The 70,250-nt window shown below is 48.2% G+C and overlaps 3 protein-coding genes across 6 annotated transcripts; 1 reads left to right on the top strand and 2 right to left on the bottom strand.

Annotated features, from left to right (window-relative positions):
- Nucleotides 1–2,135: 2,135 nt before the first annotated feature.
- LOC136635650 (cholesterol 7-desaturase nvd-like) lies at nt 2,136–15,123 on the bottom strand. The gene is made up of 7 exons (XM_066610899.1): nt 14,646–15,123; nt 6,893–7,084; nt 6,531–6,709; nt 5,588–5,713; nt 3,496–3,615; nt 3,218–3,394; nt 2,136–2,297 (listed from the first exon to the last, which is right to left on the bottom strand). Exons 1-7 carry the CDS (start codon nt 15,121–15,123, stop codon nt 2,136–2,138), a joined length of 1,434 nt encoding a protein of 477 aa, XP_066466996.1.
- A 5,112-nt stretch (nt 15,124–20,235) lies between these two features.
- GRIN1 (glutamate ionotropic receptor NMDA type subunit 1) lies at nt 20,236–62,960 on the top strand. Of its 4 annotated transcripts, XM_066610477.1 has the most exons (21): nt 20,236–20,484; nt 24,257–24,391; nt 25,773–25,949; nt 30,395–30,457; nt 31,441–31,541; nt 35,419–35,540; nt 36,355–36,529; nt 37,693–37,837; nt 38,447–38,530; nt 39,372–39,507; nt 41,444–41,571; nt 42,184–42,348; nt 43,694–43,812; nt 44,470–44,582; nt 45,043–45,191; nt 45,471–45,628; nt 45,949–46,110; nt 46,944–47,053; nt 48,930–49,075; nt 52,126–52,236; nt 62,892–62,960. In XM_066610477.1, exons 1-21 carry the CDS (start codon nt 20,236–20,238, stop codon nt 62,958–62,960), a joined length of 2,817 nt encoding a protein of 938 aa, XP_066466574.1. The 4 variants fall into 4 exon arrangements, with proteins under 4 accessions (XP_066466574.1, XP_066466575.1, XP_066466576.1 ...); XM_066610478.1 differs by lacking the exon at nt 30,395–30,457; XM_066610479.1 differs by lacking the exon at nt 52,126–52,236.
- A 4,381-nt stretch (nt 62,961–67,341) lies between these two features.
- Nucleotides 67,342–68,871, bottom strand: LRRC26 (leucine rich repeat containing 26). Its single transcript, XM_066610898.1, has 2 exons — nt 68,277–68,871; nt 67,342–67,613 (listed from the first exon to the last, which is right to left on the bottom strand). The coding sequence occupies exons 1-2, from the start codon at nt 68,869–68,871 to the stop codon at nt 67,342–67,344; spliced, it is 867 nt and encodes a 288-aa protein (XP_066466995.1).
- Between the last annotated feature and the right edge of the window lie 1,379 nt (nt 68,872–70,250).

Genomic DNA, 70,250 nt, shown 5'->3' with positions numbered 1-70,250 from the left:
CTTGCGAGCCCAATACCTCTCAATATGGAAGTTCCATGTAGCTGCCCTGGCCTTAGCTGTTGAGAAGTGCCCCTTGTCCAGTGCAGGATGTTCCTTGGCGCAAGCAGGTGCCCAGTGGGGATGCCCTGCCGGCCTGGCACAGGAGCAGAACCCTTGAAAAGCTGAAGATCAGCCTGGCAGAGGAGCCCTGGCCCGGTTCCTGCAGAAATCCATTGCCACACACAAGATGGGGCATGCAGCTTCTCCTGCACTAGAAGATCCTCAGGAGGCCTTTCTGTTTGGACCCAAGAGGTCAGCATTTGCATTCCAGTGATGTGGCTCCCCTGACCAAGTCGCACAGGTGTAGAAAAGCGAAAATAATAAGCTGGGGAGGGTATTTCTCTTTATCTGGCCATGGGAGCAAAGCAGCTGCCCTCTGCAGGACTCAGAGGCTAAAGAACTCAGAGGAGCTGCTCACTAGTTCTCTGCGGTAGATCAGTTCACCAGGGCTTTTGTCTCCCCTTCCCCCATCACACTTGCTGTGTGTTAATAAACCAGGAAAAAAAGCCAAACCAACATCTCTGCTACTGCGTCTTGTGTCATCGGGCACCTCCTAGCCTGCCGATGCATCTTTTGCGCACACCGGTTGGCAAACACATGCTAAAGATTTTGAGTTCTCGGCTTCTGCAGGCTCAGAGGCAGAAGAGGAAATTCAAGGTTTTAAAAAATACAGCTAAGGAATTCTAAACAGGAATTCTCAAGGGTGTGCATGATACAGGCAGGCAGGCAGGTACAGAAGCATCAAAAGCCTGCAGACCTGCATAATTTAGTTTCTCGAGAAACTCAAGGTCTCCATTTTTTAAGCCTAGAAACCTGGCACTTCCAAAGCTGGACAGTGTGGCCAGATTAGTTTCTGAAGTGCACAGGCCTGAGCATTTCTACCCTCCCCACAACAAGCTGTAACCAAATAGACTAATTGCACAAATTTGCAGCATTTAGTTGACTCTCAGTGCCATGTCACAAGTCTGTAAAGCCCAGTAGACACCATCATACTCCCCAGTGACTTCTGGAGGCGTCTTTTCAGAATTAGAGTGCCCAGGCAGGGCAAAAGTCCCTGCAATTTCAGAAGGTTGGGGGGGGGATTTTCCACCGCATGTAGTATTTATGATCCGGCAAATATGGGAATCTGGAAACCTGGCACACATAGCCCTCTCTGCCAAGACCAGCATGCAGAACCCTTCACACAAAACGAAAAACAGTTCAGCAAAACTGACTGGATGTTTATTGTCTATAACCACACCAAAAATATCTTGAAAACACCCCAGGAACAGGCCTTGACTGGAGACTAGTCACAGCAAGTGACTAGTGGGAATTGGCTCAGAGGTTGATCCTGCCCCCCTCCCCCAGGATGGAGAAGACGGGAGCCGGGGTCCTTGCCTTTGAGAGGTTAACACAACACCTCCCCGCATTAAGTGGCACTTCTGGAGGCTACAGTAGAAAAGAGGTGGTGACCTAACAGCTTACCCCATCCTGCTCTTTAGAGATTAGAGGCAAAGTGCTAGTAAAATGTTTGGGGGGTGGGCAGGCAGGGGGTAGGCAGGTGGCTTGTTCTCCTCCCCCCCCAACTATGATAAAGCCTGGTATCTTTTGGTTGGTTGGTTTTTTAAATGCAGTGATGATTGAAGAATGGGATGCATTTAGGGATTAGTTCCTGGGATGGAGTGTAAATCTCACCTCTGAGCAGACCTGTGCCCAGACATGACCCAAAGTGTCAGATCTTTGGGGTCATCACCCACAGCTAGGACCAGTGCACAAGTGCCCCAAGCTGCAGAGCCCACTAGAATAGACACCTCCCCCCCCCCCACACACACACACACACGCACACTGCAGAGAGGCTGCAAAGTCCTTTTTAAAAAACAGATTCCCACAACACTATCTAAAAGCATTGAGAGATCAGTGCTTTGGAATCATTTCCCAGAATTAAACGTGGGGCAATAGCAGTCCACAAGTGTTCCGGATGGCCAACCAACCTTGATCGTAGGCTCCCACTCAATCCTTGCAACACAAAATTGTCTAGCAATAGACAGAGGACCTGAGAGTTCACAGTGCCCCTTATTCAGCCTGACCTGACTGGCAGGAATGAGTCTGAGATGCCTTCACCAGTCCAATGTCTTCTTGTGACTTGTGAGTCTGGGACTGTTCTCGCTGTAGAACTGGGAGAACCAACGCCTGTGCTTCTGGATAGGCCCATCCTCCTTCACAAGGAGTGGCTTGGCAGCAAAGCGCTTGTTATTCCAGACCATAATGTCCCGTTCAAACTGGGGAGAGAGAGAGAGAGAGAGAGAGAGATCAGCACAGGAATGAAGAGAGTGGGGGAGCACAAAAGAAAGAGAGCCTGTGGAATAAGGAGCAGCCACAACCATGCCCCCAACAGCTTTACATACTGAGAGGTGCAAGCCTACTCCAGGATGCATTACACAAGGCTGCTTCGGTCACTTCCACATTTTTTCTAGTGATGGGGAGACTTAAGGAGCTGTGTGCAAGATGTTGAAACCACCCACAGACCACCTGCATGCTCACTCACTCTCCACCTGGCCCCCTCCCCCAGCTTTGGAGATTTCACCTCCCACTTTCAGCGTAGAGGATCACAATCATGGTCCTGTAGCCAAGTATTATAGCCAGTGGGTATTCTGTGCCATTATGGGTTGAGACATACAGACAGCCCAGGTAGTACCTATGTACTTGTAGCCCAAAAATGCTATCCTATAAATGTCCACGCTGACGTTAGTCCCACTGCATTCAAAGGGGCTTACGCTTAGAAACGTTTTTTAAACTAGACCAAGCCAAAAGGAAGGCACATAACGAAGTCTGCTGTCACATGCGAGATTCTGTCCCAGACCAAAACAGAGCTGGAGCAGAACTAAAGGGGTCTGGAACATCAAACAACTGTAGGAGTCTCCCTCCCTTTCCAAACTCAACATTTAATGATCAAGTTTCCAAGTCTATTGAAGCTGATCTAGTTATCAACTTGCTAATGATTGACATCTGTGTTTATGGAAGGCTATACAGAAGAATCCAACTCAAGGCACCTCAGGACCGTGTGAAGGACATAGCCAGTGTGCCTTGGAGGTCTGCCCTTGTGGGTCCTGTCCTTCCACTGCTGTGCAGTCCAGACCTGCCCTGCATTCCCCAAGGTGCTCAGTCTGCTTGCGTCCCTGTCTCCACTCGCCACACTCACCTGGATGGATTCTGCCCACAATAGAAACTTGGGGAAGACAGCTGGGATGTGTCTCTGGTAGTAGATCCGGTGGGTCACTTGCTGCTGGAGAGGCTCCACAGGCGTTATGCTGTGAACCATGACACCTTGGCCCAGGAAAGCGTGCTTAAAGGTCAGAAACACCAGTCCGGGCCCCACCTGGCACATGCAGGCAGGAGAGAGACTTAATGGGCATCATTGTGACCTTACAGATCTTGAGTCATTTGTGAGACTGTCACTTCTGCGACTGGCACACCTACCTGCCTGGCTGAGACACTCAAGGCCAGCAGGGAGAAGTGTCTGCCAAAGATCGTCACGCTGTGCTTCACATTCAGCACGGAACAGTGGGTGTTGGGCTTGGGTTCCGGCTGCCACTCTGCCTGGGAGAGTCCAGGAGAAAACTGATTGACAAGGGGTTCTCCCACTCCTGGCACAGCCCTGAACCAAGCTAAATGAGAACTATGGCCCAGAGGCACAGTCTGAACAGTTAAACTCCTAAGGCAGCCATTTTGTGTTTCACTGGTGTGCCGCGAATGGTCTGCAGATGAGCTGTGAGAGCTGGGGGGAGGGTCAGTAGGGCCAATGGGGATGTGAGCTCCCCACTAACAGCACAGTGGGTCAATTGTCAAAAAAATGATGGTGTGCCTTGACAATTTTAGTACCTTGTCAGCGTGCCATGAGACAAAAAAGGCTGAAAATCACTGAAGGCATTTGTTCTGCAATTCTAGTTTATTCAGCAGATTCAGCAAAAATAAAAAAATAAAGAGATGGAGCCAAATCAAAGCTTGCCTTGAACCAAATTCAGCTGCAATTGCATCAGCAGCATGAGATAAAAGACAAATAGCAGCTCCGCGCACAAGCCACAGTGCCAAGTGTGTTTGTATCTAATAAAATAACCGGCTGTACAACCTGATGAAAGAGATAAATGCAGAACATTCTAGAATGCCACAGGCCAAGGTGGGAGTTACCATCCAGGTTTGCTTATAATTTGTGGGTGCACCTTAAACCAGCCGTTTAGAGCAGGGGTGTCCAAAGTTTTTGGCAGGAGGGCCACATCATCTCTCTGACACTGTGTTGGGGGCCGGAGGAAAAAAGAATTAATTTACATTTAAAATTTGAATAAATTTACATAAATGAATTTATTAGAGATGCAACTTATATGAATGAATGAAGGTCTTGCAATAGCTCAAGGCCTATAAAAGGTCTTGCACAAAGCAAGGCTGGCCTTTCCTTTGCTGCTGCTACTGCATCACAGATGTGAAACAGGAAGCAGTGGAGGGAGCCCTCATCCCACAGCTCATGCAAAAGGTCAAACAGTCACCCTCACGCTGAGAGCAGTTGCGTCCAGCCAGTGCAAGCTCCAGCAAGTCTCCCAAGGGCCAGAGGCTCATTGGAGACTGGGGGCTCCCTGAGGGCTGCATTGAGAGGCCTTGAGGGCTGCATGTGGCCCCAGGGCCGGGGTTTGGGCAGCCCTGGTTTAGAGCATAACATGCAGTAGTGTCAAAAGAGGAATTACAGCTCTTGATTTATCTGAGTTGGAACATACAAGTTACAGGAAAACTGTATGAAAAATTATACTGTCACTGCTTTATAGTATAGTCCTGAAATTGGTATTAATAGGCAAGGATAAAATGATGCTATTAACTGGAAGAAAATATAAATGAAGCCCTGTAGTGCAAGCCACCAAAGGTGTGTGGTATCCTCTCTCTGTGCGAACCGAAAAAAGTCACTGCAAAATGTGGTATTTCTGATACACAACTCCAACTCTACTGGCAAAAATATATGGCCCTAGGCAAGGGAACTGTGTTCAATCTTGTGGTGCCGGCACATGTTAAGCACTGTTGGTGAAAGGAAATTATGGGGAATTATGTATCTTTTACTCTTGCAGAAATGATGAGAGAGCCTAGCCAGGCCACCCCTCTAAGGCTGCCAAGATACCTAAAAGGTGTTCTTAGATCAGAACACAGAGTGTTAAGTGCTGAAAAACTACTGATTGCAACCAAATGGTGCAATAAGGAGTCAACGCCACTCCGAGAAGGGTTAGCCAAGGCACGGTGTGGTAGAACAAACTCTTACGTCACCTTTCAGACAGGTACAAAGGCCTACTGTGTAATACATAAATGCAAAATATCAGATAGATACCTGATGTTCATTAAAATTGTTTATGAGAAAATCTAGAAATTAATAAAAAAGTAGCAACTTTAAAAACTGCTGGCTAATCTGAAGGGTGAATTCTGAACAAAACTAGTCAATGACCCACTGGCAGAGTTGTGGGGTCACCCCCAGCACACATCCTTTGGCACAACTAAATCTCTAGCAAATCCTTGCTGAAAGAGAGCCCAGCCCAGTTACCTGCCAGGAGTGCTTGAAAAAGCTCCAGAGTTTAGAGTTGATGCATCGCAGGTCCGCTCCACTCAGGAAGGAGGGTTTATGGAGGAAGGAGAGGTGGGCTGTATCTGCAGCATTCTCAGGAACTTCCTAGTGTGATGGGACAGGACAGCAGTTAACCAAATGTTCAATGAACGCCTGCAGCTGCCTCATCCTCCAGTCCAGCCACAGGTCTGCCGAGCTCAGCATCGACTGGAGGCCACTCTCCAGGGGCCCTCCAGACTTTCCTGGCCCCGTGACCAAAGGCCTTCAGAACCAGGGATGGTGGGAATCAACCCTGAGAACCATGCCATGCACACACTTTGCTGGTAAGTAAAGCCAGAAGAAAGCCCCCAGCATTCCCAAGGGGCCATGAGCGTTTTGTACTACTGTACTTATTAGAGGAGTGCAGTGAGAGGGATGAGAAAAGAACCAAGGATGATGGCAGATGAAATCACACAGCTTTCCCCCCCCCCCAAGAGACATCATTCCAGAGAAGAGTTGCATTCTCACAGCATTATGCTTCCATTCAAACTCCCCATCCCTGCTTGCAGCTATGGCAAACCCTGCACATGCCCCCTCCCCAGTTCTGGTCCTAGCTGAGCTTGTGGGCCTGGCCTTGATTCCCTCCATTTCCCCTTTCCCATCTCCATTTAGACCAGGGGTGGTTAGCTGTTCACAGCTCCTGGACTTTAGGGCTTCTGGACGTTGAAGCAGGAATTTCAGCAAGTGCAGCTTGTCATCTTGCAGAGAAGAAGCTGCACCAGCTAAAATTCCTTCCTCTATACAATGGTGAAAGTCCAGGAGCCCTAAGATTGAAAGGTTGGCCACTGCGAGTTTAGACTGTAAGCTAATTGGGACAAGAACCTCTTTTTGCCCACTCAGCCCACCTCTCCTGAAAGTAGGAGGGTATTTGCCAGATTCATACCTCAATGTGCGCATTGACGAAGTGCTCAGTGACTCCGCGGAACACCCACTTTTGGGAGGACACCTTCTCCAGCTCCGGGATTTGCCATGTGGGGTCGATCCCATCGCAGTGGTACCAGACAGCAACTATGCCGGCAACTTCACAGGATGGCCAGACCTTTATCTTTGCGCATTCAGGCACTGGAGAAGGGAGGGGGAGGTCAGAGCCACAGTAACGAGGACTTGTCTGCCCCGACCTCCACTTTTAAAGTTTAAATCCCCCCCACGCTTTTAAACAACTCAGAGAAATGCTGCTTGTTTACAGGAAGAGGCCACATACTGAAAGAGTAGCAAGACACCCGCACCCACAAAATGAAAAATCACCTGTCTCGGCATACGGGATTCTGGTGCACTTGCCATCCTCCCCGTTGAACTGCCAGCCATGAAAGGGGCATTCTATGCAGCTTCTTCCCACTACCTGGCCACCCACAGCCAGGTTGGCACCAAGGTGAGGGCAGTAGGCATCAACCACGTACGCCTTCCCGTCTAGGCCCCGGAACACGGCAAAATGTTCCCCTGCAGGGTAGAGAGGAGGACAAAGGTTAGGGAAGGGACCCTGTGCTCAGGGGGAGGTGTTGACTGTGGCTTTGCTCTGGGTGGCTTCTTGCAAGAGTCAGCCCCCCCCAGCTGTGAGCTGGCATAGACATGCTGCCAGTGGCTACGTAGGCAGGTGGGGATGGGCCTGCAAGACCTTGCATGGGAGACTTGGAGCCTGTCTACTCAGACGTTCCATTCATAGCTTTCTCCCAGGTCCCATATCATATCTGGCTTTCTCCCAGGTCAGTGTGGATAGGATTACAGTCTTATGGCGCAATCCTAACCAACTTTCTAGCACAGGCATAGTTGTGCCTGTGGGGCATGTGCTGCATCTCGCAGTTGGGGGGCAGTCATGGAAGCCTCCTCAAGGTAAGGCAGTGGTTCTCAAACTCTTTGGGAGAGTTTGAGAGCCACTAAGTTCTTGCGTGGGGGGGAGGGGGGAGGCAACAGGGGCAGGGGAAGGCAGCGGCACGATCCCCAGAATCGTGCCACTCAGGGGGGCTGCAGGGAGCCCGGCGCGACTGCAGCAGGGCTCCCTGCAGCAGTGAAAGTAGATGTGGAGCAATCGAGTCCTTTACAGAGTCCTTTACATGTGTGCTTGGGTCTCACTTGTGAGCAGCAAGAAGTTCCAGGCACACAGCATTAGCTGGGCTCAGGCTTCCTTTGGAGAAAGGGCCAACAGTGTCTTTGTAATATTTGCTTGGTTTCCAAAAATACAGGTCTGAACACTACATGGAGTTTGGTAGCACATGCTTCTGGAGGCAATGTGGGCTACAAAGGTGTTGCAAGCCCAGCTGCAGCTGCCAACTCTTCCTCTTGGCTTCCATTGCAGCTTCTGTCAGGATGATGCCAGCACAACAGCAGCAAGCTGAACATTCAGCCAGCTACACTGACTTGCACAAAACACTCCCCACTTCCCCTTGCCCTTTCCCTGTTCCAGAATCAGCTCACCCACCGCAAGCTTATAACAAGAGTGTTGCAACATCTTATAAATGGGTTAATGTGGTTAACACAGATAACAGAATAGCACTGGAGGTGTCCAAAGCCCACAGGCACACTTGGCACCAGTGAAAGGAACCAGAGAGAACACTCAGCAGCTGCCACCCACTGTAGGATTTAGCAACAAGACTCTGCCCAGAATTAGGCAGAGCACCTTAAACTGTTGCACAGAAGCCAGAACCTTCCACATCACTCTGCTTTATGCTGCAGTGGTGTGCATGCCATTGGCTGCTTGGGGTTTTTTTTTAGTGCCATCAGTTAGTTGCCTTGAACATATAAGTAGGACATGAAGGGTGCAATCCTACTTTCCAGCAGTGAGGTAAGGGAACAAGCATGCCCTTACCTTGAGGAGGCCTCCATGACTGCCACCCAACTGCAGGATGCAGCACATGCCCCTTTGGGACAGCTGTGCCAGTGCTGGAAAGTTGGTTAGGATCTGGGCCTAAGAGTCACAAGCTTGCTAAAACACCAACAGGCAAACAAGGGCTCTGAGACTTTTTGTAAACAAAGACTGGAAAATGATTAGATAGTTGCATCTCTCAGATACAAACACAGGCACCTCAGTAGCCCCCAAACAGTTATGAGGCCATTCCAGGCCACTCACAGAGCTAAAATTTGATGCACATGTACAGAAGCTGATGAGCAGAAATGGAACATTCTTACACTTAACAGTCAGAACTCAGGGCATGAAGTTTACTCTATAAAGGATCAAACATCACAGCACATAGAGGGAGTCATGCTGAATGGGGACAGAGTGTTGGGGTCCCTGTTCCTTTAAGCTTAAATTGGGGGGAGGCAGGAGTACTTCCAAGTAAAACGGACAGCTCTGAATAGTTTAAGCTTAGCCCGATGTACAGTGTGCTTTCTAAAAGCTAATAAAATAGTCAACATCATTTTTGAAGGCATTGGCTTCTATAATTAAGAAACAAGGCACGCCTTATTCGAGAAAGAAGTTGCCTTGTCTTTGTCACAGAAGCTAATTATTCTCCACAGCCTGGTTTTGATGGGTGGCGCAAAAAGCTTGGTGGCAGTACATCAGAACTGCCCACTGCAAGACAGCTGGCTGGTGATCTTGGGGCTTAGCCACCATTCAACCTATCCTCACTGCCATAAATCACAGATAAGGACCCAACCAGTACAAGAGTGAATGAAGTGACCCCCATGCCCCACTCTGGCATGCTCTGTGTCCCCAACCAGCTTTTCTTGTTCTGGCTTGGGACACAGAATTGGAGAAAGGGTTACCGAACCTGCTGACAGCTCCTCTGAAGAGTGGCACTGAGCTGCTCGTTCATGGAGGAAGACAACAGAGCTGTCAGCCAGAGGCAGCCGCCTCAAGCCTGCAGTCACAGCAAGAGCCAAGACACCAAGTGGAGATGAAGCCCACCATAAGTATAACCAGTCCAAGATCAAATGCAAATGTCACTCAATTCTTCAATGCTTAAGATGCACCTGCTGGATCAAGTCAAGAGGCCCATCTGGCTCACGAAATACAGGGGCCAGCAGGGCTTCTCCAGGAAGTTTGTGAGCAGGCCATGAAAGGAATAGCCCTTCCCAAGAGGGGCTCTCCAGAAGTTAGTATACAGACAGACATGCACTGTTCCTGAACTAATATATCCATCATGGGAAGAAGTCTTTGAGACCTCTCCTCCTCCTCCAGGAAGCTGTGCAAATAACCTGGTAAAAATGAGAGAGAGAGAGAGAGAGAGAGAGAGAGAGACTTCATTGAGGAAAAAATATATCAATGCAAGGGCTTGCTTGTTCTTTAAGTAAAAAAAATAGCATGGTGAGTTTTGACTGAGATCAGAACCATAGTAGGGGGAAGTATTCAAGGGCTCCCCTCCAACCCCTGTGGTGGATCTGTCATATTTCATAGTCCCTCTCAGTATTTGGAAATATAACCAATCCTCCTCCACCCTTTCCCTCCCCACAATGTTGCAGGATTAGGCACCTGTCTACTTTAGCCTTTGCTGTCTGGAGTCCAAACCAGAACCTAACTTCAAAACACCAAGAGTGATGGTGGTCACTTTCAAGATGAATGGGCCTGGAATCAGCACCCTCTGCTCTCAATTGCAGAATTAAGTTTTTGCTTTCCTGTTGCAAGCCTTCTTTGTCAAAAGCCTTTATTGCAATTCAGAGAGAGAGAGAGAGAGAGAGAGACTCCTGCTCTCTCAATAGTTATTATTGTATTCATTTTATAGGAGTGAAACCACAAGGAGGAGGGTTTACTATTACTCTGCATGAGGCTCCTCTAAACCAGTTCAATGTGCCTGCATAGAGAGAGTTAAAACAAACACAAACAAACTTGAACAAGGCTCTAGATTGTTAAGTTCCTGGTTCTTTGCAGCACCCAAGAACAAATATATTTATTTCACAGAAGTATAAGGATAAATCAGCTCTGTGTTTTCAAATAATACCATCATGTTCCATATTATTCACTGTGGAATTTCATGCAGAATGCTCGTATGTTGAAATATCTGTATTCTATCAAAAGTTATTGCCAAATAACCAGAAAAGGAAAACAGGTTGGGTGACCTGTACCATTATATATTTAAGTAAATAATGTTACTTAATAACATAATGTTAATGGGGGTTACACCAAACCTTGTGATGCAACTGCATTTAGGTTGTGCGTATGATATTGTAGTTTATTCTGTATGGCCTGGTATGGGAAGAGGTCCATCATGTGAGTGATGCAATGAGCTCTCACACTGGTGACACAAGCCCTAGTGTATAGGATAAGTTATACTCCTATACAACTCCAAAAGCCCAACAGTGCAGTCCCAGACATGCCTGCCCAGGTACAAGACCTATCAGTTTCAGTGGCGCTTGCTCCCGCTGCTGCCACTCTAAATGCCCACCAAATGATGATAAGCATGCAATATTGGGTCTTAAAGTGGGGCCACACAGTACCCCCTCCCCCCCCCCGCAGATATGGGAGCCACAAGCCCACAGCAAGGTGGGTGCTTTTGTGTTCCTCCAGCTGTATTGATGCAGCCACCCCCAAGATTTCAAATGTCTCTGCCACTTTGCAGGACTTCTTGCCTTTCAACCAGACATCCCAGTTTCTGCAGCCGACAGTTGTCAGGTTTGTCTGCAAGCACCAGCGTCCCAAAGAGAAGAGGCATCGCCTAGCTGGAGAAGTTAAGTCAGCACCTCCATAACCTTAAAAGAAACGTGGGGAGCAGTGAGACCAAGTTCCCACCCTCAGAAGAGTGAGATTCCACTGAGCCAATACTCAAGTATTCTGCTACACCTATCAGTAAAGCTCTCTTCCTACCAGCTTCAATCTGAATTGGGTGCAAGGATATTTCTGAACAAGGAGTTAAATCCTTCAGTGCTAGTTTGGCCCTTGTTTTATCAGAGATCCAATAAGCTAGAGATCCCCTAACCCCCCACCGCCACCATCACTACAGAGCTACAGATCCCTAGGAGCAGAAGGGAGCTATTAACCAATTTAAGACCCCTCCCAAGTCTTGCTACCAGGCTTACTGGATATGCCAGGGACCATTCCACCACAAATCTCTGGCTCCTTTCAAAGAGTATCCCAAAACTAGAACTGACCATTACTGGTTTGCAACCTATTTAAGCCATCATGCCCCCCCCCCAAATAATTAAGCAATCATAAAAACATTGGGAACTGTAGTTTTACAAGGTAAATGAACAACTCAGTTTCACAATTAAGCATTGCCCCTGCCCCACGTCCTCTGATGTTCTGGGGACCTGAAGTTGATGCCTTATTCCTGTCCCATGCTAAACTTGGTGGTGCTTTAACTGATTGCACCAGCTCTCGTTCCCCTCTCATCCCCCTTTTCTCCCCAGCTATACTGCAGTCCACCCAGAAACCCATAAAATCACCCTCTCTGACCTGCTCCCCTGCCCTTCGTGACTGAAACCTGCAAATGTGTTTGTCTGCACAGAGCTCAGTATCTTTAGATCTGCCAGGAGCAATTATCAAAGCTGGGCATGACAAATGAGTTCCTGTCACAAGGAGTTCCTGTGCCTCAATGTTTATCTCTGCACGCTTTCCCCTTGAGGTGATTTCTCTCTGGCTGCCCTAGGAAAAGGCAAGCCTACGGGTCAAAAGGGAAACCAGTTTTGTTTTTGTTTTTTGTTCTGCTACTAACTGAAGAACTCTTGGGAAACTTAATTTACATAAATGAATACATTAGAGGCAGAACTTGTATGAATGAATGTACTGAGCATAATTTATACTACACATGAGAACTATAACACAGGCATGTAGAATTCCATGAGAACTATGAGCCGTTTGCCACACACCTCTTGCACAGTGAAAACATACAGACCAAGCCAGAAACACAGGGAGACACCAGTGGTTAATTTAGTACTGCACAGAAGGTGACACCAAAACAAAAGGCAAGTTCAGCATTACAGAGGACACTTACATGACACTGCAAACTAGATGCCCTACATCAACTTGGTTTAATTCTCATCCTACCTCATCTTTAAATCTTAAGAGCCATTTCCTCAGCTTATCGCCACCGCCCCCCCCCCCCATTGAGGCAAATACTCAAGTTAAAAGAAGGATTCACAACCATACACACTCCCTCTTTTATACTTCCAAACTCTAACCCAGCAGTTTTCAACCTTTGTCATCTCACGGCACACTGACAAGGCACTAAGATTTGCCAAGGCACACCATCAGTCTTTTGAGAATTGACAAAGCATGCCATGCTGCTGGTAGGGAGTTCACATCCCTCAATGGCTCTATTAATAAATAAATAGATTTGCCAAACTCCCAAGACACACCTATGGACCATTCACGGCACACTGGTTGAAAATCACTAACCAAAAAGTTTCTCCCCCACTGCCCTTCATGACTAACCTCTCACAGACACTTTAATGAGCAAACTGCTCAAAGGAAAATCAGGCCTGACCTAAAGCAGCAGCCAGACAAAGGGACCAATCCTATCCAATTTTCCAGTGCCAGTGCAGTTATGCCGATGGGGTGCGCACTGCATCCTGTAGTGGGGAGGCAGTCACAGAGGCATCCTCAAGGCATGGGGACATTTGTTCCCTTACCTCAGGCAGCATTGTGGCTGCATCAGTGCTGGAAAGTTGGATAGGATTGAGCCCAAACTTCTTTCAAGGGGAATCAGGTCAAGGCCAGATACATTTACCTATTCTGCACAGAGAGTAAGGGGGAGATGCCAACACTCCCCGTCTTTTTATTTCCACCGACTCTGGCTACAATCCTCACTCAGCCTAACTGCACACATGTTTTACCACAAAGTCTGTAAAACTTATCATGGAAGGGTGGGAGGAGTGTCACCAGAAGAGCTTTGTAGAATCAGGCCAACGTTCCATCAAGCTACCAGCCACATTCCTCTAGGAAGCCGTCCAGAATGCATGAAGGCAGTAGCTCTCTCTTGCCTCTGCTTCCAACATGGAGGTGCCACATCACCAGCAACAAACTTCTCTTCCTCCATTATTTGGTCAAATTCCCCTTTAAAGTCAGCCAAGTACAGACAGGACTGCAGCCTCAGGGCCTGATCTGATCCAATTTTCCTGTGCTGATGCAGTTGTGCCAGTGGGTGTTTGCTGCATCCTGTCCTGGAGGGGCAGTCACTGGGGGCTTCTCAAGGTATGGAAACATGTGTTAGCATGGGGTTGCATTGTGGCTACACTGGAGCTGGAAAGTTGGATAGGATGGGGCCCTCAGTCAAGCATTAGAGAAACAGAGTATCAAACACAGAACAAGGTGTCTTGTTTTTGGTTTGGTATCCAGAAGCCACATTTGTGCCATCCCCCTTTTCCATGAAAAAGCAAATGAATTCAAGCCGAGGGCAGTTAAAAAGTAGCCATGCTGCTGAGAAGACCAGATAAGAGATTTGTCAGCTGGACAACTGTACAAGCCTCTACTTTCAGAGGTCCTTGACCAACCCAGGATATGATGCCAGCAGAACTCTATTCCAGTGTACCCCAGACACTGGGGCTTGTGTTGACTGAGATTGTGCCAACACAGAGCAGGGAGAGGCCAACTGGCACCATAACTCAGGGCCTAATCCTGAACAATGGGCAAAGAACTGGGTTGACCCTTATCTTCTCATGGTTGTCAGGGCACTGCTGCCTCGCTTTCTGCCTGCCCACTGCACCTCGCTTATCAGCTGTAGTTTCTGATCAAGCACACCCGTCTGGAGGAGTCCCCTCTTCCCCTTTCGCTACAGCATATATCAGACTGGAGCCTGTGGCTGCATGTATGATATTCAACCTGTATTGTATAACAGGCTGCATGTATGTCTGTATTTCAGAGCCACTTTTCTGAAGCTCAGCACAGCAGACCACAATAAAAACACACCATCCAAACGACCCCAGTGCAGTTCAGGGTTGTTTAAGGAAAGCCAAGCCAAGCCACAGCCCCCAGACAGGCAGGGCAGGACGGGGGGGGGGGACAGCTCCAGAGGGGGTCCCCCTCAAACGTCCAGGGAGTGCAGGTTTCCAGCACCCCCGTAAGCCCCTGCCCAGGGCGCTGGCTGCAGAGAAGCCCGCCAAGAGCGGGCCGCGGCCCAGAGCCTGCACTCACCCAGCGCGGCCACGTGGCGCACGTCTCCGGGGCGCAGCTGCTCCGAGTCCAGGAGGCGGAACCAGCCGTTGGGGTAGACGGGCGGCAGCTGCTGCCCGGGGTGGCGGCTCCCGCGCAGGGTGCGCGCAGGGTAGTAGCCCACGTCCTCCGGCAGCCGCAGCAGGCGCAGGGGACGGCGGGCTATCTCGACCAGCGCCCCCGCCAGCGCCGCCAGCGGCAGCAGCAGCAGAAGCCCCCGGGGCTGCTCCCCCGCCCCCTGCAGCAGCAGGCAAAGCAGCGCCGCGCCGCAGCCCCAGAGCAGCGCGCCCCACACCGGCCCCATCCTGCGGCTCCTCCCGCTGGCGGCCCGGCCGCCGCCAGCTCTTATAGCCGCCGCCGGGGCGGGGCGGGCCAGGCAGGCCCGCCGCCTCTCTCTCTGCCCCAGCTGCAGAGGCGCCCTGGCAGCCGCCCTGCACGATCCAGCGGGTCCCCGGCGCATGTGCAGAGTGCCCTGCCCTGCTGCTCCTCCCCAGAGGCAGCTGCCTCCTGGGCCTGCCAGCTGGAGCACTGGCACCACTGATAGGCAGCAGCAGAGTCAGGGCTTCTTCCCCATCCCTGGAGGTGCTGCCAGAGATGGACCCCTGGCCCCTCCTGCATGCCCCGCCTGTGGGACTGCAAAGGCCCACCAGGAGGCTCTCAAGTCTGTGCTGGCCAAATAGCTGGCGCAGACTTGAGAAGCCCCATTGCAGGGCTTAGGCTCATCCTGGGGGAAAGGCACAAAAGTCACCTTTCCCTGAGGAGACCTCTGGTGGCCCCAGCGCTGCTGCTGGATGCAAGGCAGCTAGTCGGGCACAGTGGAGCCGCCAGGGGTAGGACTGGGCTCCCCGTGAGCAAACAGCTTCTTTGGCATTCTCTTGGAAAGTCAATATTATCCCCAAGTTGCAGAGAGGGAAAACCGAGGCCCAGAGGCTCGCCCTATTTCTCTTTCTAGCTCTCTCACCCTGGCCTGCCAAAGAGTTTGGTGGGACTCCAAGGTTTGCTTCTAGCATTGCAAAAGCCTGGAGGTGATAAGGGTGTGATCATCGTGCCTGTTTGCTCTGCTGCTTCAGTGGAGCCAGGTTTCAGGGTTTTGTACCCTCAGGGGACAGCATGGCAAGAAAGCAGGCCTGTAGACAAGGGCTGGCAAAGACTGGCATCTTTGGAAGAGAGGCGGAGAGCAGGGATCAGCCACGTGGCTTAGAACCATGCTGAAACAAAATGGGACAGAAACGTGAGGCTGACCCCGTGATGTCTTACAGCAGCAACAGAGAACTTCCCCAGACTAAGGCAGTGGTCTCCAAACTTTTCGACATGCCTCATATATCTGACACAACATCAAGGGCCAGAAAATAAATAAATCACGGAGAAACAAAGTGCTGAGGGTTTGACTCGATACAAGAAGTGGGTGGGGGTGAAAGGAAGAGGGGAGCAGGGGGCAAAAGGGACTTGCAAAAGGGGGGGAATTTTGGAAAAGCATCATGCAGCCAACGACACAAATCATAGTCATTTTTGTCTTAGCTTCTGTTCTGCGCAAGTTTAACGTAGACATTAACGATATTCCAGGTCTCCCAGCGTCGCTATGTATCTCATTCAGCCACTAGAGGTGCTGAATGTAACACAAGGTGATGGAATTATTGCTTTCTGACGTTGTATCACATACAGCACCTTTAAGTGCAATACATGCATTTAGAGGAGGACAAGTATTTATGATCAAAGCACTGCTGCAGAGGCACAGGGGGCACCCAACGACACATCACCCAACAATTTGGAGGATGGTATGTATTTATAATCAGAGCACTGCTACTGAGGCACAGGGAGCAGACAACAACACATCACCCAAACATGATGGCACAAAAATGGTTTTGAGCCCTCGCTGAAAGAACATAAGGGAGGGGAAGTTCTTAGTGCCCCTGGAAGGGAATTCCATGGTTGTGGTGCCACTACAGAAAAGGCTTACCCCCATGCTGCCATCCCTGACTTGAGATACAGGTGGCACTTGCAGGAGAGCCCCCTAAGTGAGTCGGCCAGAATGTATGGGAGAAGGCGGTCCCTCAGATAACCTGGACTCAGATCATGAAGGGCTTTAAAGGCCGACACCAGCTCCTTGAATTCGGCCCAGAAGCAAACAGGCAGCAGTGCAGTTGCCGAAGCAGCCATCCAACAAAGTCAACCCTCCTGTCTCCAGTAACCCCCTGGACCACCGCATTCAGTGCTAACTGCAGCCATGGCGGTTTGATAGTGAGGAGGATTTTAAAAAATATGGCAAGTTTATTTTAGCACATTGTTTTTCAGTCAAAAACCACCATCAAGTTGGAACTGAACCTGAGGACCAAAAGGTCATTTGTGGCTTCCCTTCCTTGGGGGGGGGGGGGGAGCCAGTTATGAATGGAATCTCCAGCATCTTTTTCTTCTACCAAGAGAAATCTGGAACCAGTTGACTTTTTTTGGGTGGTGGTGGAAAGTCTGGATTTAGGGTGTGTGACTTGTCAGGCTGCATCATGACTCTGACTCTGCAGCCCCTGACTCTGCCCAGGGTGGGCATTTTCCAGGTCGGTGGTCTGCAGATGTTTGGGTCTGCATGATGATTGCCCCAGGGACATGGGCCAGGAGTGAACCAGGCTTCTCCCTTTCCTGAGAATGTCTCTTCTGTTTCCAGACTGGATCCAGACAGCTGCAGAGGAGATGGATGAAATGTGACCTCTCTATGCATAAGGCCTGGAGCAATTCTCCCCATTGCCCCCCCCCAAGTGTCCTCCTCTGCAGGTGTGGCCTCTAGACCCCATAGCAGGGCTCTGGGAAAAATGGAGTCAGACGGGTCCTGTCACATGCAAACAGCACTATAGCAATGACAAGGAATGATAAAACAGCAGTCTGGTCAATTTCTCCCCCCCCCCTTTTAAATCCTGGCTGCAATTCCAAAGCCCCCTTCTCCTGGTCTTTGGAATTCTGACGTGGCTGAGCACCTCACCACTGCCCCCAGTAATACCGCAGAAGCCCCTCCAATGGCGGGCTTGGTTTCTGTGCACAGAGCACATTTGGAGAATGTGGGCCACCGAACTGCTGTTGCCATGGCAACATGCACTTTTCACAGACGTCAGCAGGACACATGTGCATCGATGGATTGGGGGGGCAAGGCGGAGACAGGAATAATCTCTGGTTCCTTTTGTGTCAGGGAAGAACAGAGTGGGCCTTGCCAAAATTGGAGAATGGCAAAGACCACAAGATATTTATGGCTCCCACCCACCAGCCACTTAGGTGGCATTTTGTCATGGCAGTTTTGAAAACCTTCCTTTCTGTGCCTCATCTACAAAACCTTTTAATTTGCTGCGGGTGATGAAAGCTGCCAAGAGAGACGCTCTGGAGCGCTCAGCTTCAAATGCTGCCTTGCTTCCAAGCAGGGACATCTGCAGAGAGGTCCAGGCACCCCGGGAGCAGTGGGGGAGATACCGGCAATCCAGCTGAAGCGAACACACCGCCCCACAAACAAATTCCCCCCATGACTGCCAGTGATCCATACTCCCTGGAATTCTCTCACCCTTGCCAAATATTCCCTGAGTATTTCATATCTGTGGTTGGCCTCTTCTGATTTGGGGGACACTATCACAGCCAGACACCCTGTGCCACCATCTTGCTCTGCCTGTCAACTTGGCAGCAAAATGGGACCACAAGCAGATAGGGCAGGGAGGTGTCACGCCCTCATGGAACTCCTCAGGAGTGCAGAAATACATTTGTGAATTAAAATTAATTGGGGGAACGACTTGAGGACATAGCATGCTCAGTGGCCTGCGAGAGTCACGGGACGTGGAAGGTGTCTGTTGAAAGGGAGGACTTGGCTGTTTGTGTCCCTAAGGCTAAATGGGATCCTGGAGAGCAGGATTAAGGCTGGGGCAGGGGACAGGCGCCATGAAATTTTAAAAGCTTCCTCCATTATATGCATAGGTGTTTTTGGGGGGGGACGGGACACACCACCTGTTTCCTTTCCCTGCTCCAGAAATGCCTTCCTGCAATTTAGCGATACAAGACAATTTGGGGGCAGCTCCAAGCCCCAGCCCTTTAGCACTATAGCACAGCAGGGGAATTTTTTGGGGAGTGGGGAGAATCTGGGTTTAGCCATGTGAAGGAATCTCCTTCCTGCTTCAGATTAAAAACTGCATCGGGATTTCCCCCATCACAGACAGGCAGCGGCCATTTTTGAAAAGCCCAGCTGTGGGACTCCTGGTAGGAAAAAGCTGAGCCACAGATCAATACAAAATTAAATGGGCTTCAGCAAGATAACACCAGGGCTTTCTCAGGCTCTGTTCTTTGCCAGCTGTGAATGGTTGCATCCTACTGTTCCCTTCTCCAGCTGGGCTTCCTATTCTTGGTTCTTCAAATGCGAACCATGTCACGCAAAGCCAGTTCGCGCATGCAGGCCCACCAGCACATGCAGGCGCCAGGGCCAAGCACATGACCTGGAGCATGTATGTGCCAAGCCCAGTTTCTCTGGATTCGTGACAAGACCAGGAGGTGGAGGCTTGCGGGAGAGGAGAGAGTCAGGGTGACCCCCTCATGAGACTCCTCCAGACTCCTCACGAGAGTCAGAGTCAGGGTGGAATAACAGAGGTCTGGCTCTGCCCCATGCTGTGTATGTGCTCCGACAGTGCACACAAAAGGACGTGTTCGGATGTGCTTGTGCATGGCTTGGGGGTCTTTGGCCCCGGATAACTCAGCAGAGGCTTGGTCAGTAATCTGTCTGGCTCAAGGCTGGCCTGACAGAGCAGCTCCAAAGAGCCCCCCATGGGATCTCCACCGTGCGCTCGCTGGTGGAGTTCAGGGAGGCTTCAGGGACTGCCACCCCCACATACTGTGCCGAAGGGAGCCTACTCTCCCCCCCCCCCCAGCTTCCTGGATTCGCCAGCCAGAAAAACCAGATCCAGAAGGCAGGAAGCTGAACCAGCCATCCGAGGCCACCCCCGTCCCCTCGCCCTTCCTCCCCCCCAGACCCTCCTGCTCTGCCCACTGCACGGAGGGAGCTCTCTCCGGCTCTCCCCCCCCGTCCCATCTTGCCGCAGTCTCTCCAGCCGGTGCTTGGACGTCCGTCCGTCCACCCCCCCTCCCTGCCTCCCTCCCTCCCCCTCCGTCCACCTCCATCCCCCCCACCTCTACCCTCTTTCCTCCTCCTGCCTGGCTCCATCCTCCTTTTGGGCTGGGGGGAGCTGCGTCAGCGGCGGCGGCGGCGGCAACGGCATCTGTGTCTCCCCCCCTACCTCTCTACTGGCTGCGCGGGCGAAGGACTGGGGGGCACCTCCGGAGGGGGGAGGCTCGGAGGGGCGCACCTTGGGAGGGAGGGGCGGGCTCTGCGGCCGGGGAGGGGGCTGGGAGTCGGGGGAGGCGTCCCAGTGGGGGGGGGTCTGCCGCTCGCTCGCCACTCCCGGCTCAGCCGCCGCCCCCGCCCGGAGAGGAGGCGCTGCGGCACTGGCGCGGGGCTGGGCGGGCGGGCGGGCTGGCTGGCCGGCCGGCGGTGCGCACGCCGCTCGCTCCGTTCAGCACCAGGGAGAGCGCCCGGCCGGCCGTCGGGCGGGCCGGCGGGGCGATGCGGCCGCTGCTGCTGGCGCTGCTGGTGTCGTTCTCGTTCGCGCGCGCGGGCTGCGAGCCGAAGACGGTGAACCTGGGCGCCGTGCTGAGCACCAAGAAGCACGAGGCCGTCTTCCGCGAGGCCGTCGCGCAGGCCAACAAGCGCCACGGCGCCTGGAAGCTGCAGCTCAACGCCACCTCCGTCACCCACAAGCCCAACGCCATCCAGATGGCGCTCTCCGTCTGCGAGGACCTCATCTCCGCCCAGGTGGGACCCCCGAGCCCTTCTGTCCTCGCCCGGGGGGGGGGGCGATCCCGACGGAGGCCGGCTCCAGCGAGAGCACTCGGTGCTCCGGGGCAGCAGGGGCTTCGGGGCTGGGAGACCCCCGGAGAGCCCGGCTTGCTGGCCGCTCCCCCCAGGAGGAGGAAGACACGCGAGCGCACACGTGTCTGCCCGCTCACACGCACACCCGCGCCTCCGGGGGCAGAAGCAACTGGCAGGGGAGAGGAGGGATGCCCCCCAGGCTAGAGAGATGAGCCCCACTGTGGGGGGGGGAGAAGGGGGAATGGAAAGGGGGCTACCAAGCCACACCTGCACCCCTCCAGCCTCTCCCCCATGTTCAGAGTCAGAAAGGAGACAACGGGACGGGGGAGGCAGCACGGGAAGTCCAGCCTCCCCTCCTGTCCTCCCTGCCATTGCCCGTGGTCCTCCCCCCTCTCTTCAGCCAGCAGGCACTGCCCTTCCAGTTGGCTCCATAATGGCCCTGTGGAAGGGTGAGATGTGGGGGGCAAAGGGGGCTAGTCCAAAAGCAGGAGCCACTGCAGATTTTCTGCAAGGCTTACACTGAGTTTCAGAACCTGTTTCCAGGTCCAGAATGTACAAGGTGCCTGTGGGAATGTGAGGAGCCAACTGCAGCCCAGACGAAGGGGGGGGGGAGCATAACCTGTAAATGAAGGATGTGGGTTGAAGGTGGACTTGGAACTCGGGCATCTCTCCCCCCCCCCCACAACTGTTCACCCTTGCTACCCCCCTGCCATTTTCCTTCAACCGCACTGCAGACCTTTTACATAAGAGCAACCGAGAAATGAAAGAGGTGGGCAGGCACATATGGTGAGATGATGGTGGGAGAAGGGCTCAGAAGCTCTCCTTGCCAGCCCCCAGGGGATAAGCTGCACCAGGCACCAACAACCACAGGAATGAACCCCCAAGGAAGCAGAGCCTGGAATTTTTCCAGCCCCAGCACCTCTCAAGATGAACACACAGACCCTTTGTCATTCTGCACACACACAGTCACATTGCAAGCTTCAAAATCAACATGGCTGGCGCTCCCTGCCTTGAAAAAGGAGAAATGCCTCAAGGGTGAAAAGAGATGTAGGGAGCCGGGGTTCAAAAGATCTGCGCAAGTAGGAGAGAAGGGCAGCTGGACCAGGTGGCTTCCTAGACCTTACTGGGAAGAAGGCCAATCCTCATGCCAGGATGAGGGAGAGTGGCGATGGGGCACTGGGGTGGGCCACAGAGAGTCAGGGCAGAGAAGAGATAGCAGGTCCTGTATCAAATCAAGATAATTAAAGGAAGGTTAAATGCGACCTGTAGTTGCAATGAAGCAGTCTTTGTTACTGGACGCAGGGCACATACCTGGGCTTTCCAGACTGACAGTCCACTCCTGTGCATGTCTTCTCAGAAGTAAGTCCCATTGTGTTCAGCCTGAGTCACACAGAAGTGACAAAGGATGAGGTTCTAGAACGTATCAACAAATTAAAATTAACATCCACCCACAAGTTCTGAAAGAAATTGATAATCTTTTAACCCTCCACCCCCAAAAAGTGTAACTTGTCCTTTAAATCAGTTTCTGTGACAGGGAGGAGGTAAACATTACCCAAATATTTAAAGGGGGGTCCAGGGAAATTACAGGCCAGTCAGCTTAATTATTCTGGCTAAACTGATAGAAGCTTAATTCCAGAGCACATTATGATCACATGATGGAGTTTTGATTTAGTTGTGTATTGATTTGCTCAATTTTTATACCACTTTTTTCCCTGAGAGGTTGAAACAGTTTACAAAAAAAAACTGGATAACATTCAAAGAAGGCCTCTGAGAGGAATTTTACCAGGGGGTACAAAGTTTCATTGGGGCCACTTCCCTTCTTCATTGGATCAGAATTCCTACAAATTATGATATTTAAAACTATGAAGGCTTACACAAAACGTGCATGTCTGTTTTCACACAATATATGCAGACACTGTCTGAGATCCCTGGAAATTTCCACCTCCCCTTGTTTGGCTTCCAGGCCCCCCTTTTCACCCTGGGCTGAGTACTATTATTATTATTATTATTATTATTATTATTATTATTATTATTATTATTATTATTATTATTATTAATAATAATAATAATAATAATAATAATAATATTAACAGTATTTATATACCGCTTTTCAACTAAAAGTTCACAAAGCAGTTTACAGAGAAAAATCAAATAACCAAATGGCTACAATTTACCTCTCACCCCCCTCTCATGGGCCCTGTGAATCAAAACATATTTGAAACAATACCAATATACACTAAAATAGTATTTACAGTATTTAAACCAATAAACAATGACAATATTGGGAAAAGCTTGCTAGAGAAAAATGTTTTTAGTTTCTTCCTCAACACTACAAGTGTGGGGGCTGTTGGGGGCGTTTCCAGAAAGGGAGTTCCAGAACAGCAAGGCCATCACAGAAAGGGCCCCTTCCCTTGTTCCCAACAGCCAGATCTGGGGGTGGGGGCAGAGACAAGACGTCTGATGGTGGGTGAACTCTGATGCATGCTTCAGGTTGATGAAGAAGAATTCTAGGTTCTGTTGCCATGACTAACGGGCAAGAACGAGACTGGTACAGCAGATGAAGCAAAGAGGAAATTCAGGCAGGGAGTGGGTGGAGAAGCAACATTCAGTGCTATTACTGTTAGAAGACTGCACAGTGGCAGGACCACAAATAGCATTTTATGCAAATTACTCATGACTGTCGAATTGGTTCTGTTGTTAGGTAGCTTAAGTCTGATTTACACATGCATGCCCCCCCCCTCAGCCTGCTGCATGGGCAGTTGCAAGCCCCCTGCAGTGAGTCTGCCTGGAGACACATGTTGGTTTTCTAAAGAGAGTTGAATGATGGTGTGGTAGAACCAGCAGGATGGCCCAGGGCCCTTTAAGTGCGCACACGCTCCATGACAGCCATCACTCAATGGCAGAGCACATGCAGATAGAGGTCCTTGTTTCAAATTGGGTAGCAGAGCCAAGAAAAAAACCTTCCCCTACCTGAGATTTTGGAGCTACCTCTGGTCAGGTAGATAATGCTGAGCTCTGGATCAATGGGCTGACTCCTTATAAGGCAATGCCATCTGTGACTAAGTGCCACTGAAATCAGTGGGACTTTAACCATGACCCTTGTCAGCCCAATTCACTTTAACAGGACAGGAAGGGGCAACCAATGCCCTCTGAATTGGGGCCAAGTTCTTTCTCAGGCTTACTCTGCCCCCCTGGCATTTATACCCAGTGACATCTGTGCATTTTCCCTTCCACCCCCCTCCCTCCCCACAGGGATTCCTTCCCCTTCTTGTGCCCAGACTCGTAACAGACCATTTCATCTGAAACAGTCCTTGGAGAGACATTACACTTATGTCTTAACTGTGCGGTTAAATAAATCGCATTATCTAGCATGCCTGTTCTGTGGAGGTTTCTGTTGACCTTGCAAATGCAGCGGAGGGAGAGACTGCAAGGACAAGGACAGGCCTTGAGCAATGGGTGTGCTGGGGGCTGGCTCAAATGCAGATTACCTCTGGGTGACTTGCAGGGGAGCAGCAAGGTTGTTGGACAATGGGGTTGCATCCTGTGCACACTTATTGGTCTGATCCATTGGAGTATCTGAGGAGTTCCCCAGCTATTAATGAGACTTTATGCTTAATAACACAGGCACAATTGACTACTCCTACTTAAGCATTGTTTTCACCCAGAGAAGCTAGAAACTGAGTGTGAGTCACTGTTGGTATCCTATATCCTACAGGTCTATGCCATCTTAGTGAGTCACCCACCAGCCCCAAATGACCACCTTACGCCAACACCTGTGTCCTACACAGCTGGATTCTATAGGATCCCTGTCATTGGGCTGACAACACGCCTGTCTATATATTCAGATAAGGTATGTGATTTATTCTTGTCAGTGAACAATATCGATGTCCCCTGCACTTGACAGAACAACAACAACACAAAGCCTGGATACCTGCCCCAAGGACACAACATAGGGAGGTAATGAAAGCAGGGTGACCAGATACAACGCAGGACAGAGTGCCTATCCCTTTAACCACTGTATAGAGGCGGGGAATTTTCGCAGGTGCAGCTCAACATGGAAGAGTTTAAAAAGCTGCACCGGACAAAACTCTCTCTTCTATACAGTGGTTAAAGGGAAAGTTGCACTTTGGTTTCAATTATATCCCACTTTATCATTCCAGGGAAACAAAATTTGGCAAAAAAAATTTGTTAAAACCATATTACAAACTAGAAGAACAAACCAACAAGCCTGCAAGCAACAGGGGACCAAAATATCAGCAAATAAGGTTACCTCTGGCTGGTCCCTGGTTCTTTGTAGAGGCTGGGCTCATGGTGGGCAGAAGGAACCCAGTCCTGTTTGGAGATTCTGTTCCATGCAGGGGAATGTCTTGAAAGAGTGCTGCCTCATAAGAGCATCTTTGCTCTGGTTCCAAAGCAGCTTCTCAGCAGCTCTGGTCCCTAAAGTGATGCAAGACCTGTAAAAGACAGTAAAAAATGCAGGACAGTAAAACCAGTTGCAAGGAAAAGAAAGACAAGCCATTCATTTAATCACTTAACTAACTTAAGGCATTAGGCTTCCCTCATTCTTTGCTCCCCAGGAACTGAGTTTTCAAGGTCGCCAAACATGGATGTTGCATTCAGTGCTCATAGCTATGAGTGCATGAGACCACTCCTGCCCCTGGCTATCATCATGTCTTGTGGCAGCCAATTCTACAAGTCAATTACGTATCATGTGAAGGAGTTCCTTCAATCAGTTCTGAACCTGTGGGCTTAACTGGGTGACCTTGAGATCTCGTCTTGGAGAGAAATTTCTCCCTCCCTCCCAGCTTTCATAATTTTATAAATGACTATTATGTCTCCCCTCAGACAGGTGGGAGGAGAGAAGGCAATCCAGAGTGTTAAGAGTTCTGTGAGGTCAGGCCTGTGGTCAGCTGAAAGGCCCAGAAGTGAGTGCGAGGTTCAGGCCATGCCAAAATCAAAGTCTAGGGCAGCAAACAAAACTCAGAGCAGCCAGATGCAAGTGAAGGTTGACTCAAGTCTCCAAAAGCAGTGGCTTTTGGGTGGGGAGATAAGGTAAGGAGGGACCCAGGATTCTGTGTAACTACTCATAGCAATAAATTTGTTTGAAAAATTGAATTTGAAAATTGGCTTGTATGATGCCAGTCAAGCTCCTATCCGCTCTCCAAATCACCTGGTCTGTCTGGGTTGATGTGCTCCCTCCCTCATTTGGACTGCTTGCTCTTCTTTCCCAGAGTATCCACTTATCCTTCTTGCGCACAGTCCCACCTTACTCCCACCAGTCCAATGTCTGGTTTGAGATGATGCGCTATTACAAATGGAACCATATCATCCTCATCGTCAGTGATGACCACGAAGGCCGGGCTGCCCAAAAGAAGCTGGAGACCCTCTTGGAAGAGAAAGAATCCAAGGTCAGTATCCCACCCGTCCTGCTGTGTCAAATGTTGTTGATAACGGCGAGATCTTTTAAAGTCTCTCAGGCTTGTTGTATGTATGTAGATTTCTGTATGTAAAACACCTTCTTTCTTCCCATTGTTAACATGACTAACATTATGCTTTAAGCATCAACAGTGTCTCTTGAGTAGTACCTGACAAAAGTTTGTACTCTTATTCATTTCACTTGCTTTGCCATGGTCGAAAATCTCCTACATTTAAAAAAAATAACCAACCAGCAACAACAACTGCAAAACAAATGAGGGGAAGAATAACCTGGAGCTCTGCAAATCCCCATAACCCTCAGCGACAAAGAAGGAAGCCCAACTAGTTTGCCACAAGTCCAGCTTCCAGGAGTGACCTTCAGACTCTGGCCAGGTGTCTCCTAATGTGTGGCAATCCACTCAGGATTGCAATGGTCAGAGTTCCAGCCCAGCTCCATACCCTCGGGCAGCCCATCGGTCCCTCCTGGCCTGGCCAGATTATAAATACTAATGGGATAGGCTAGGTTTTTGCCTGGACATTCTGGCCTTGTCTGGATGGCTTCCAAGTATCTGCACTCTTGATCTCCCTGTGTATTCCTCTGTCTGACTGCCTAGTTCGGGCTGCGCCTCTTGCAAGTTCCTTCTCTGACCACCAGTCCCATTCTGTTGGGATTCCTACTTCCAACACCCTGGACTCCTGACACAAGAAGTTCCTCCTGACACTAGGCTGATTTTGTAAAAGCCAGCACCTAGAGAGTTACACACACCTGCCCCTGATATGCAGTGCAGACATGCCTCTATTTAGTTGACACAATGGCATTTTGTCACACTGGTTGGCAAAAGGGCTTATGCCTAGCTTATAAAATGGCAAATTACTACATGGATATTATGAAGTCAGGAGAGAGAAGTTTGTCTCCCCTTCTCATCGAATTACAAGTTGGGGGTTATCTCATGATTGGAAGCAGGACTTCTTCGCTCAGCACCAAATTGATGGAATTCAGCGCCATGAAGCCTGGTGATTGATAGCCAAAAGCTTCGATGGCCTTAAAAGAGGGGTTCAATAAAGCGATGGAGAGGTCAATCACTGACATTTTGTCACAATGGCTATATAGAAGTTCCATGATATGAGACAGGATGCTACTGAATCCCAGCTTCTGCTGTTGCCTTCATGCCTGGCTTGTGAACTTCCTGAAAGCACCTGGTTGGCCACTGCTGGGAATGGGATGCTGGACTAGTTCTGAGCCAGCAAGGTCCTTCTTAGGGTCTTATGGAGACTGGATTTCTATGAAGCTCTCCAGCCTGTTAATAGAACGCTCACAGCATCATCTCTGCTGAATCACGTGGTCAGCATACTTTTCCAGACACATCGGGCAGGAAAATAAGAACCAATTCACATGTGCAAAAGAATCACAAGATTCAGCTTTCCCTGGCCATTCAGTCTGCAGGAGGTGTGTGTGTGTGGGGGGGGGGGGGATCCCATGTTTGATTGCATCTTCACATAAAAAGAAGTCCTTTCTATACACAGATAACTAAACAGGAGAGACAAAAAGTGAGCATAAAGACATTTCTGAAATGCTAGATTTCTATGTGCAAGGAGATAGGTTGTTGTTTTTAACTGGCAGGGGCATTCAAACATGAGATAGGCCACCCCAGTGCTTTTCAACCTGTGGAACTGCAGAATATGCCAGGTGGTAAGAGAACCACAAGTTGAAAAGCATGGCGCCACTCCTTGCCCAGTTCCTGGAAGCACAGAAGTTCTGCAAAGTCAGGGCAAGAAGGTGGCAATAAAGAGCCAGCCTGAGCTTTCTTTACAAGCTCATCTACATTTACGATACAACGTTTGTCCCACTGGGTCAGTGCTAGCCTGCAGCTGAAAACAGAGAAAGAGGCAATGTGTGGGCACCGCTGGAAGGTGTGTGTGATTAGTGCAAGGAGCACAGCCCTGCAGAGAAGGCAAAAAAAATCGCTGGTAGAGTACATATGTGAACAAATCAATGAACACATAATGAATAATAATGAACAAATAATCATTAATCATAAATACAAGTGAATAATAACAAAGTTTCTTAAAATTCTTCTCTGCCCACTCTCTCTCCCAACTTCTCTTCCCTCCTCAGATTCTTCCTTCTGATTTCCTCCCTGGATCACATTCTCCTCTCTTCTCCTATGCAGGGGTCAACTAGGCTGGTCACTGGTCAAATCCCACACTCATTGGAGGATGGGTGGGGATTAGGGGGTGTCTAAGAGCTCCAGTTTTGGAGGTCCTCTTAGGTTTTGGAGGGCCTGGGACTTACGTTTGGAGGGTCTCTTCCTTTGTGTACTCCCTCTCTAGGGGCACCATAGGGTTTTCCCAGAAGCCAGAAAATAGGGAGTGTTTCTGGTAAATAGAACAGCTGGAGTGTATTCTGATAGAAGAATCCTAGAATATTAGTGTTGGATGAGGCCTTAGAGACAATCTAGTCCAACCCTCTGCTCAGTGCAGACTGCAGGTGACTGTCTCTGTCTGTCCATCCTCCTACTGTGTCCACTGGGACTTACTCCCTAGTTAGTGTATTCAAGATTGCAGCTTAAGATCAGTGGATTGCATTTGTCAAACACTGCCATCAATTGCTCCAAATAAGGGTTCTCTTTAATTTTTTCCCTTTTCAGTTCCATATTACAAAAATGCACAGGAATCAAAATGCCCTTGAAATAAACAAGTATTATCCTAATCCTCAGTCCCACCAATGAAAACCCTCTCTCTAATGAATCAACTAATGGGGCAATCCTATCTGCTTACTCCTAAGTAAGTTCCATTGAGTTGAATGGGATTTCCTCACAAGGAACTGTGAATGGGATTGCAGGATAAAAGCATTACTTAATTACTGATTTAAAGCTTGCACCCCCAGTCACAATATTTAGGACCAACACAGTGTTTTCCTTGCAATCAAAACCTGCTCCATCTGAAGAGTCTTTAAAACCACCCTGCAAGGGAGGACAGGAATATTTGCTCCCCTCATTCTGTCTGACAGAGGGGAAGAAGGGAATTGATGCTGAAGCAGGGTGGCTTACTGAGGACCACTCATGACTCAGGAGAACTGATAGGTCTGAGTGGCTCATTGCTTAGGTTCTTGACCACTGCACTACACCTGCTTCTGAAGCTTAGTGAAATACAGTGGCTATGTGTTGGCAGAGCTGCTGTGTCTTTGTGTTTCACCCTGATTTTTTTGTCCAGTGCAAACTGTAACTGAGTGACAGGCAAACGCTCAGGCTTCAAAGCCGGGGGGGGGGGGGTCTACTTCTTTAAACAACCACATTATAGAGGCAATCAGTGCATAATGGAGAGAAGCAGCGACACGCTAATTACAGAGATTCAGTCTTTCTGACTGGATAATGACCGCTCAAAGGCATGCCCAGTTCTTCTAAATGCTGCTTTCAAAATATTTTGAAGAAATTGTTTCACGTGTTATAAGATTCCTCATAAGGACCAGAAACCTTTTTTATTTTTAGCCAAGCTCAACTGCCAAATTCTGCTTAGGAGAACATTTCCAGGCATTTTTATTTATTAGTTTCAGTGAGTTCAGCACAACATATTTCTTAGTGGGTCCCAATTTTCTAAGAGCCGAGAGACTCTTTTTCTGTGTTAAAATTAGAGGCCCCTTTTGCTCCGACTCCTGAAGAGATTTCGCTTTCCTTAGAGTGTACAAGAAAGCGAGGCCAGAACAAGTGGATTGTGCAGAGTAACAGTGGGCAACTTCCTGTTTCAAAGGTTCAATGGAATTAAGAGTTCAGTCTTAAATTAGTCCAACATCAAGGCACCTGCTTTGCATGGAAAAGATCCCAGCATCTACAGGTAGGGAGCCCCCTGACTGAAACCCCAGAGAGCCTCTGCCAGTCAGATTTTTTTCACTCTGTACCAGGCAGCTGTCTGCAAAGATCTCTCAACCTATATGCTCACTTCGTTATCGCCATTGAAGTACACAGTCAACACCATTTTCCAGACACACTGGGCACAAAATAAGAGCCATGTGCAAAATACAACCCCAATAATCATGTGATACATTTTTTATCTGGAAAGTACCGTTCAGGATGCAGGGAGGATCGCCTTTTTTGAATGCACTCCAACGAAAGGATAAAGCCCTCCCCACACACTAAGAAAACCAGAGGCCAAGCGCAAGGCAAGTCTAGAAAGCTATCCCCTAAAAGTCCTCCAGGGGCTGGACTCATCATCAGGGCTGCCAGTCGCCAACCTGGCCAAAACCATTCAGTGGACATCCCCGCCACATTTCCCAGCTGCCGGTCCGGGGTTTTGCGTGCTCCAGTGTTATCAAGTCCCCTTTTCGCGAACAGTGGAGAGAAAATAGTTGGATATTGGGTTGCTTTACTACACGTCATTTTTTTCAACTGTTTATAATATTCTTCTGTGTCTACATATTTTTTCTGTGCACATTATTCATCAGAGTAAAAAAAGGAACTATGAAAACCTCGAACAACTATCCTATGACAACAAGCGAGGACCCAAGGTATATTTGCATGGACAATGCACGCCGCCCACGAACCTAACTAGCAAAATGCTGAAAATAGCCACAGGCACCCAAAAAAAAAAAAAAAATTAAAATTAAAATTCTTTTTTTAAAAAAATAAAAAAGTAAAAAAAGAAAAGAAATTTTGAAAAAGAAAAATCGAATATATATCTCTATATATCAAACAAGCGAGCAAACTCCATGTTTTTTGGTAGCACGTTCTTTTTATGTTGAGATAAGTTTGGTTTGATCTTGAGAATGGAAACGTAGCAAGCTGACCCTGACAATGTTTCTGTTGGAGACATGCATGTGAAGCAATAATTAACTTGCAAGTTTTGTTTTTCTTTCTTGGAGAATTGAACGAATCCCTTTCCTGCTGTCCCATCCTGCCTCTTCCCACCCCTCCCACCCCAAAAGGAAATGATTCCTTGGTGTGAAATGCTCACTTCGATTCCCCCCTCCCCGCCCTCCCTGGAGGTGAACCTTTGTGAATTTTTTCTTTCATTTTTTTTTTAATTTTCATTTTTCAGTTCCCGTGGTTTCTTTGTTTCTGAAAAACAACACTGGTTTGAGTTTTCAATTGCATTGCAAAATAAAATAAGTATATATCAATATTATATACATATATATATATATGCCTTTTTTTCTCTTTCCTATACAAATGCACGCCTCTCCTTTGGGTCTTGAGTGAATTCAGTTTGCATGCAGAGTGCAAAACATTTTTTTAAGGAAAAACAGATTTAGACAAAAAAAATACAAAAGAAAGGGGGCAAACAATAATAACAATAATAATAACAAACCTAAAAGAAAAATGAAAAGGAAAAAAAGAGAAACAAAAATAAAAAAACAACTTAGCTACCCTTCCTTTCCATACTTAGCAGTGCTTTGAAAGAGTTTAAGGAGCTCTCTTTCCTAGATCGCATGGCTCTCACCTCAAGGGACTGGGCTACCCCACTAACCTGCTTTGCTCACATGAATTACAGGCAGAGAAAGTGCTTCAGTTTGAACCCGGAACAAAAAATGTGACTTCACTGCTGTTGGAAGCGAAAGAACTAGAAGCCCGGGTGATCATCCTCTCTGCAAGGTGAGCCCTGCATGTCAGAAGCCATGGACTGTGCTGCTTGGATTTTCACCCAATTTGATTTTCCAGTCCAGTTCCATTTCAGAAGGGAAGTCGAAATGGCTCCCAAAACCCCATAAGAAATACACATTTGTTTTTAATTCCGCTTTGCTATCATGTTGCATCTCCAGAACCACTGTTTTGGCTTCTGAATTGGGGTATGTGCACACTGATTTCAGAATAGGACTGCCAGCCCCCCAACCCCAGGAATTCCGCATCAACCTCTAGGTGACTACCAAAAATCATTATGGGAATTTTAACAGCCCCCATCTCTAGGAATTTCCAATGTTAGAAAAGATCCATTAATGGCTTCAGTCAGATTTGGTAGAATAGTCACCCCTGTTTTATAGCCTGATGAGAAACAGACTCAAGTTGCCAAGCTAAGACCCTGAGATGGCTCCTGTGCCTTTTGCTGCTTCCCCCAGTTGCTGTTTCACCCACCCATTGCAACAGGGGCTTGGAAAAAGTCATACCAGGGAGTATTTTTTGTCTTCCATACCACTTTAAAAGATTCAGGATCCCATTCAAGGTCTTGATTTGGCAGCCTTGAAGTCTGGCCCACTCTGTTCCTCTTTCATTCATTACAAAACAAAAGCCTGAATGAAATGGGTGACAGATATGCCATTTATTTCCTTCAGGCTCTCTATTTGCAATGAGTGGGGGAGACTAGCTATAATGTGGCACCACTTCAGATTTTCCAGTGTACCCTGGAGTCAGCGTACTCTGGATCAGAGTATCCTGATCACTCAAAACCTGCCTTGGCTCCAGCCACTGACCATTTAAAAAAACGTAGCTTGGCAGCCTTGCTACAGCTTTGTCCCACATTATCTTTCTGTCCTTAATCACCCATAGGCTCTCTCATGCCCACAACATTCACAGCTCCAATTCTACCACCCTCAGCTGTCCCCCCACACCTTGCTCATTCTCCCTCACTGCCCTCCTGCTTGAAACTACTACTGCCACTTTTTCTCCCTTCAAAATCCACCTTTTCTGTGAGGTCTTTGTCTTAACCCTTTAATCTTCATCTCCAGTTAGTTGACAAGAACCGACCTTTTATCCTTCTCCCCTTCATTGCTGCCCAATTTAGACTGTAAGCTCCTTGAGGGCGGGAACTTTTATGGTGTTATTTTTATTTTATTTTTTTGCTTATGAAATGCTGTAAAGCTGCTGATTAAGTGAGATATTTTCCCCCCCACACAAACTTGTTTCATTGCTGATTTCTATCTCTGCAGTTAGCTCACGGAGATAGAAATCTTCCATGCTGAACCCCTACCCTTGTGAAACAAACTTGAGCAACATTATGGAAGGAAAGTGATTACAAAATCAGAGTATATATAAAAGTGTTTTGGTGGTGCTGCTAGGAAGCCCTGCTGGGCTGGTTGATCATTCACAGGTCATGTTGTTCCCTGAACTCCTATGACAGTTTGGCAATGCCAATGTACCATCAGGGGGTACAATGGAAGATCACATGTAGGGCTTTGCCCCAGTGCCTCCAGCAGCCTGGCATGGGTAGCAAAGACCTGCGCTTTATGTCAGGCATCAGTCATTTTCATGTACAGGCACTGGGTAAAGCACAGGTTCCAGAGCAGGCAGAATGGGGGGGGGGGGTAGATACAGGTACAGGCAGTTCTCATTATCCTCTAGGGAAGTGGTCCCCAAACTGTGGGTCAGGACCCGCTAGCGGGTCGTGACCTGATTTTTGGTAGGTCCCGTAGCAGTTGAGCAGAACCTCCAAAACACAGGTGATGAAAGTATCAGATAACTAATTGCCTCAACCGAAGGCTTTTCAAAAATCAGATAGCTGCCTGTTGCCCTGGAAAAAGGGAGGGCAGTTGCAAGCATGTGTAAGTACAGGGAGATAAATGTTGGAACATTCTTTTCTGTTTATTGTTACATGTAACTAAATAAAAAAATATTTTTTCTTTCTAGATTTTTTTTAAAGTCTCATCAACATAGGTGGGTCACAATAGAGAGTCATTTTAAAAAAGTGGGTCCTGGTGCTAAGAAATTTGAGAACCACTACTCTGTAGAAAGGTTAAGAACATAAGAACAGCCCCACTGGATCAGGCCATAGGCCCATCTAGTCCGGCTTCCTGTATCTCACAGCGGCCCACCAAATGCCCCAGGGAGCACACCAGATAACAAGAGACCTCATCCTGGTGCCCTCCCCTGCATCTGGCATTCTGACATAGCCCATTTCTAAAATCAGGAGGTTGCACATACACATCATGGCTTGTAACCCATAATGGATTTTTCTCCAGAAACTTGTCCAATCCCCTTTTCAAGGCATCTACGCCAGATGCCATCACCGCATCCTGCGGCAAGGAGTTCCACAGACCAACCACACGCTGAGTAAAGAAATATTTTCTTTTGTCTGTCCTAACCCTCCCAACACGCAATTTTAGTGGATGTCCCCTGGTCCTGGTGTTATGTGAGAGTGTAAAGAGCATCTCTCTATCCACTTTATCCTTCCCATGCATAATTTTGTATGTCTCAATCACGTCCCCCCTCAGACGTCTCTTTTCTAGGCTGAAGAGGCCCAAACGCCGTAGCCTTTCCTCATAAGGAAGGTGCCCCAGCCCCGTAATCATCTTAGTCGCTCTCTTTTGCACCTTTTCCATTTCCACTATGTCTTTTTTGAGATGCGGCGACCAGAACTGGACACAATACTCCAGGTGTGGCCTTACCATCGATTTGTACAACGGCATTATAATATTAGCTGTTTTGTTCTCAATACCCTTCCTAATGATCCCAAGCATAGAATTGGCCTTCTTCACTGCCGCTGCCCATTGGGTCGACACTTTCATTGACCTGTCCACCACCACCCCAAGATCTCTCCTGGAAATCCTAGCAGATAGTGAATTATCAGATAAAAAACCATTGATACTTTAGGATTGCTCCTTTAGGATCAATGGGGTTAAGTACAAGGGGTATGCTGGGGGGGAGGGGTACCTTCTTAGCCATCAAAAGAATCCAGCCAAGACCCTCAGGAAACCAGCAGAGTGCTGCAGGAAGTGCCAGAAAAATCTCTGAATACTACAGCTATCTTCTGGAAGCTGCACGGACTATCAGAATGGCACCCACAACCAACACAGACCCCTTTAACATAACCAGTGGAAGCTTCTACTGGCCATTTTAAAGGAGTCTCTCCTGGCCCCCTGCAGCCTCCAGAAGGTCTCTGCATAGCAGATAAAGAGAACAGAGACATGGATAATGAGAGAAGGTGGCAATTCTGTCCCTTGCAGATGAGTGAATTTGCATATAAAAAGAACTGACTATGTGGTCAGGAGAGAGAGAGAGATATGAAGGTTCTGCATAGTCAGGTTCCAGGAGGTATTGGTGGTTGGCTCAGGCAGAAGGCTGTGTTCAGGTAGTTGGTGAAGGGCAGGGGAGAGAAGGCAAGGCAAGTCTCTATGGCTGTTCATAGACATGAGTTGCTCAGTTAAGCAACAGCTCTCTAAAGTCACCCAGACCCCTACTAGTTCCCCAGATCATCTGGTCTGGCTGGGCTAATGAGTAGCAGTCCCATCTCTGGCCACTGTCTGAGTGGTGCTGCAGAACAGGCCCAGTGGCACAAGGAGAAAGGAAGAAACCTGGGCTGGCTGTTGGAGCCCTGGTTTGATACCGGAAACAAACAACTCTATAGTGTAAGTAAAATAGGATTACCGCCTTATTGGACACTTAATAGGCTTACCTCTGAGTAAAGCAAATGACACCATTTTCAAATGCCTTTACTGTATACATCTTGTCACAAAGATCTCCAGACAAGTATTCCTTTGGGGTAAAGGTCTTAGGCGGGGTATGAGACAGCCTTCTGAAGTACTCTTGTGTTCTTTCCCAGCGAGGATGATGCAACAACAGTGTACACAGCAGCAGCTAAAGAAAATATGACTGGCCCGGGCTACGTGTGGCTGGTGGGAGAGAGGGAGATATCAGGCAATGCCTTGCGCCATGCACCGGAGGGTATGTGGTCCCCTTTGATCTGAAGTTGCTCTGCCCCCAATTTACATTTTATTCTACTCCTATTTTTTGATGTGTCTTGCTACTGTTGGCTATCGATCCTGCCCTCCTGTCTCTCCTAGGACCTCAGTAAATGCTGATGGGGGGTTTGCATGCTAGTAGCGGAGTGAGTCAATCTGAGCCGTGCTGTGCGGATTGTGAAGAGAACATGGAACTTATAGCTGAAAAGGCAGGGTATACATATATTGCATAAAGAAAAGAAAATGGTTACAGAGAAGGGTTTTTCCTTCTCTTATACTAGAAATCAAAGGTAACCTAAGGAAAATGAAGCTGCTTGTCAGTGGGCTTAGAACACATTTTCTCAGACAAACTGTGTAATTAGTTTGTGGCACTCACTACCACAAGATATGAGATGGCCACAAACGTAAATGAAAGCATTAGACTCCTAGCATCTGCTGATCATATAGCAGTAGCCGATCAAGGGTGATGAGCCATAACAGTGAAATGAGAGACAGCACACCGCGAGGACCAGATGTGAGGGAGAAGGAAGAGGGTGTGCAACTGGAGGCACCACCTAGTGTTCACCTTTAACAGCCACTGACAGACCTCTTCTCCTCCTCCATTAGTTTGTCTGATCCCCTCTTACAGCCAAGCCAGGGGCCAACTTGTGAGCTCCATACACTGATTACGCGTTGTAGCAAGAAGGGTGTTTGGGGATGCTGGCATCCCCTTCATCTGTTGCTGGGAAGCAACATGAACTACGAGGACTGGTCTGACCTGGCCAGACATTTCTTACATGACATTCTCCCTCTTCCAGGCCTGATTGGTTTGCAGCTGATGAATGGAAAGAATGAGTCCGCTCATATCAGAGATGCCGTGGCTGTGGTAGCACAGGCGGTGCATGACTTGTTTGAGAAAGAGAACATCACAGACCCCCCAAGGGGCTGTGTGGGGAACACCAATATCTGGAAGACAGGGCCGTTGTTCAAGAGGTAACCCCTTTCCTATCTCTCTGCTTTCCTCAGGTTCCACACAGTGCATGTCGCTCTGTAGAGACTAATGAGGAAGGTCTGCTATTGGCTGAGCTGCTCTGATGTTAGAAGGGGCAGAGCAGGCAGAAGAGTCTAGAGACAGAGGTGGTAGGACCTAGGAAGGGAAGGAGGAGACAATAAGCAGAAAAGGAAGCAGGAGGGGTTTCGGAAATGGCAGGGGGTTGGCTGCCTAGAAGAATTGTGAATAAAATGGAAGCTAGGAGGAGGAGAGAATGGCTGGAGGAAGACAGAGGCGGCCTAGAGCTGTCGAGATGAGAAAAACTGAAGTTTGTTTTTATTTGAAATAAGTAGGACACATCCTTGGCTGCAGCTCTCTAGTCTTAAATTCAAAATCTGCCCCAAGGGGACTTAAGCGCGGAGACCTGAATCTTTTATGCAACAATCTCATTTTAATTTAAAGTAACTAGGCCAAACCCTTTGATGCAGCTCACTGGTCATTAATGCAAAATATTGCTGAGGTCTGAATGTGCACTGTAGGTTCAACATTGCTACCTCTGTCATAATAATTGTCATAATACCTCTGTCATAATATCTCTGTCATCACTATTGTCATAATTAAAACTGTGGGCAGGGTGGAATAAAGAGCTGCCCACACACTTTGAAGCTTATCTTCTGAGCTGGAAGGCCTAGAAGTGTATGCAGTGCATCTGGGGACTCAAGCTGGAGCTTCCGGGCTCAGGTGGCATCATGGCTGCTTGCAAGCAGTTGCTGGGCTATCTTCGCACTGCTTGGCCATCGTCGCTGCACATAGCTGGGAGCGGTACTGCAGCTTCCAGCCAGGAAGTGGCACAAGGAGCCAAGAGGATTCCGGCCTGGCGGCCTAAAGACTTTTGCTTGGCTTATCAGTGTGAGCAATTTGTTGATCTGGTCCGGACCCAATGACTGCTTTGGGTGCTTTCCTGTCCATGTGTGTGTCTGCCTGCTTGCATATACTCCCCCTGGAACCCTGTGTGAGCACATGGGATACCAGCCACTTGCCTCCAGGTCTCTGTTTCTGGCAATTTATTTTTTTAAACAAAACCAAACATTGCAGACTGCTGAACCTCTCTTGCTTTGTCTCAAGGACACAGTTCTGACACTTAAACCAGGACACTTCTCCCTAGGGTGCTAATGCAGACCAAGTATGCAGATGGTGTGACTGGCAGGGTGGAGTTCAACGAAGATGGGGACAGGAAATATGCCAACTATAGCGTCATGAATCTACAAAACAACAAACTGGTGCAAGTTGGAGTGTACAATGGGAGTCACGTACGTATGTCCCCAGCGGAAGGAGGTGCAGTACAGTGAAGGCCAAAGAGCTTTCACCTCTCAGACCCCCTTATACATAACCGTACCACTGAGAATGAGCCTCTTTTTGGGATTCCTGAAGGGAAGGTTCTTCGCATGTGCTTTGAGGGTGTAGTTCTGGGCACAGAAGGTAGGAGCTTGCAAAGATCTCCAAAACGGAGAGTTGATGGTGCCCTGTCTCTAGAGGTTGAGAGGGGAGAAGAGAGTACATACTGAGCTCACACCATGATTTAACAACAAAACATTCTGTTTTGTTCAAAGCAAGCTGGCAAGCAAGTTATTCTGGTACTACCATCCACGGGGAGGGGCACAGCACTGAAATCTTGCCCCCAGCCACAGGAAACCCACCCCACCCCTCAGGTTTTTAAGATTCACATTTTCAAGCCTGTCTTGTCTTGGCTAGAATTTTCTTTAGCTCCACTGTGCAACATACAACACAGGCAGAGAAGCCAGACTGACAGAACAGCAGTGGGCTGTTAATGCAGTTATCTGTTGCAGGGCCTCCCTGGCCCAGGTCAACCACGAGTGGGTTTATAACTCTCCCCCCATACCATCTTCATGTCTCCACAGTTCCTGCCCAATGACCGCAAGATCATCTGGCCTGGAGGAGAAACAGAGACGCCACAGGGCTACGAAATGTCTACCAAACTCAAGGTAATAATCCCTGCGTCCAGGATACACTGTTTCAGCAAAGCATTTGGCAAAGACTCCCACAATATCCATGCTGAAAAAATGGTGAAATGTGCAAGCTTAATTTAGAAAGGGTGATTTTAATGGGCTCAAGTGAAAATTAAGTAGAGCACATCTGACTACCCTTTGCTTTCCATTCCTCAATATCAAGAATTCCAAGAAGATGTGGTCCCTTTTGCCTAAAATGTCCTCCACTCACCCATCCACCACCTCCAGCCATCTCAAAGCTTCTCTCAAGCAACTCTCCCCTTTCTCCCTTATCACCCGATTCCTGCGATCACTTCCCAGAATGCTTCTGTGATGCCACCTCTCTTGCTTCTTCAAATCATTCCTCAAAAGCCACCTTCCCAACATCTTGTTCCAGCTCCAATCCCCAAGGCAGACTGCAAGCAACGATCAGGATTTGAATGGAAGACCTGACCCCATCTCCCCTCACTGTTTTCCGGTCCACCTCCATTTCTTGGGCAAGCTCCCTTTCACAGCCCTCCCGGATTCAGTGTCTGAACTGGTCACTACACTGCTTTTTCAAAATAGTATCTGAATCAACCAAAACGGAACCCCCTGAAATTAATTAATAGTTTTCCCACCTGGAAACAAGTCCAGGAACCTGGGACAGTCATCGATCCACTACACAGCCATTGGAGCTGTGCTTTAATTGGCTGCTCATTCTATCTGGGATTGATGGCAGAGCCTCTGGGTCAAATGATGCAGCCTCCAAGCAGGCTTGATTCAAAGCACCTTTTTTTTTTTTTTAAGTGGGGGCTCCATGGTAAAGGGACGATCTGTCTGGCTTTTCTTTCTGCAGATAGTCACAATTCACCAGGAGCCATTTGTCTACGTCAAATCCACCTTGGCAGATGGGAAGTGCAAACCTCTCCTCAACAGCACAGGGGGGCTAGTGCAGCAGGTTCTCTGCACTGGGCCAAATGAAACCATGCCAGGTAATGTTTTGCAATCGAAAGCAAAAACACAGAGCAGAACTGGGGGGATGGACAGACATGTTACGTTTCAAAAAAAGAAATATGAGCATTTGCCAGACTGTCCCATTTTTACCACTGATTCACATTTTAAATGGGACAATGTATTTATTGAGAGCTGGTGCAGCACAGTGCTTAAGGGCCCAATCCTATCCAAAATTCCAGTGCTGATGCAACCATGCCAGGGGGTATGTGCTGCATCCTGCAGTGGGGGAGCAATCATGGAGGCCTCAAGGTAAGGGAACCAGTAAGGTGCTGGAAATTTGGATAGGATTGGGACCTAGGAGACTGACAGTCCAATCCTATCCACACTTCCCTGGGAGTAAGCCCCATTGACTATAATGGGACTTACTTCTGAGTATACATGCATAGGATTGGGCTGTGAGCTATTGATCAGGATTCCCCCAATACAAATTTCACTTCTGCCACCAACTTGCTAGGTGAGTCTTGCACAAGGCATTTGCTCTCATCCTTCCCCATCTGCAGTATGGGAGAAATATTACATCTCTTGCAAGGACAACAGCCACATAATATATGTGAAGCTCTGCACACTCAGAATGCGGCTCATGCAACTGCTGCTGGAATAAGGCTAAAGATCCTCCCCATCCCTGGTCCCTCCCAATCGGATATGTTTATCTGTCTTTTAAAACTGACAGCCACCCTTCGCCCCCATGCAGCAGACAAGCAAGCAATAAAGCAATACAACCAAAGCAAGCGTTAGCCACAAAGCAGCAGCAATAAAAACCCAGTGGAAACAAAAAAGCGCCCCTGGAACGCCTAGGAAAATTAAAACATGGACTTCAGTACTGGAGTCCTTTACTCCACTGATGTCAGATATCAAAAATGAGCAACATTCTCCTGTATGTATTCTCTCTCTCTCTCTCTCTCTCTCTCCCCCCCCCCCCCAAACACTGAGGCAACTTTGGAGAGAAAATTTCTGGGAGCAAGCAAGTTTCAATTCCTGCACGAGAAAGCCAACCAGCCTTCAGAAGAACTGGCACAGAGGGTGTGGACTTTGTGGACATAGGAGGGACCTTAGCCTGAAAACATGCATGTTGTGGATCAAATAGGCTGGGTGTGGTTCTGAAGGGTGGGCCTTTGTATCCAAGTGGCGCCCATCTGTGTTTGGAGGTTGAGCACTTTTACCCAGAAGTGAAAGTAAACAGTTTCTAAAGCAGCTTGTACTGAACTTTGAAACAAAGTTCTGAGGACAGTTGCTCAGTTGCTGTGTTTGTTCATCTTGAACAAAAGAACCTTGACACAAGGTTCAGGAACAATTATTTATTGCCTTTCAGTTTAAATATGCGAATGACTTTACATACGCATATGAGCATGTAGTACATTCAGGAAACCACAGATGAGACTGCATGCGCCTTTTGCTAAGCACACACATACAGAAAACATTTCACACCATAGAAACTTCAACAATGTGCCAAGAAAACCCAAGCAGTATAACACCACTTCACCTTACTGTAGGGCAGTGTTTCTCAAACTGTGGTTCAGGACCCACTAGGTGGGTCACGTAGCACCTAGCTCAGTCACTGCTGAAAATACAGGCTACATAGCTAGGCAGGGTGAACTCCCGGTGGGAGAGAGACCTGGTGCTTTACCTTGAAGAGGTGTGAAGATGGGATGCTGGAAAGGTGGGAGGGTTGTGTGGTTGGAGAAGGAGCCAATTCTGCCTTCTGCTTTGACTTCTGAGCTAGAATGTTTGAATTCCAAGCTATGCTAAACAAGTGTGATGGGACCTTTGGCTGATTGTGGCTTAGGTACTATGCCTGAACTCTGAAAAGTGGGTCCCTGTGCTAAAAAGTTTGAGGACCTCTGCTGTAGTGAAACCAGTGACAGTAGGGAGAAGGAGATTATAGAAGTTCTTAGAAGTTTCCTTCTTGTCACGTAGGGCGTCCCAGCGTGATGCTGTGTTGCTACGGCTTCTGCATTGACTTACTGATCAAGCTTGCAAAGACTATGAATTTCACCTATGAAGTTCACCTCGTGGGTGATGGTAAATTTGGCACTCAAGAGCGGGTAAGTGTGGGCAGAGTCTGGGAGATGTAACCTCAGGTAAAATCACAGGTGAGGTTAGCAACTCTCCTGCACTTGCTATGAGTAAAAGAGGAGTTCCTGATGTCCCTTCTGGTCAAGCAGGGAGGGAGCTCTAGGACTATGCTGGCGTTGTGGCCAACTGCATTAGCATCAAAACCTGGAGGGTGTGTCCTCCAGCCCAGGTTCCCAGAGGTCAGTTGCCTGAGCTGAAGGAGATAGAAGCCTGACATGCAGAAGGGGGAAGGTACAATTCTGTTGATCAGGTGAGGGCAGAAGGCTTGGAATTCTAGGGTTTATATCAGGCTGTGACCAGTTCAGACGCTTTGTACTGCCTGCCGACCACAGGGGCTACTCCCTTTCTGTGCCTGAAGAGGGCACTGACACCTGAGCACACATAGACCCACAGCACTAGATTCAGAACTTGAGACATCCAGTTCAAGTCCTTAACTGAGGAACAGGCACAAATGTGGGGAGGCTAAATGGCTGTGTCCCCTAGATGTGAGATTTCTGTGCATTTTAGAGCACATTTGACACGCGAAACTGCCAACAGGAAGACTTCCCACCCTGATCCCCTGGCCCGGATTGTCGTTGCAGGTGAACAACAGCAACAAGAAGGAGTGGAATGGGATGATGGGGGAACTACTGAGTGGCCAGGCTGACATGATTGTGGCTCCCCTGACCATCAACAATGAGCGGGCACAGTACATTGAGTTCTCCAAGCCTTTCAAGTACCAGGGACTCACCATTCTGGTCAAAAAGGTAATGCGCTCTTGGAGAAGTGCTCTCAGGACCAGGCTGTAGCCGCCTGGGAGCATGGAGAATTGCAGCAGCCGCAATTCCCAGCACTAGGCTTGCCCAATCTCAGGTGTTCTGCCTGAGGCTCAAGTTTCGGAGAGCCTCTCTGCTGCCTTCCTTCCATTCAGTATTTAGCCTGTGCTGCTGGCATGCACAGGGTTTCCACCCATCCAGGATTGGCAGGAGCCTCCAGGAATTTCCAACATTACATCAAGTCCGGGAATAAAAATGCCTCCAACCTGAAACCACTGTTGGAAGGGGCCACAGCACCAGAGGCTTAGGATGAGGATTGGCAACTGGTTGTCCTTGAATAGAGTCTGTTTATCCACCCACCTCCAGTGGCCATGGGGGGCAATAGGTGGGTGCTGAGGGAGACACATTTGCAGCAATGGGACCCACAGTTGACACTGGTAGTGGTTAGAAAAAGGTTCCGTTGAAATACTAGCTAGTGCTCAACTGAGGACAGGGAGAAATAATGGTTGCCTTCACTGCTGTTTGTGGGCTTCCCAGAGCATTTGGTTAACCACCATAGAAGACTGAAAGGGCAGACTAGATAAACCTTTGGGACTGATCCAGCAGGGTTTCTTAGGCTGAGGTTCCTGTTAGCCCGGTAGTTAGGAAAGGAGCCTCCCTGTTTAGAGGCAGTCTAACTCAGAACACCAGGTGATGGGGACATAAAACCAGAGAGGACATTCATCTTCATGCCCTGCTCAAAAACTTCCTGGGTGTATCTAGTTGGCCAATGTAGGAAATAGAATGCTCGACTAGGTGGGCTTTTTGGTCCAATCCAACTGGGCTTGTTTCACCTTATGCTGAGCAGCTACCATTTCGTCTAGCTGGTCTTTCCACACTCTTGAGTCTCCCGACTTGATGCATGCTTGTTATCAGAAAGTCAAGACTTGGAATTAAATTTTGCATCAATTTACACTCATTATTATTAATTGGGGGTGGATGGATGGGGAGTCTTATGAAATAACACCTTGGAGATCATCCTGACCAAATCCAGCCTTGCTCTGCCCATTGTCTGTTACATAAGAACATAAGAACATAAGAACAGCCCCACTGGATCAGGCCATAGGCCCATCTAGTCCAGCTTCCTGTATCTCACAGCGGCCCACCAAATGCCCCAGGGAGCACACCAGATAACAAGAGACCTCATCCTGGTGCTCTCCCCTACATCTGGCATTCTGACTTAACCCATTCCTAAAATCAGGAGGTTGCGCATACACATCATGGCTTGTATCCCATAATGGATTTTTCCTCCAGAAACTCCAGAAACTCCAGAAACTGTTATTCCCTTCTCTTCTAGGAAATTCCCCGCAGCACCCTGGACTCATTTATGCAGCCATTTCAGAGCACACTCTGGCTTCTGGTGGGCCTTTCGGTGCATGTAGTGGCGGTGATGTTATATCTCCTTGACCGGTTCAGGTAATCGCCCTTTATGGCACATGTAGGGCAGGGTCAACTTGGGGTGCGGACAGCAACTGTGAAAGGTGTCTGAAAGAGGAGATGCCCAAATGATTAGAGCAGGCTGGAGAGCTTTCTGTCCAGGATGGGAGATCCAAAAGGTATCCCACTTCTTCTTGAAAGGAGCTGTGCAAGTGGTTTGAAGTGATGCAGGTTCCAGAATTGCCTTCTTGAATGAGGCTGTGTGTGCATACACAGGAAGCTGCACTTCAGAGGACTGGGGGGGGGGGGAAGCAGGACTAGGCAGGTCTGGGGAGGGAAGCCAATTTGGAATCCTGAAGATCAAGGTCCAGTCTTTAAGTCAGAATTTGTGCTGTGGCTCTGGACATGCAACCATGTCTTAATCTGAGCACTGGCTATGTGCAGGAGTCAAGAACCCATGCAAAGGACCGAAACTCTAACCTTCTCAGGCTGCCTCTTGCTTCTGAGATTTTGCATGCCTCACAATTCATAAGGTCTTGGTTTTGTTTTGCAAACTGAGGTTCCGGGGGTGCTGAATGCTGAATGCTTGCAGACAGATGCAAGCAGGCAGAGGACACCCACGGAGTGTATAATAACAATCAGACTAAAATAAGCAACTCTCAGTGCTTGATAGGCAGCCCACTTGCTCTCTTGCAGCCCGTTTGGCCGGTTTAAAGTGAACAGCGAGGAAGAGGAAGAGGATGCCTTGACACTGTCATCTGCAATGTGGTTTTCCTGGGGAGTCCTGCTGAACTCTGGCATTGGAGAAGGTGAGCTTCTTTCCTTCCTCTGGCCAATGGCGGAGGCCAAAGTCTGATTACTTTCTACTCTGCAGTCCCCAGGCAACTGCTAGCTGAAGCAGGTTCCTGTTTTCTTTTACACATCGTCTCCACTGCAGGAGGAATAAAAAATGACATACAAAAATGAAGCAAAACCAAAGCAAAACAGAAAGCAGTCTCCCTGTAGCTGCTCCTCCTCTGGCCAATGGTACTTCTTAGGTAAAGCTGTAGCACAGCAGTTGTTGTACACAATCAAGAGCAAAGGCAAGAGTGTTGGGACACTGATGAAATTCCTCCCACTCAGGTTTCTGCCTGGGTTCTGGGGCTCCAGTCTTGCACGTGGAGTCTGCAGCCTGCCATTCTTCCCCTTTTCATTTCCTGACTGTATTCAGCCTGCAGTTCTGTGGCCCTTTCCTGCTGGTCCTTGATGCTCTCCCCCTTTCTGTACCAGGTGCTCCCCGGAGTTTCTCAGCTCGAATCCTTGGCATGGTGTGGGCTGGATTTGCCATGATCATTGTGGCCTCATACACAGCCAACCTGGCTGCCTTCCTGGTGTTGGACAGACCCGAGGAACGAATCACAGGCATCAATGACCCCAGGGTAATAGACCTGTTGCTTGGGTGCTCAGCAGGCACAGGGCTGCTTTTTGAAAGAAGCAATGAAGCCTATTTGCAGGGGAGGACAGGAAACGAAGCTGCCTTAGACTGAGTTAGAACCTTCAGGGCCGGGGGTCTTTCCCAGCCTGTCCTGGAGAGACAGGGATGTGGCCAAGAATGAAAATGATTAGCACCTTCACTAAACTACCCACTAAACAATTCCCAGAATTACATGGGGAAAGCATGAAAGTCCCTTTCTATCCACATCTGATTTTTTTTCCAGTTGCGCAATCCCTCTGATAAGTTCATCTACGCCACAGTGAAGCAGAGCTCTGTGGACATCTACTTTCGGCGGCAGGTGGAACTGAGCACCATGTATCGGCACATGGAGAAACACAATTACGAGAGTGCTGCTGAAGCAATCCAGGCAGTCCGGGACAAGTACGTGAAGGGGCTTGAGGTGGGCTGGGCTGCCTGGGGGGAGTCACTTCTGACAGGTGAACATAAAAGTCCAAGTCGCCAAACAGTAGTCCCATTGTTTGACTGCTGCATTGGTTCAGGTGAACCAATGGCTTAAGTCTGGCTACTAGAATCCTTGGTTCAAGTCTACGATAACTTCTTGTAGCGTGTCAGGCTCTGTAACACTTATTCTAGTACCACCATTTCTGCAAGATAATTCCTTGGTAAGTGGTGAAAAAGTGGTCTGTTTTGACCCTGGAAGGTTGGCTTTTATCATGGCAACCCCTCCCTTTCCTCCACAGCAAGCTCCATGCATTCATCTGGGACTCGGCCGTGCTGGAGTTTGAAGCCTCGCAAAAGTGTGACCTGGTGACCACGGGGGAGCTTTTCTTCCGCTCCGGCTTTGGCATCGGGATGCGCAAGGACAGCCCCTGGAAACAGAATGTCTCTCTGGCCATCCTCAAGTCCGTACCATCTCTCAGCTGAAGTGCTGAATGTCCATAAACTGCATGGGGTGGTTGGGAAGGGCAGGGGGTGGGAGGGTACCACAGGTGGGTTTCTTTCATTATTATAATGGGGACCAAAGAGAACTTGAGAGCTTAAGCAAGAATTTAGAACAGTAATTCTTAAGCACATACATGTGTGGTGAAAGAACTGCCAGCTTGTCATGAGAAACCGAACAAAAACATTAAAATAACCATTTTAAAATATAGGTTCAAAGAGAAATCTGCCTGCTGCCTCTCTGCATGACTCCCTGCTCTTGCCAATCCTCCTTCCAATCAGCTTTCTCTAGACACAGGGAACTCCCTCATTGTCTCTGCATTGCCTCAGTTTGGATTCTTCCATCACAATGCAGGAACACAGCAGATTTAGAGAGGGTCACCTGCCCCATCTCTGCATGAGTCACTGCTTTAGGTTTGCCTCTGTCCATTTGGGGAGCCACCCCCCAGAACAGAACCTAAGGCCCAAAAAGAGTCCTCACCAGGAAGGGGAAGCAGGCTCCTCTGAGAGAAGACGGCTCTTCCCCATAGTCTCTATAAAAGTGAACCTTACTGTGAAGAGCGAAGCATGCTGTGAATTTTAAATCTAAAAATTAGTTTGAGGAGCCTGCTTAGGTAGCACGAACAAGGCACAAGTGGCAAATCAGTATATCAGCACATCCATCCCCCAAGCACCATCACTACCACTACCCAACTATCATTTCTGCCTCAGCTGGAAAACCTGCCTCAGTGACTCCTTTCTGTCCTCTCTCTTTCTCTCTGTTTCTCTCTCCCTCCCTCCTTCCTTCTGCTTCCAGCCTCCATGAGAATGGCTTCATGGAAGAGCTCGACAAGACTTGGGTGAGGTATCAGGAATGCGATTCCCGTAGCAATGCCCCAGCGACGCTCACCTTTGAGAACATGGCAGGTTTGTCCCTTCACACCTGCCTTCTGATCTCCCCCTGCCAGGTTTCCCTGGGGAGGCTGTTTGCCACAGGGACACCAGAACCGCCACCCCTCCCCACAAAAGCAGACCCCACACTCTTCATAAACCTCCTTTTGAGGGAAATCTACCTCAACACCAAAATAGCACACTGCTGACTTATTCTTTCCATTTATATCCCGCCTTCTCAGCCAGAACAGTCTCCAGGCGATTCACAGATACAAGGCCAATCAAATAAAGCAGTCACACAAATAGAGAGAGATCACAGCTGCAGCAAGATGCACAACCCTCAACTAGACGTTATGGGGAGATACAAGCAACCCTCTGCCCTTTTTCTTTCCTCCCACCCACTCCCTTGCACTTTGGGGCAGAAATACCATTGGGGAACACCTGCAACATAATGTTGCTAGCCTTGCCTTACAAGCATGCCAAACATCCACTCTACCAAAGGAAGGAAAGTGGGATTATTGCACTAGCTGACCTACTGGCCCCTGTTTTGCCAGATTCCCAGTCCAAGCTTCACTTAGAGAACTTATGCCCACTTTAAGCTAATTAGCTCCCCTTCATTCCCCATAAAGACCCTAGTTCTGCCCTGCAGCACTGCTGGACCCCACAACCAGGGTAGCTTGCCTATTCAACCTCCAGAGGTCCTCCTTCCTCCCTTCTCCTGCCAGCAGCTTCTCTAGCCACTACAGCAACACCTTGGTCCTCAGCAGGTCTTGGGCATGGCAGCCACACACCAGTCTCCAGTGTCTCCGGCAGTCCCTGTTCCAGCAACCCTCAGAAGTCCATTCACCCATCTGTGCATTAGTCAGTCAACAGGTCCAGCAGTCCATCAGCTAGTGCATTAGTTCCTCAGTTCATTAACAACAACAACAACAACAACAGTATTTATATACCGCTTTTCAACAAAAAGTTCACAAAGCGGTTTACAGAGAAAATCAAATATCTAATGGCTCCCTGTCCCAAAAGGGCTCACAATCTAAAAAGATGCAACACCAGCAGATAGCCACTAGAAAAGACACTGCTGGGGTGAGGTGGGCCAGTTGCTCTCCCCCTGCTAAATAAAAGAGGAGCACCACTGACATTAATCCATCAGTTTAGTTCTCTCTCCTCCAAGCTCCTTCCTTCTGCACCCACCAAACACTCCTCTCATCAGGTGATTAATGATTTAATCCCTTAAAGACCTGGTTGCCTCTAATGGCTGCAGTTATGCAGCACAGTCACTGCAATCTAAGGCCCTGATGTTAACCCTGTGCCTACCAGCCAGAGCAAGGGTCCACTGGACACCCCACCCTCTTGAGGGATCTTGCACATTTCCATTACAGCCCCAACCTTTTGTGACCTGAAGTGAAGGTAACAACTAAGTTTCTGTGTGCGTGAAAGATATCCACGTAGGCCCTCCATGCAATCAGGAACCTTGTTCTTCAGGGTTGTGGGGAAATATTTACCAGTTTCTGCAAAAACTCAGGTCCCACCTTGACCTTGACCTACAAAGACCAAATATGGGGCTAGTCAGCACAGTCCCATTTCTCCACCATGTGTAGAGCATTTGCAAGGACAGGGCTACTGGTTTAGGGTTTCTCAGCCTCTTCTTCCTCCTCATGGGCTACTTCTTGTGGAGGAGGCAATGAACTTCTACTGGACCTATTCCTAGAGCACCCCAACTCAGTTTACAAATGGAAAGGGCAGGCCTGGAGCAGAAGAGGGTGTGTTTAGACTAATGGGGGGGGGGGGTGTTTTCAAATACTGTATTTAAATTGTTATATCTTCCTTTACCTTTACTATACCAAGGGAGAGATGTGGGGAGGGTATCTCTGGGCTCCCTTCTTCCCTGTGTTAACTTTCCTGCTTCTTTCAGGTGTATTCATGCTGGTGGCTGGAGGTATTGTGGCCGGGATATTTTTAATATTCATAGAAATAGCTTACAAAAGACATAAAGACGCCCGGAGGAAGCAGATGCAACTGGCGTTTGCGGCTGTTAATGTGTGGCGGAAAAACCTGCAGGTAGGACAGACCGTTTTTAGAGCAAAACCTCCAAAACAGGTGCGGTTTTTTTTGTTTCCCATCACTTCACCCAACCAGTGACTACAGTGCTATGCGGGAATAGCACAGGGACAGACTCCCCACAGCCCTCTCCGCAGCCCACATCCCACCTCACCTCCCTAGCTCCCTGCAAGCATCACTGATAATGGGCAGACTGGAGCTCCAGCTGCCCCAGTTGGTGTTGGCCTACGAATCCCAACCCAATGTACTTGGGAGGTGAGTTGCACACCATGTGAATCCAGGTCCCTGGCAGGACACATCCTGTTTGGCCCTTCCCTCTGCCAACTCCAACCCCCACACTCTTCCTGGCCAACAGCTGCTCTTCCAGATGTGGGTCCTAGTGTTTTGTTTTGTGGCCCATTTAGGCTTCTAAGTCCTCTGAACTGGCATCCCAAATCTGAGATCTGGCTCTGAATGGCAGGAGGAAGGCCTTAGAGTGCTCCACCTTGCTCCTGCTCTGCTTCTGGTTATGTAGCCAAACATTTCAAGTGACCTGTAGCACAACTGCTAGCCTTCCTAATACAAGCTTACAAATGGGGCAGGTAACGAACCCCAGACGGCTGCTCCAATAAGTGCTAGGCCTTTGGCTCCACCTACTGGTGCGAGGAGGGATTGCAAACACAGGCAGGGTAGATATCTGTATTTAATTTGGCTGTGTGCATTGGCAGACCCATTGGCAGTGCCTGTTAGGCCCTAGAGGTGGTGTCTGCTGGGTGTACAGTAATTCACATACTGTACACTCCAATGCCTATCCCATGGTAATTCCAAGGACCCAGAGCCAGGCAGCATAGCAAATGCCATTCCCATGGTCTGTGCAGGGCTTACCTTTAAGCAGAGAGCACCCAAAGCTCAGCCCAGACCAGTTATCAGTGCCGAGTCTCAGCTACTTAGGTTCTGAAATTCTAAGAATAAATATGGGTGTTGCCTCTGAGCATCTGCAGACTGCCTTCTCCCCACCCCCCACCCCGCCCACTGAGCACCCACAGTTTCACCACCATGCTGGGGTTGTAGTTGAAGGATTCCAGGTACAACTTCAAACCAGGTTAGGGGTGTTTTAAACCATTAAGTGCTGGGACCTGTAAATGAGATCCCTGTGAGAGCTCTGTGATTAGAGAATGACAGGACCCTGCAGCAACCTGAAGCTTACTGTGCAGTGAATGCAGACAAGGTGCCTTCTGGAGGGAACCTGCAGAGCAGCTAACATTCTCAAAAATAAATATTTTTAAAAGGAAAAATAATCCCTGCAAAAGCCACGTGATTGGAAGCAGAAGGGCAGCTGACATAGAAGGTGAGGGAGAAAGGCAAGCTGGTGAATATCCCTCCATTAGGAAAAACAGAAGAGATCCGTTATTTCTACCCCCCTCTCTTTCCTTCTTTCCCCCCCTCCATCCCTCCCCCTCCCCCTCTAGGCAGCAGCAGCATCGAAGGGGTTAAGTCCGCAGGGAACCAGAGCACATTAGTCACTGCCATTTTTCACTTGCCAACTTTCTAGAAAAAATCCTGCCCTGGGTCATTGGGGGGAAAAGAATCTTGGGGGCTGTCAGCCAAGCATGCCACCCCGTGGGTTATAGTAATTAAATAAAGAGAGAAATACACTCAACAGAGACCAGTTTGACAATGTAAGACTTTTCCGCAGGAGGATTCCTCAGACCACTAGTATCTGGTACATTGCTAGAAGGTAGGCAAGTGGAAAGATTTCTTTGTTCAAGAAAAAAAACAAAAAAACAAAAATTATATTTTATATATATCTATATATATATAACTGGGCTTTTTTTGTTCTGTTCTGTTTTGTTTCCTGGGGAAATCAGTTTTGCCATGGCTATTTTCGACGATGCCATGGAAAGGCACCAAAAAAAAAGTTTCATCCCATCTCATTCTCTTGCTATCTTTTACTTTTTTTTTTTTCTGTGCATGTGCGCAAAAAAAATCTTGGAGAAAAACTGAAAAGGAGGAGGAAATGTACCCCCCGCGCATGCTCCATGCACCAGCGGGATACATTTTTGGTCACCCCTACCCTGGGTTGGTACAGCCACACCTGGTCACTCCCTCCCCACTCCCCAAGGGGTTCAGAACACAAAATGGGAAAGAAGAGTCCCGCTGTGACTGTCTGGGCCCCATCCTCTGCCTTCCCCCTGCAACCAACCCAGAGACATGTCCAGTGCTGACCAGGTCTGACTGCTTACCACCGATAGCTCTCTTTTGTTGAGTTCTGTTTCTTTGAGTTCTGACATCCCTAACATCATCCAGAGCCTTAATGCTTTGCTTCTTCCCTTTTTTTCCTCGTTTTAAGAAGCTTTATTTTTAATTTTCCTTTCGGTTGTTGTTTTTTTCCTTTACTTTGGACAACAGTTTCAAGCTTTGCGCCAAGCGTCATTGAAATTTTCGGAGTACCTTTTTTTTAACATACAATGACCTTCTCTTTCAATGCAGTCCTCTCTCTCTCTTGTGGCCGTAGGATTCACCTTCAGAAAAGGCCCCGAGCATTTTTATTTAGTGGTAGGTGAATGTGTCTCAGCTCTCTCTCTAGACAGACCAGCTGTGGCAGGAAGGGGTAGGGACTAGGGAGTGATTTGTCTGCCCAGCAGCCGGTTTCAACCCATGGAACCGTTTTGTGGTTCTCATGGGGAAGCCAACTTCATCCCCCAGGCCTCTGAGCTATAAACTCAGCAGAAAAGAAGCTGCTTGCCCCCTCCCAGCCCTCAAGGGGTTTGATTCCTCCAGATTCTAATGTAGACATAGTAGTGATGTGATCGGCCCTCGTGTAATATCAGAGCGACACTTCAGGGCCATGTGCTTTTGGGACTGACAACTTTGTTAAGGACATCTCGGTTGTTGTCTTGACCACTAAGAAAAATACCCCAAAACCAAACTTAACAAAAAAAAAACAAAAAAAAAAAACACCCAGAAACCAGAAAAAACAAAGGATCGTGACGTGGGGCAGTATTCATCTAGGTGTAGAGGTCCAAATCACCCACTGGAGATCTAATCGCTTATATACATATTCATTTTAGGATAGAAAAAGTGGTAGAGCAGAACCAGACCCTAAAAAGAAAGCCACTTTTAGGTCCATCACTTCTACCCTGGCCTCCAGCTTCAAGAGACGTAGGTCCTCCAAAGATACGGTAAGAGGAAGAAGAACAATTATGCCCTCTCTCTTTCTCTCTTTCGTTTCTCTCTCTCTCTCTCTCTCTCTCTCTCTCTCTCTCTCTTCTGCCATCCCATCAACAACCACACACCCATCCCAAAGCTGCCAGTGTAACCTACCATAGCCTCATGTCCGTCAAGAGTCAGTCGGTCAGTCAGTCAGTCCTTTCCCTGTCCCTCGAAAACTTTCAAAGCCCCGGAGGGCAAGGAAGGTCTTGGTGACTTTGTAGTGTCCTCTGTGAAGAGTTTGGAGATAACTGCAGTGAGTTTCTTGTTCTTAGTTATTTTCTTTTTTTCGTTTGTCGTTTGTTTTCTTGGACTGGATTACCTGCTTTGGAAATGTGGTTTTAAATTTTCCTCACCTTATTGGTGCCAATCTTCTTTTTTTTTTAAAAAAAAAAAAATGCAGATACTTTTTTCTTCCTGTTTTTTTGAGTGTTCTGTACTTATTTGTCATTGTATGCCTAAAGTGGTCACTGACCCCTTCTGCATCCCCCCGATTTACCCCACTCCTGATTCCACCCCAGTTTAATTTGGGCACCGTCTCACCTCACTCTGGGTCATGGCGTTTCTCACATTCTTTACCTGTGATTTTTGTTTGTGATTTAAAAAAAAAAAGAGAGCGAGGAATCTTCCAGAATTCAGCCTTTGCGGCTCTGCTGATTACAGCGCACACGTTCAGAGCAGTGTGGGGAGAGAGACAATCACAATTGGAGAGGGACACTTGGGGAAAGCTAAATTTTTGAAAAACATAAATAACTCCAAAAACAAAGCCAAATGGAGGAAAAAGAAAAGAAAGCCAACCCGATTTGAAACACAAGCGCTGTTCCATTTCGACGCAAAATGCCTCCCATGAGATGAGAGGCAGCGTCGAAATTCTTGCTTGCTCTGAGCTTCTTGCTTCCAAACGTCCCCCTCTGGTGGAGGGGTGGGGGTTTGCACGCGCAACTCAGTTAAGGTCGGGGCACTGCCCCATCTGCATGAGCCCTGGGCTGGATGCCACTTTGCACGCTGAAACGTTTGGAAACCAGGAAATTTCTGTTCTGTGTGGTGCAGCACAAGGAATTGGCCCATGCACACCAAAAAAGCCACCTGCTGTGAGATGGGGGGGGGGTGAGGGGTGGGGTTGGAATCTTTTATTTTTGTTTGATTTTGTTTTGCACATTCTTATTTATTTATTTATTTATTTATTTTTGGAAGGGTTATTTTTCTTTCTTGGTTGTTTGGCCCTGGATCAGGGATGATCAGGAAGACGTTAGCGAGATGTGCTTGGGTAGCAAGAGAACACCATCCCTCCTCCCAGGGGTACAACAGGAAGGGTCCAAATTGCATTCCTTGCTTCTTGGGTGTGCAATGCAGGCTTTGGGGGAAGAGCTCACTTGTGGAACAGACAGTAAGAAAGTCGTCTTCTGAGCACATGCAGGGCACTCTTCCTGAGGTTGCAGTACAGGGATAGGAGTTCACCTGTGGAATGTGCAAATAAGAAAAGTGAGAGTGCTTCTGAGCATATGCAAAGTGCTTTGATGAGAGACATGCACTATCTGGGAAAAGTGTTTCCTAGTGGAAGGGTGTGATTTGTGGCAGCCTCCCATTTTGGAAATGAAGTCCTGGTGTGGAAAAGAGGGGAAGAGCATCCCCACAGACTGAGGCATTCAACATCATGCCTCCACCCTTAGAGAAAGGCAAATTCATCTTACGAAGATGTTGGAATACCAGTGGTAAGGTGGGCAGATCCAGTCCCATTTGTCAGGGCTGTGCCTTGGGGTGGGGAGGGGGGAGGGCAGATGTTTCCGCAGATCTCCTTTGGGAAGTCACCCTGGGAGAACTGAGCTGTTCATGCAGATCATGAAATGTTCTCCATACTAGAACTTCTGCCTCATGGACAGGCCTCATGGAGAATAGACAGGGAGTGGTCAAGCACTCATTTTCCCAAAAGGCCACTTCAAGAAGAGAGTGAGGGCAAGAGTTGGCCAATGCCTTGGCCACAACCCCCTCAAACAGCCTGCCAGCAAGCTCTGCGACCACTGACATAATTTCTCCCACCTTTTCCTCCTCTACATTGGCAACTGGGGAGCTATCAGCATCCCTTAGAGAGCTGGGTTTGGTCCAGCAGCATCATTGCTGAGCTCTGCTCTCCACAGCATCCTAATACTACCTTGTTTAAGAGAAGCTGAAGGATTCCCACCCTTACCTGTGGGGATTTCCAGACCATATTCCCAGCAGATCCAAGATGGCAGCCATCTTGCTATTACAGCTATTATTGGGGTTGAAATTATCTCCATTCTTTTAGAATGAATGGGCCTAACCAATTGCTGTTTTGGGGGTTGAACATTAATGTTCTCTCTCCCCCCCCCCAACCAGATTGGCTAAACTAAAGTTCCTTGGTTTTAGGGTGCAGCTTGGCTTGCTTGTTCAGAAGCCACACAAGCAAATTTCTACAATCCACTTGCTCTCTGTACATTGTGGTCTGGATTGCATAAATTAGTCAGTAGGGGGTTCGCAGGGTGGTTAGTTCTCTCCTTAAACAGAGGATCAGACCAGATGATTATGTGTTGTTCCAATGCCAGGATGGGTTTTATTTCCTTTATAGACTTAAAAGAACCCTTACCCATACTCTTACAAGCCTAGTTAATCAATCATAAGGCCTAGAAACTTCATTGGAGAGCAAGCTGAGCTTTTCAGGAAGTTGGATTCCAATAACCCCATGACCCCATTCTGCACTTTAACTGTGCTCCCCTGGCTTACAATATCAGCCCTACTAATAAGGTCAGCTCCGGCATGAGGAGGGACAAATTCTGCTTCTAGTGCATAAACTAATGGCATTTCATGTCGATCCTCATCCCATTTGTGAAGGCTCATGGTAATCCAATGGCATAACCTCCAGCATTTCTGTATAACTGCACAAGAACTTTAAAGTATCCTAGTAGGCTATCCGAGCAGGCAAACCACTTCCTTGAGGTCCAGCAGCATGTCCCACCCTTCTAAGTTTGTGAAATGTCATGAGTTTCCAAACAGACATTGCTTTACAGCCCCTCAAAAAGGCTGCCTTCCCTGATATCTGCCATACAACCAGGTGTGCCCCAAATGCCAGTTATCAGATTCAGCCCCTGCTTGTGACATAATGGGGATCAATAAAGTAGCTAAATATGACATCTTTCAGAGAGATGGGAATGCAAACCTGGACCCCCCCCCACACACACACACCTCCCTTTCTAGAAATTAAGCACAGTCACCTATTTTTCTTGACAGCTATTTAGTGAATATAGTCCAAAAATGATTTGGAAAGTTTTAACACTTACATCTGTAGATGGCACAGCAGTACCACTGTGACAACTTATGCCCATACTCTGTGCCTGACTGTACCAGCTCACTTTTGCCCTTGGCCATGTGATATTTGTAAGCCCCTGACCACACTGACAGCCCAGCCCAGCCCAGCGGAAAGTGACCATGTCAGTGCTGTTTTCTCCTGGCTGTGGAGACATTCTACACACCTGGGCCAATCCACATTCAAAACATTAACAGCTTCCATGTGGATCCCTGAATTTGCCATTTTTCTGATGCATCACCATCATCCTTATTATTATTTAATACTCTTGTCCCACTATTCTGCTTAATAAGCATTCAGAGAGGCCTACCCAAAAAGAAAAGAAAGAACAGTGCAGTAAAGCTGTATCATACAAAAATAAAACCTTAAAAAAAAAAAAACCATTAAAAGTAGTAGATCACAAATAGTGCAATCCTATACATATCTACTCAGAATTCCTGTTGTGTTCCATGGGACTTACTCCCACGAGTGTACTGTATAGGATTGCAGCCTAAGAGCCCAATCCTATGCATGTCAACTCAGAAGTAACTCCCCTTAGCGTCAATGGGGCTTATGCCTAGGAAAGTGTGGATAGGATTGGGCTCTAAGGGCCCAATTCTATCCAACTTTCCAGCACCAGAGCAGTCGCAATGCAGCCCCAAGGTAAGGGAATAATGTTCCCATACCTTGAAGAGGCCTCTTTGACTGCCCAACACAGGAAGCAGTGCATATCCCATAGGCACAGGAGCACTGGCACTGGAAAATTGGATAGGATTGGGCCCTAAATCATTAAGGCCACAATCCTGTCCACACTTACCTGGGAATAAGTCTCATTGACTATAATGGGACTTACTTTTGAGTAGACATGCACAGGCTTGGGCTCTTAAACAGCATTAAAATTGTCTATTGGAATGTTTAAAAAAATTCTAGTTTCTGCATAAAAGAGGAAGATGAGCTCAAGCATGTGCCTCAAGGGGGTGTTTTGGGGGCCAATGTGAGGTTTTGCCCCAAGATCTCCAGCAGCCTGGCACTGGCCTGGTGAATCTCCACAATAGAAGGCATTTCAAAACTGTGAACTGGTCCTCTAAAAGAATCCAGAATGAAACTAATTTGTCTGTGAGAGCATTCACACAATCACTGCTTCACAGCTTCCAGGGCCCCCACTTTTTGTCCATGGAATAGCCATGGCCTGTTTCAAATGATACTCGACTCCAGTCCACCATTCTAAACGTATTGGGGAGACACATGAGTACTCAAGTCTCCTCTCCCCCTGGCGCAGCATTGCATAAGCATGAGGGATGTGTGTTTCCATCCAATAAAAATCCTCAACACATGATTTAAATACTACTATAAAGTAGTATTTAAACTGTGCACAGAGGGGTCAACTGCAATGGTGCACTGGTGTGCCAGAAGGGGGGCGGAAGATGTGCGTAGCCATGTGTCTTCCCCATACGTCTAGGAGGGCAGTTCACAGTATTCAACTTTATTCATTTTGCATTTATATCCCACAGTTCCATTATAAGATGATGCCCAAGGCAATGTCTGAGCATGTTCATGTTTTCGCAATCCAGACCCATAATTGGTGTTCCTAATCCTCTCTAAGCCTTTTGCAGCTTAATATCATAGCCCGGGGTGGCCAAACTTGCTTAATGCAAGAGCCACGTGTGCTAAACTTCAGATGTTTGAGAGCCGCAATATTTTAAGAAGCATTTAAATTCTTAAATATATTCACATTTCCTTGTGAGAATGAGTGTACTTGGGTTCATTTTAACAGATCCACAATCTTTACATGCCAGACCAGCCTGAAATGGAAAATGTAAATAACTACCCCAGAACAGAAGACCAGGAATTGTACCTGGGTACAGTTTAACATGTGATTGGCCCTTTTATATGCCGCCGTCTCTTACGGTTGGTATAAGTCAAACTAAATAAATAAAATTTAATTGTAAAAATTATTTAATTGATCGTCACCATCTTGCTTTTTGACAAAGTTTGTTTTCAAAATAACTAACAAAGAGTATATTATTATATTTTGCCCCCTCTTGTGGGTTATTTTGTTCAGAATACATCTAATTTTGCTTTTCTAGTTTGCACTGAATCCACTGAACCCAGTAAATTGGGGGATGAGGGGAATTTGAAAAAGGAAAATAAAGGAAAAAAGAAATTTGAAAAAGGAAATAAAGGACTGCATGATGAGAACTGATGTAATATAGTGGTTATTGAGCATCAGTAACCTCTCTCTTTCAGATTTTGCCTCAGCCATGAAGGAAAATGGAAATAAATTAAATACTTGCCTGCCTCACCTTTGTGTACTGTGAGAATGGCTGAGATAGATAACACAGGCCTACAAAAAAACAACAACAACACTTGTTTAGTTGCCCAAGGATGTTTGAACAAATTTAGGATATATTTGGTGTGCTGAATCAAAAAATGGCATCGGTTTTTGTCCAGTTGGCTCTAGTTTTGAAGGTACAGCATAGCCACCTTATTCAAGCAGCTTCCTCCTGAGGAAGCCAACAGCATGGCTTCCTCACAAGAAATGTATTTAGTTATTTATTTAAAGAATTTATATCTGCCACACTCAAGGAAGCTGCTTGAATCAGCATATAAGGTGGCTGTGCTATACCCCCCAATACTAGAGCCAATTGGGCAAAACCGATGCCATTTTTTAAATTCAGCACCCCAAATATACCCAATATTAGGTCTAACTTATAAGACAACAAAATGTGTGTTGGCCTATGTCATGCATGTGAAGTAATTTAAACACTTGGGAATAAGTGCTGTATAAATGCTAATTATTTTCCTATCAGAAATAAGGAAAATGTCTCTTCAGGGCCTTGGCCAAAGATTAAAATTATTTCCCCCTTCACTCCAACCTGACCCCCTTAAATTCCCACCTATGAATTTGATTTTGGATTATTTTTGTGTATTTAAAATATACATTTGCCACCATTTTGCCCTGTTAAAGAGACCAAATAAATGCAGCATAGGAATTTATTTGGGGTTTTTTATGTTAAATGTGAGGCTTTTTTATGTTAAAAAAACTCATCTCAAAACAAGTTTAAGCAACCTGCCACCTCTGGACCTGTTTGTGAGTTTTATTTGTAATGAGGATGTTTTTAAATTTGATTTGATTCTTAAATCAAAGTTGTTTGATTTTATCTGTAAACTGCTTTGTGAACTTTTTGTTGGAAAGCGGTATAATAATTATTAATATTAATAATAATAATTATTATCTCAGTTCTGAGAGAAAGACCTGAGATATTTATTATTATTATTATATTATATTAGTTATGAGTTATATATTATGTTAGTATATTATTATGCTACTATTACTACTACTACTACTAATAATAATAATAAATATCTCAGGTCTTTCTCTCACTTCTGCAAACACTCAAGGCAGCTAACTTTGGTCAGGCAATCCTTGCCTGAGTGTAAAGCCCCATAGAATTGAATGGAGCTTACTTATGAGTCGACAGACCTATTTTTAGTCTTGGGTTGGGTGTTATTTTTTTGTTTGTTTGTTTTTCCACAAATAGGATATAAATGTTTGAAACAACAAATATATATATATATATTTTAGGGTTATTGAAGGGTGCCGTCCCGCACACCTTTACTTGGACATAAATCCACATTTATGAGGGGATTATATCCACGTAAAGGTGCTTGGGCCATGGTGGCTGCTTCACCCTTATAACTTGCCTCAAACCTTGAAGAAATGTGTGGAAAAAATGCACACATTTCCTCACCTAAAGAAGGGGAAACTGTGGGGGTGAATGTAGGGACGGCCATTGTCCTGACCGATGGTACGTTTGTCGCCTCAGACCGAGCCACGGGCGATGAGTTATGTCTGTTCTTCTTCTGTTACTTATGGAAGGCATTTGTCATTTCGCCATTAAATACCATTTTCTGCTCTCCATGACTAAATTTCTCTGTCAGAAACAACAGTGGGGGCCGGTTGGGGGGAACATTCCTATCAGAACTTGACTCTATTTACATTTCTGAGCCCTTATGATTTTTCTGAGGGGGAGGCTGCCCTTAATTAAAAAATGGCTGCTGCACCCTCTCTCTTCCCCTCCTTTTTTGCCTCAGAAGTGTAGGAATTTGGTGCTTTGCACACAACTGTTGTCAGTGGACACTGAGGCGTGAGGTCAATAGTACCGAGCGCCATCTTTGCTGAGACAGAGCATGGCGTCCGTCTCACAGGGACGGATCCTTGTGACAGTTATTTCAACTTATTTTTTAAAAACAAACCATGAGGGCATTTGTTTGTCATAAAGGGCTTCACTCCTGTACTTTATGACTCAATTTCTCTGTCAAAAACAGGCATCAAAATTTGCCTCAGAGGAAATACGTTGCCTTCAGAATCAGACTTAAGATGGCGGACCCCACTTATTAAGGGCCAGCTCATGACGCTGACTGAGGCGGTCACCCTCAGGCAGCAGGTGGATGGGTTGGAGGTGCCCACCTTGGTCCACCTGCCCTCCCCTGTTGCTCCTGTGGCAAAGGGAGAGAGGAAGTGTTGAGGAGAAGGGAGCAATGGGCAAGCTTAAATTCCTTGTAAGCACGCTCAGGATGGCTGCCTTAAAATGGTTGCAAACACCAACTTTATTTATGTCACAACTCTTCAGTTTGCACTTTTTGGAGGGTGCTGACTGCGGGGTTGGTGTCCTTAAAAAATAAGATGCCTTTACCCCTTCACTACAATGTTCCTCACAGCCGTCTCTGGCGGGAGAAGGAACTTGTGGAACTCATTGCCACTGGATGGGCAAAAAGTAGTCACTGGCTTGGATGGCTTGAATAGCAAGAAAATTCATGGTGGCTGTCAACGGCTGTTCACAGAAATGGCCACCTTTTCAAGAGACAGTTTGAGTGCCAGATGCTTACAAGGGGGTGGGCTACCCCCCCTCATGCCCTGTTTAGGGGCATGATGATAGGTAGGACCTGACACAAAGCAATGGTTGGTGTTATAAGTTACAAAGTCAGCCCAGAAACAAGCAAGAAAATAGGCCCCTCCTGACCCAGTGGTTCTCAAACCCTTTAGCACGAGGACCCACTTTTTAGAATGACAATCTGTTGGGACCCACTGCAAGTGATGTCATGGCCAGAAGTGACGTCATCCAGCAGGAAAATTTTTAACAATCCTAGGCTGCAATCCTATCTGCACTTACTCAGGAGTAAGCCCCATTGACTATCATTGTTAAAAGCATATATAGAGCATCCTGTTAAAAATATCAACCGGTAACATTTCCCCCAAATGCAGTCACATAGCATGGTAGCAATATTGAAATGAATGGGAACCCACCTGAAATTGGACCATGACCCACCGAGTGGGTCCCAACCCACAGTTTAAGAAACACTGCCCTGACCAATTAAATAGGCCCAGGGGCAAGGTATGGGGCTGCCATCTTGGGACTGAGAAAATTGGCCGGGAAGGCTTCGGTGCGCTGTTTGAAAGGCCTGCCTGAATGATAGCTGGATTTGTTTGTGTGGGAGGACGGGGGAGGACGTGACGTTTTTGCCAAGGGTTGTCCAGGGCCACCCACTGCACGTGTTGTTGGGCGGGCAGGATGGCGTTCTTTTGGGCACAGCGACGAGGGTTTTGCAAAACTCGATTTTGCCTTTAACTCTGGAACTGCAGCCGATGCCTCTGTAATAGACAATCCCTTTGATGCGCCTGCTCCCTACAGACAGCCCCGCGATGTCACCACGCCCAGAATCCGTGAGCTGCAGATAGCCCTGTAGAGAGTCCCCGGCTTCAGGAGCTGCTCAGCACAGGGTGGGCTCTTGTCCTGAATGTTCATTCGCTTTTGTCCTGTATCCAAAGTCCTGTATATGATGATGGGGGTTTGCCATGCGCAGGGAGCACATGGGCTCAGGCAGGGACAGCAAACAGGCGGGACGGGGATACGGCAGGCCCAGCGGAAGGTGGGGAGGGGGCCTAAGGTCGGTGGGTGAATTGAACGTTCCTTTGGATGTCCCAAAATGTATAGAGGATAGAGCCAAACCAATGGAGTGTGGAAGTACCTCCAGGGGCCGCCACTGGTCACTGGTTTTGGTGGCCATTGGAGGGCCGGAGGAGAGGGCTGGCTCTCCAGTGCAGTGTGGAAAGAGGGCCGCCCACCAGATGGTGTCCAAATACCCTCCCTGTCCTCTGGGGAATCCCTGAGAGATGATGCATAACTCTGCTGTCGTGGCAGGGAGACTGGGAAGGTGCAAGCCGAGGGTCCAAAAAGGCAAGATCCAAACCACGGGTGATGCAGGATAAGGGCCCGGAACAGCCTTCAGCTCTGCCACGTGATGAGAAACCAACAAGGGACATGAAACTAAATTAAAACGGGGTCTTGCTGGGCAGGCATTGGCTTCTGGTGATTCTGGTCCCCAAGGGCCATGTGGAGTGGGGATGACCAGTGAGCTGATCCCATACATTTGCACTGTGGAGGTTGCAACAGTGCGCAGAGCTGGGCACTTGGAGCCTCTGATTGGATTAGGCACTAAAAGACTGCCACAATCGGACCTGTATTCTTGCCACTAAAGCTATGGCCACGGGGCAGAGCAAAGGCCGCCTGCAAGTCTGTGTTAATGTGACGGGTTGAAAATGCACTCTAGTGCTCTGGGGTTGCAAATGCCTAAGTGAGGGAGTGGGCAGGTGGGGCCTCCCTCCCACAAGGAGTGAGCAGGCAGCAGGGTCCAAACCCGGAATCCAAAGTTTGGAGCCAACCAATTGGCCTTTCCTGGGGCTAGCACCAACCCCCCTCTCCTGGCAGGGACAGCAGAGACCCAATCACAGGCCTTGTCTCTAACACATGACATATGTCGGCATCTTCACCTAACAACTGTCTTTTCAGTTTTATCACAACCGAACAAAGTGAGTCGCGCATTTCTTTACCTGCCTGAATCCAAATTCGAGGTCCTGGAGCTTGGGGGGTGGGGGAGACACGGCACAAACTCCACAGGGAAGGAGGCAACTGGGTGGTGCGGGAGGGACCCTCCTCGTTCAGCCCCAGCCTGCCCTCCTGCATTGTGACCCCCTGCCATAGATTGGCCATGCCTAGGGCCTCCTTGCTTTGTGGTTCCACCCTGGAACAGAGACCAGGTGCTGCCTTGTGCAGAAGCGCCCTCTCCAGAGGCCAGGCGAGTGGGGATTCCTGATCGGGCAGTGTGGCTCTTGCTGGAAGCTCTGCTTGCCTCTCAGACCTGCGGCCTTTGCATCATCCCTGAGAGATCTCCCATGGGGGGCATGCATCTCGACTGAGTCCACCACGTAGCCAGGCCGAGCTCTCCCTAACACCTGGCCCTCTTTGTCTGTCTGCTTGTCTCTTGCAGCAGTATCATCCCACCGACATCACTGGGCAGCTCAACCTCTCCGACCCCTCGGTCAGCACTGTGGTGTGACATCTGGGTGCCGACACTGCCGACTCAAAAGGGACGGACCAATGGAGACTCTGACGGGTCCTTGCTGGAGACACTTTGCCATCCATCCGCAGCGTCTGCATTGCTTTCTCTCCGCCCCCACCCTCTGTTGACCCCTTTCTCTTCCTAGGCCAGCTGATATTCTGAGGCCTTGGAATGAACTTTGAGCAGCCAAACCCCATTTTGCCGTGCTGATGGCCAACTAGTTCTCTTGGTGGCATCAACTGACTCAGAAGTTGGCTCCAAGGGGTACATCAGCCATGCCGAGGGTGGACTGTGCACTCCTACAGGTGGACTTTGGTTCCTTTGCAGTGGGGAGAGAGTCTCTGTATCATGCATGCACAGAACCTCATGTGCCCACATTCTCCCACATGTTCCACAGTGCATAAGAGGACTACAGAAGGGCATCTCCACCCCCAGCGCTCACGGGTCATCATTGTACATAGAACTCACCCATCTCCATCTCAACAAGCCTGCCTCCCCTCCCCCAGAGAGGAAGCTTTAGCAATAAGGCGCATGTTCTCTCTGGTAGTGGTTGGGATGGTCCTGGGCTTGGTGTCTGGTTCCCTCCCTGTTTTCCAGTTCGGGGCTCATTTGTGAAAGGAGACTTCTCCTGCCTCCTTCCTCTCTCTTGAGGAGTTTGGCAATGCATATTCAGAAAAGCAGAGAAAGTGAAGATTGAAGGTGAAGAGAGATGGAACCTGTTTCCTCCCCCCCCCCCCTTGAATTCTGGGTTTTGATGGCCATGTGGGCTTTTCCCATCCAACGTTACCTGTTAGCCTGTTGCACCACGCTGGCTTTAGCCTGCCTCCACCACAGGGCTCTGCTAATCAGGAGGGAGCAGCTGTCTCTAGTGTTGATTACAGCCCAGAGTAGCAGCTCATTCTCAGCCCAACAGCACCACCTTCTGGCTTCCTCTAGAAGAGCAAGTGTCGCTGGAGTGTGCTAGTGTGGCCCACGGAGCACCTGATTACACTGCACTCTTTGCACATTACCTTGAGCTGTAGGAGACCCAAAGAACTCACAATAAGTGGGAACAAAACCCTTGTCCCACCTGATGCAGTGCCTACACTCTCCCTGCCACTGTGTGGCCCTGCACTCTCATCTCTGAGTGGCAGAGGCTCCTGAAGCTCTCAGGAAGAAATTTTGCCAGCCCTGCTACCTGAGCTATCTTTAACCACGAATGCCAGGGACACATGCACTCTGCTAGAGAGAGGTGGGGCCATCCCCATCACAGTGGCTCATTTTTATTTACTTTCATATTTGCTGCTGCCACGTGTCCTATTGGTCCAGAAGACGGGGGTATATGCCTGCAGACTTGACCAGAGGCAGCTTAACGGTCCAGGCAGAACATGCAACTGTGGATCTCAAACAAAAGGATAAAAATCACTCTCCTTTTCTGCAATGTATTTAAGAGACTATTTTGTCCACAGAGAAGCACACACCACCCCCCACCTTTACAGCAGCTTCCCCTTTCAAAGACCCCTCTTCAAAAAACTCTTGGCATCTTCAGAGTTGGAGATAGGCAAGGGTGTCTGGGCATGATACTGGTCTGGCTGTTACTCTTGGGCTTGCCAGGCATCCTGGGAAAGTGTCATTATCATGTTAGGAGCTGTCCAGATGGAATCAATGCCAGTGTCTGAACCCCAACACCCTTTCAGTGTCCAAGGCTCCTCCTACCAGAGAGGAAGGAGCTGCACACTGAATTGGGGGCTGGCTGATGGTCAGGGTTTCAGCCCACAGACACAACCCCTCTGCTGATCCGTTCTTTCTTCAGACTCTGGTACTTGATAGTCCAGGTTCCAAGGATGACTGAGATAATGGGAAACTCTGGCAGCACTACAGGCTATGTAAATGTTAGATACTGTTAATTGGACTCATCCATTTTTGGTGATTGCAAATACAAAATCAAGCCCAAAGCATGTTTTCTCTTATGCATAGGACTCCAAGCAGAGGCAGCCTGGTCCTGAAGTGTTTGCTTTGGTGCTTTGAAGCTCAGCTCAGTGGATTGCCTTAGGGATAGCAAGCCTCCCTCTCACAGGCTCTGTTTCCCTTCCTTGTAAAATGGCAATAACCCCGACAGGTCCTACCCCAGCTGTCCATTCTGCAGCAGTGGGAGCTTCAGAAAAGTCAACAAGGGTAACCCCCAACTGAAGTTGCATTAAAGTAGTCTAGCTACAGCATGAAATGACTTTCCCTGCTTTTCAGAGTATCAGCCAAACTTTTTTTTTTTTAACAACTCCTTTCCTGGTGATGTGTTGTAGAGCAATGCTAACCAGGGGCTCAAACACAAGAACATTGACTAGACATGAATTAGGTACCCCTGAACACACACTGAACCTGTTTTTCTACAATTTACACTACAGGAATAGCAGCCAGGGGGCTTATTTCCTTCCTTTCTATCTATCCTTTCATCTGGATTCTGATTCAGATTTGCACATCTGAGTGTAGAAGCTGAGGGGAGGGGGACAGGGGACACTAGCTGTTCTTTCTTAGTGAGTTCATCAGGATGTTTTTATATATACAAGCGTGTTTACTTGTCTGTGGGCCCAGAAATGTACTGGGTTATTCTGTAAATAGATGGGTGTGTGTGTATGGAATTTTTAACTGGGCATCAGCATCCAATTATTATGAATAATAATCATGTTTATTTAGAAACTGTGATGTGAGTTTCTCTTACACTGCTGGGATGGACTTGATGGATTGAATTTCATAGAGTGGTGCATGTGTATTTATGTTGGGGAGCGCAAGATTCTTTACTTATGCCATTTGTTTCTGTGGTTGCACAGCACAATCCTATGCATAGCTGCTTGGATGTAAGTTCCATTCAGTGGGACTTACTCCAAGGGAATGCGTATGAGGTTGCAGCCAAAAGTATTCATTTAAATTTACATTTGTTTCATCATCTCCTTTATTTTTGTTTCCTATTTGTTCCATCCTTAGCAATGAATGAGTCCCTTTTTTCAGTTTTTATATAAGAAATGGACGCACACCCCTACTCGCCATTATCCAGATTTAAGGTCACAAGGCAAGTGGAGATATCAGCACCCACAAAACACTGGGAGTTCTGCCCCTTTGGCTTCTGTGTGTGCATCAGATTTCCCTTGGCCAGGGCTGTTGAATCTTAGAGTGTTAGAATTGGAGGCGACATTGGAGGCCATTGAGTCCGACCCCTGCTCAGTGTAGGCAACTGGTACAGTGTCCCCGAGAGGTGGCCATTCAGCCTCTGACTTGAAAACTCTCCAACAGTGAGAGTCCACTACTGCTTGAGAAAGACCACTGTGGTGCTAGGCAGCTCTTACACTTTGGAAAGTCTTCCTTAGTTCTGGTCTAACACTACATCCCTGAAGTTTTAACTCATTGGTTCTAGTTCTGTCCTCAGGCACCACAGAGTGCGAGTCTTCCCCTTTTTGGGGGTGACAGCCCTTCAGGCACTTGAAGATGGCTTTCCTTTCTCGTCCTAGTCTTCTCAAGGTTAAAGCATACCAAGTTCCTTCCTCACAGGACTTGGCTTCCAGACCCATCACCATCTTTCTTGCCCTGAGGGTGATGAATTGGTTCCACCAAAAACAGAAGATGACTGGATGAAGGTGAGCTTCCTGGAGATCTCACCACGTCTTTTAAATAAGTCATGTTTCTAGCCCTTCTGCTTATGTACGAGCAATGCCTCCTGCAATCACAGGAGTGAGATTGTACTGAGTGACCAGGAGACAGTGCTTCAGCTGTGTCCCTGCCCCAGACTAGCTGAAAGTCAAAATTGAAAACACTGCAGAATAAATGAGAAATGGTTCATTTGCAGAATTGCTTACAGTGTAGAATTTGGGATATTACCTTCAGACACCATAATTTTTTGGTGCTGAACACACAGTGTGGTGCCCAGCAAACGAGAGAATAGTAACAGTTATTGAGCTTTGTCTCAGTTATTGAGCTGAGCAATGATTACACTGCTAGTTAAATGTGTTGCATTTAACACCCACAGTGCTTTGGCCTTCAGTTTGTAGTACGATTCATCTCAAAATGCACTAAATCCAAAACCAGAGCCCAGCAGTTGCGTGGGCAGCATCTGTCTCCGAAACAGGGTGAAGCATTGTGCAAATAGAGAGAAATGGCAAACAAGCCTCTGTACAAATGGAGAGAAAATGCTTTCCTCAAATATTTGCACAGACCAACATAGAGCAGAGAGTGTGATGGCTTGTTGGTTTTTTGTTTGTTTGAGGAAAGCCTTCTTGACAGTAGCTTTGGAGGAAGAAATGGTTGCAGGAGGGAGAATCAGCTGGCGGCTGACAACTCACCACACATGATGCCCCTTGCAAATTAGGCCTGTCATTTAAAAAGATGGCCATGGTCTGGAAGGACGGACTGACTAGCGCCGCTTGCGCTCGGCCCGCCTTGCTAGGGACCCCAGGCGAGTATAGGACACCGCTGTCATCTTGCTGTGGGCCACAGCCAAAGAGCCAACCAGGATGCAGATGCAGAGACTGGCGAAGAAGGTGGAGGGGCCAACCAGCAGGAAAAAGGCATAGTCCTGCAGATGCAGCCACGGCTCCTGGCACTGAGTGAAGGACTCATTTCCGATGAGCACAATGGGGTAGTTGGCGAGATGAGCCGGGAGTCTGCAAGAGATGGACATCACCTCTGGGGAAAGAAAGGGGTGTGGGGGGGGGGAGAGAGAGGAGAAATTCTGTGATCATCTCTATGAGAAGGGGCCAAAACATCCACTGAAGAGGGTTTTTTTTCTACACTATGAACATAATCCTGTTTGATGCCAGGAGTATTTTAGCAATCCACAATATTTCTTGATATCTAAGCTGCAAACAGACAGCTTAGGTCATTTTCCTAAGGTCATTTTGGTCATTTTCCAAAGAGTTAAATATGAGAGAGGAGTCGTTTGCCCATGAGACACACTCATCTCTTTCATCCAACTGTTGTGTCCTGTCAACTCTGCAAGCATTTAGAGACACAGACACCCAGAAACAAAGAAAACGGGGGTGGGCTAAGTGTGAACCCCACTACTATATTGCCTCTGCTGTACCACCTTCATCCATCACATGGGATACTGAAAACATGAAATCACAGTTGGGTAGCATGTTGACATTTGTTCAAAAGCAACCTGGAGAGTGGACAGTTCCACTGTGTTGGCATTACAAGGAGCTCTGGGTATTTTGACACCCCTCCCCCCATTAAAAACAACATCAGGAGTTCCCATCCCAGTGCTGCTAGACTTTCATGGTAGGAGGCGGTAAGAAAAGGCACTTGGGCTATGGGTGGGTTTTCAAGTATTTTCTAGATTTCACTCACCTGGGACTTTGTCTGTGTTGTTCCTGAGCCACTGGAACAGAGGTTCGATGTCACAGGAGCACATCCAAGGGTTGTCATCCAGCTTGAGGTGGTTCAGGGAGGGCAGGTTCTCTAAGAGGCCAGAGGACAGGGTGACCAGAGCATTGCCATGTACAAAGAGGGCCTGGAGGTGAGGCAGGGCCTCCAGTAGCTCTGGATCCAGACTCAGAAGCTTGTTGTGCTCAAGATGGAGCGTCGTCAGACTTGGAACTGGGAAGAAGGTTTCCAGCTTCAGGGTGCTCAGGTAGTTCCTGCTCAGGTCCAGCTCCTGAAGCGAGCTCAGGCCCACCAGTGCCCGGTGATGGACACTCACCAGAACATTGCCACGGAGGCTAAGGCGGCGCAGTGCCTTCTGGGCCACAAAGTTGCGGTTCCGGAGGGCCGCGATGTGGTTGTAGTCCAGCAGGATGGCAGTGGCATTGACAGGCAGGCTGTCGGGCACAAAACGTAGCTGGTGCTCCATACAGTCCACCTCTCCTGAGGAACAGCTGCAAACATCTGGGCAGCTGGAGGAGGGAGGTGGCGGCAGGAGAAGAAGGACAGCGAAGAGGATCATGGGGACCCACAGGCTCCTACAGTTGGGAATGTTGGCTGACAGGAGGCAAATCCGTTTCCTGCTACTCCCAGTCAGGAAAGGAACCGATACATCCAATGAATTCTCCTCATACCTGTCCTGACACCTGAGCCAAGTGGCACACCCAGCTCCACCTTCCTGTGTCCAGCGCAGCTCAGGACACAGAGGCAGGCAGAAGCTGGCAATCCTGTCTTCAGCCACCCTGGCTGCCACCAAGAAAGTTCTGCAGGGCAGCCTGGGTTCTGTGCAATGACCAGCTTGGCTGTCCTGCATACTTCTTCAGTTAATTCTGGGTGGAGCTGCCAGCTCTTCCTTAGCAAATATTTCAACTGAACAGCATTGCCTGCCAAGGGGCAAAGCCACAACTTCCTTGTGGGTCCAGTCTGTCTCCAATGACAGAGCAACACTAGGCTGCCCTGGGGCAAGCAGGCCCTTGGCTGCACCTGGGAAAGTGGCTTGCTGCAGAAGGCTGCTTTCAAGCTGGCCTGCAACAAGTCAGGGAAGCCAACCAGTTAACTAGCTTTGAGGGCATTTGATGCTGCCCTTCCTCCAAGGAGCTGACAGAGCAGAATATAGGACTCGCATATCCCTGGAAGGCTGAGACACAGAGATGCCCACCCAGCCACCCGCTCAAGACCAAAGGAATCTACACCGCTGACACTGTCAACAAAGGAGGACAACTCCATTAAGCCCCATCCCATGAGAAGCCACTAGCCGAAGTCCTCACATCCCTGCCCTTACTTTCATGGACATGAAAACCCCCACCTGCTTCCCTGCCTGAGCTTTGCTTCCACTTCCCTCTGTTGTCTCCCTTGCGCTGCTTGTGCCTGGAGACAGGAAGCAGCCTCTGCACTGTTTTCCTACGTCACCTGCTTTGCAAATTTTTTGTTTCCAAGTTGTGTCCTGTGTCAATACCTACAACTTGCACAATAACTCACAGAATTTACTACTGTGGGGCAGCAACAACACTTAGGTTTGCTCGTTTTTTTAAAGGAGAGCTTAGAGGATATGAAACATGAAACAGACACCTAGTTCAAAGGAAGCAGCCCTTTTGAGTAGCAGCTGCAGGGGAGCAGGGGCAGGAGAGGGGACAGCTTCATGTCCTCTTTGTGTGGCTTCCCTGTCTCACCTCTGCCATGTGCTCAGGAGGAAGCCTGTGACTAATCTCAGCTCCCTAGCTGCAATTCAGAAACTGCAACACCAACTTACCTGGAAAGACTGCATTACAACAATAAATGTGCAGCCTTTGGATGCCAGGATGCAACTGGTTAAATGTTAGTCTTCATGGGTATTGCTGGCAAGTTGCCATGAAGAAATGTGCCGATGCCCTGACCCACCCCCTTCCCCCCTTCTCAAGGGTG

The sequence above is a fragment of the Tiliqua scincoides genome, chromosome 16, assembly GCF_035046505.1.
Source record: "Tiliqua scincoides isolate rTilSci1 chromosome 16, rTilSci1.hap2, whole genome shotgun sequence".
Classification (NCBI taxonomy): domain Eukaryota; kingdom Metazoa; phylum Chordata; class Lepidosauria; order Squamata; family Scincidae; genus Tiliqua; species Tiliqua scincoides.
This window is presented reverse-complemented; position numbering and strand designations above follow the sequence as displayed.

Bases quoted from the DNA above. Each gene is read 5' to 3' on its own strand.
- LOC136635650 (XM_066610899.1), bottom strand. From the start codon at position 15,123: ATGCGCCGGGGACCCGCTGGATCGTGCAGGGCGGCTGCCAGGGCGCCT. The intron at 7,085-14,645 runs GTGAGTGCAGGC...TCTACCCTGCAG, and splicing joins GCGCCACGTGGCCGCGCTGG to GGGAACATTTTGCCGTGTTC. The intron at 3,616-5,587 runs GTAACTGGGCTG...GGACTCTCCCAG, and splicing joins TTTTCAAGCACTCCTGGCAG to GCAGAGTGGCAGCCGGAACC.
- GRIN1 (XM_066610477.1), top strand. From the start codon at position 20,236: ATGCGGCCGCTGCTGCTGGCGCTGCTGGTGTCGTTCTCGTTCGCGCGC. The intron at 43,813-44,469 runs GTAATCGCCCTT...GCTCTCTTGCAG, and splicing joins TATCTCCTTGACCGGTTCAG to CCCGTTTGGCCGGTTTAAAG. The intron at 52,237-62,891 runs GTAAGAGGAAGA...TGTCTCTTGCAG, and splicing joins GTAGGTCCTCCAAAGATACG to CAGTATCATCCCACCGACAT.
- LRRC26 (XM_066610898.1), bottom strand. From the start codon at position 68,871: ATGATCCTCTTCGCTGTCCTTCTTCTCCTGCCGCCACCTCCCTCCTCC. The intron at 67,614-68,276 runs GTGAGTGAAATC...TTCTTTCCCCAG, and splicing joins CAACACAGACAAAGTCCCAG to AGGTGATGTCCATCTCTTGC.